This window comes from Leptodactylus fuscus, chromosome 5, assembly GCF_031893055.1.
Source record: "Leptodactylus fuscus isolate aLepFus1 chromosome 5, aLepFus1.hap2, whole genome shotgun sequence".
Classification (NCBI taxonomy): Eukaryota; Metazoa; Chordata; class Amphibia; order Anura; family Leptodactylidae; genus Leptodactylus; species Leptodactylus fuscus.
Window position 1 is genome coordinate 96,375,138 of NC_134269.1, and position 60,948 is coordinate 96,436,085.

The following is a 60,948-nucleotide window of genomic DNA, read 5'->3' on the forward strand; positions in this document are numbered from 1 at the left end:
GAGACCCCCTAGGAGTCTTGAACCCCAGGGGGTCTGATCACTAATGCAATGCATTACAATGCTAATGCATTGCAAAGTACCGGCACTTCTATTGTAGGCTATGTAGCATAGCCTGCTATAGAAGCAATGTAATGACAAGCCGGGGAGCCTTCACAAGGCTCCTGGCTGTCACAGTAACGTGACGCCGGCCCCGGAGCTTACTCCGGGTGCCGGCGATCACCAGGAAAATGGCGGCGCCCGTGTGCTGCCAGGAAAATGGGGCCTTGGTCAGCTTTGACCGAGGTGCCGGAAGAGTTAAAGGGGTATTCCCATAACTCTTGTTCTGCAGCCTGCAGGGCTCTGTGCTCTCTTCACTTCCTGGATTTCTCGGCACATTGGTGGGCTTGCTTTCACTTGCTCTGCTATGTTTGCAGTCAGTAATAAGGGATTGCTGTAAATGCATTACCACAGTATAAAGCTGATGTGGAAACTGATGTAGCAGAGCTGGATTTAAGTCAGCTTGCATTACATACAGAGGTAATGGACTCCTTATCTCAGCCCTTATCAGCCAAATTCAATTAAACAGGCTGATAAGTGGAAAAGCTGAAGATAGACAGCACAGTAATCCCGGAGCTCTCACCTCCCCCCTCCCCTATCTGAGGAACTCCGTTGCTTGGCAGTCCCTCCCTCCCCCCCTGAGATCAGGAAGCTACCTCACTTGGGAAATGAGCAGATAAGCCCAGTGGCCATAGAAATGCAGTGTCAACAATGAAGTGAATAAATTAAGATAGCGGCAAAACAAAGCAGTTTTGATAAAGCAATGTATTTAGGAAAAGTCTTAAATCCACATAAACTAGCAGTATAGATAGGATGCTTTTCATGGGACAACCCCTTTAATGTCTTTGATCGGTCTGGGGCCCGATCGGAGACATTAGCGCCGGTTGTATACTGCGTAAAGCAGTAGACACCCGGCGGCTATGGTGGCCGCCTGGCTCCCAGGCGGTCACCATAGTTACACACCCGGCATGCGCCGTACTAGTATGTCGGTAAAGGATTAAATAGATAACAAAATGAACCTTCACTTTATTGTTGACTGCTTGTATATACAAGGTAATGTTTGGGAACAAGGATTATTACAAATACTCATTAAGCCAATAACTGGTTTATTTAAAGTGCCCTCCAGATCTGTGCCTTGGACCTACCCAGCTACTTCATGGAATATTTTAACTATGAAACAAATGTTTGAACATAAGAGTTTACGTAAGACTTCACATCCACAGGTACAGGGAATGCACTTAGTGTTAGTGCCGCCATCACAAAGCTGCTCTTCTGGCCTGTAAAAGAATAATGTGACAATGCCTTCAAATAGTGTTTACTTGAACTCTTGCGCTTCGAACTATTCTGCAAGTAACAAGGGCATAGAGGCTTGGTACCTAAGATAAATCATGTAGTCATCAGTTAGTAAGTCACCAACAGACCACTAGAGGGCGTCCCACGATAACTTAGTGTGGAAGATGTACTGTAACACTAAGCAAAAAAGGTCAGGATGCTCAGTGCACAGCAGCAAACAGCTGAATGCTCTGCTGAGAGACAGAAAGCCTCTTACCTGTGTCTCTCTTATAACAGGACGAATGAACAAGCGGGAGAATCAGGGACAGTATGTGGCACTTGGCGGCAGGAACTTTCTACACCGCATGTGCAGAAAGTTTGTATAGGCGCTGGCTGCACACAGCTATTTCTAGCAGGGAGGGGAGGATCTAGGACAAGGTTTCTACTATGTCTCCAAAATTTTCAACAATTTTAAGATGACCATAATTATTATAGGGAACTAAGAGGAACAGTCCTGAGTTGCTTATTCGCCTGTCCCAGGAGAGCACAATAAGGCGAGAGTGGGAAAGAGGAAGAGGCTGTGTTCATTTACAGTATGTTATAAAAGAGCGAACCACTTAATCCTACATTTGCTTCATGAGATGGATTAACCTCTTCATGTACTGCTGCTATGGATATAATGGAATGAATGAATGTGTGATCTAGTGAGTGTGTTCTCACAGTGCAGAGATATTTGCGGTACTACACGGACAATAACCATCCAGAGGAAGCTTATCCCATACACCTGCTGCCCTGCCACCCTGCAGGCACTTACCTCCTGCTGGAGCTACGAACCTCCTCTGTGCCATCCCCTCTTTGCTGTTTACAAACTTTAGCTGCTGTTGTCTATGTGATCCTACAGTCAGATAATCCACCTGCCAGCTCCCTTTATCGTGGAGCCTGATAATTCCCCATCCTGAGCCAGCAGACTCAATTACCGGACCACCCTGGTGCCAGGCTATAGGACGCATCTGATGTACCATGGAGGATTTCACCGCCCTATTGTTTGTTGCTGCTCTTCTTCTTATAGACTGTGAGTAATGTAGACTTCATTCTTTTTTGTTACTGAGATGGGTGATAACAATACCGTTGACATGATGTATGGTTCTTCCTTGAATGAAGCAAAGCTAGCAAGAAATGCACTTATTCAGAACAGCACTATAGATACGGCACATGTCAGGGCACAGAATGTAGAGGAACACAAACAGTCTAATAGGTAAGTAAACTGCAATATATACCATACGGTTGTAGAATATGGTCATTCCTATATTTGTGCCAGGCATTTTGATGTCACCCTGCTTTGTTGGCAGAATGATATACATCAGATTAGAAATCTCTAAGAATTTAAAATAATGTAGTATAGATACCAGACTTTAATAGCAGCTTTCTGTTTGTAGGCATTTGTCAGTAATTCCTTAGACATGTCATTGACATTAACCAGGTAACACGCATTCCACACAGAGTCAGAGCATTATAAAATACAGGCAGTGGTTACCTTGTTATTATCTGTACACATCTGAGGGACATGACATGGGCTGCTATTTAGAAGACATTTATCTTCATATATCCATAATACTCCGTTTTCTGTTCGATCTTCAAGCTTCTCTATGCATTTGATGCTTGCTTTCCTCTTTTCCCTTGAACTCTTTTGAGCACCACTGTCTTTTCCAGTTTGCTGAGTCTTAATACATTATGACCTAAAATAAGACTGCTCTAGCGTTTTCATTTGAGCATCATGCGGAAGATTAAGCTTGACTTGGTCAAGAATTTGCTTGTTTTCACGTTGTCTGTAAGTCTTTGGCTGCATCAAAGTTAAATTCATGCCCCGAATGATTTCAATTTAATATAATTTACCTTAACATTCCGCTTATTCTGGTGCAGGTCTGTAGACTCTTGAAGTACCCAGATATAAACTATCCATATACATATAGCTAGCTATACATGGTCAGCATACATTTTCCATTGAGGAGAGAGCTAGAATATCCCTCTCTTGATTTATAAAATTTACAGTAAAGAATATTAAAACTAATAGGACCCTAGTTTTAGCTTTCCTGTAATATTATATTGATTCACCATATGCATTATAATGTCTTAATGTGTTACAGAGGATAGTGTTGGCAGTGATATAGGATCAGGATCATTCACGTAGACAATGCTGACATCTAGTGGCCTATAACATGTATGTAAATTGTACCGAAAGTACAAGTGTTCCGAAAACAATGAATGAATAGTATTCATTCATTTTATCAAGTATTGTATATGCGGTGCATTTTGGATGTAATACATAGGAAAAAGCTTGTTCTTCACTGCAATAAGGTTAAAACATAATGATATAGACATATTCTGTACAGCAGAATCATTGTACATTAGATAAGTTTCCTTTGTTTTATTCTCTATAATGTGAACATCCTAAAAGGGATTTCTTCACCAATAACATTGATAGCATATTGATTAGAACACAACAACACAATTAAAAGGGAATATATCTTCTATATTGTTTTACTAATGAAATCTTTTTCCCTTCTGATTGTAAATTTTGCAGTCTGTTTTCTGTACATGTTTATGGTGGCAGCCATCTTGGCCTGAGCTGCTCTTATCAGCATATATATGCTTTACAGCAGTCACGTGTACCAAGGAGATAATTATAGGTATGCTTTGTGACCTGTGCAGAGATCATTGAGTAGTGGATACGGTGAGACCACTACCTATTGTGTATGGTGGCCCTATGTTATCTATATATTGACGGTACCATTTATGGCAATCCTGCCGGTGCTGATAAGAAATCTATAGAACATGAAGAGTCAGCCTATTATTAGGCTTAGAAATTAGAGTGAAAACTACAGTATTTTAAGAATTTTTTCAACGTGGACACTAACAGAGATTATAGAGAAACATCAACAACATTTCTTAAAAAATATATTTCAAATGGGAATATGATTTAAAAAGTATAATAGGAAGGTTACATTTGGAAGTGAATGGGGCAGTAGTGTAATTCTTCTGCAGATTTGGTGGGCATATGCGCTGCATCAGAATGAAGTACATGGTCCTGTTGAATTTATGGATGTGTTCTATTCATGACGGATCCATTTTTCAAGTAAGAACATGAATCCCAATTTCATGGATCAAAAAAAGAGCAAGTGTCGTTTTCTTTTTCTAGGCATCCATTTAAAATCAATGAAGAACAGAGGCAGAACTCCTCTATGGAAAATACTAGTGTGAATAAGTCTTATACAAATCTCATCCACATTCTGCAAATAAAACAGCATATCAATTTCCCTGTGACTTTCCACCAATATAGGTTTTTTTGTTTGGTTATTAAATATTTTTTTTTAAACAAAAAAATAGTTTCCCCTCTCTGTTAACATTTTTTATATAGCGGATGCATAGATAAAACCTGCCATGTGCACTAGTGGCAGCTTTTATTCTGTTATTTTATTCATTCCATTATTTCATTTTGTCTTTATTTATTGCAATTTTATAAATTGCCTCCCCATAAAATATATTAAAAAGGACATTTCCCAATTACATTATTCTTACAGCTGATGTTCCTGTAACTGGGGCTACATATAAGCAGCTTAGGGCGGGTTTACACCTGCGCCCAGTCTCCGCTTTCAGTTTTCCATCTTCTGCCCGAGAAACTGGACAGGAGACAGAAACAGGCAGTCAGTTTTCAAACCCATTCATTTGAATGGGTTTACAAAGTGTCTGCCCGTGAGCGCCCGTAAGCGTTTTCTGGTCTTCGTGGCGAAACCATTTTTTTTAACCAGACACAAAGTTGGACATGCAGGACTTTGTGTCCGGTTAAAAAGAAACGGTTTTGTCGCAGAGACCAGAAGACGCTCAGAGGCGGAGACTGTCTGCCGGGTTTCCATTTCCTGTCAGCAGAAGACGGAAACCCACAAAGCAGACACCGGGCACAGATGTGAACCCGCCGTTATGCAGTTACTTGGCACCCAGCGATCATGTGATTATGGCTAGAGGAGCAGGAAGCATCATGATGGTTCACTTATTAGTATCTTTATACACAGACTAGATGTACCATTGGTTTGACCTATGTGGGTCCATACTTTTACATACTGACAATGTCACAAGTGAGTTTCACGTAACTTATCAATTTTTATGAATATGTAACAAAAGCAGCAGTTAATATATAGGTAAAATTCTATAGAATCTAGAAAATTATTATCTCAGAGGTTAAAATCAAATTAAGAAATCTAAATGTGCAAAATGAATTGCAAAATACATAATCTATTTTGCTCTAAGACAGGGTGAATTATATTGCTTAGACTTCAATCACATATTGGAGGCTCCAGTAAGCCTTTGTCTCAGATTCTCTCAAAAATCCTGGACTGAACAGTGTAGCAAGCTTTGGTATCTTGTCTTGTAAAATGACAGACAATATAACAGAAACCCAAGGTACCCCATTATAGTTAAAGGGGTTGTCCAGTTTAAGCAAATAAACAGTATTGTTTGTACAAGGAAAAGTAGTGCAACTTTCCAATATACCTTCTGTATCAATTCCTCATGGTTTTCTAGATCTCTGCTTGCTGTCATTCTGTTTACTTCCAGTGGATACAAATCAGTCCATAGTCATGTGATGGATTGTAGGTGGTCATGTGATGGACTGTCGGTGGTCATGTGATGTACAGTCCATGGTCATGTGATGGACACAAGGGTGCACTGCTCATTATAAGACACATGTTTCATTATTGAGATGTGACTATGGACTGATTTGCATGCAGTTTTCTTCATTGTGCATGCACTAGATAGCCAGTGCATTTTTTTGTTTGTGGGTTTCCAAGGACCAATACACTAGTTGCAGGAAGTTCTGGATGTCAGCAAACCATGTGTATAGTCAAGAGTACAGTCAGCACCGCACCTCCCATGAGGCGACCTGAAGCGACCGCTTCAGGCGGCGCTATGCCAGGGCCTCGGGAGGGCGGCATTTTTACTGACCTAAGCCAGTCCAGGACAAGCTGTCCTGGACTGGCTTAGTGTCACCGTGTCTGCAGCCCGACATGGGAAGCGAGCGGTGTATTGGGGCGGCCCTGCTGGACGCAGCGCTGCTCCAGCGGCTGCCCCTCACACTCAGGCAGAGAGCAGGTCCTCTCCCTGCCTGCGAACGCCGCTCACTCCGCCACGCCCCCTTTCCACTCAACCCTGCCCACTTCCGCTCGGCCCCACCCCTTTCTTGTGACCCCACCTCTCAGCCCCGCCCCTCCTCGGGGGGGGGGGGGTGGCTTTCTGACGCCGCTTCAGGCGGCAGAAAGCCCAGGTTCACCCCTGAGTACAGTGTAATGTTTGCAGGCACAAAAGGATGTAAGACATATGTAGGAGGATTTCCACCAATGAAACTAGCCTTGTTGCATAGTTGTTTTGTTTAGTTTTAGGTCAGAGATCCTTGCAAACCCCATCCTGATGTCCGCTGTAATACTTACTTTACATATGACACTTGCTCAGAAAATTATATAAAAACATTCAGAAATCAATAACCAACAACCAATGTATATGGGGTTAAGGATGAGGAAATAGAAAGAGGAGCCTGCCCAAGGAAAGGGGAATGGACACCCCACTCGATCTTTTGAGTTGATTAGAGTTGAAGACAATATGGCAGGCTTGGGATGTTGGACCTATTGATCCAAGACACCCAAATTCTGCAGGCGAGTATCAGAAATGGTGGCATTCATTTTTTCATGAAGCTGTAACATCTCTGCCTGTTCGGGTCACTGCGCCAGCCTCTGCTCACTTGCTGCGGTGCAGGAGGCGTGTGCTGTTTAATTTCTTGCTTAGAGTTTTTGGTTGCACTGTGTGAACACGGCTCTAGTTCTGTAATTGATTTTCCACCACACCCGTCTTCTGCCCTTGTTTGCCTCTGTTCTTGAAGTGGTTAATTTTAGCCTTGCCCTGTGATTGACAGCCTATCCACCTATCAACTCCAGGGCGGGTTCTTCCTCCCTATTTATTCTTGGGTCTCATTCACATTGGGGCTTGCTATTGCCTTATGCGTGCTGGCTTTTCTCTTGCTGTTTGTTCTTGTATTATGATTCTTGACCTCTGGCTTTCCCTATTGACTACTCTTTTGGATATCAATCTTGACACTGCATTGCACAGCTGTTACTGACCCTTGGCTAGTTGACCTCCCTTGTTGTTGTTTGTCTTGTCCTCGTTTTGTGTGTCACGTATTTAGGAAGGGTTTTGTCGTCCAGTTGTCGCCTATTACATAGGATAGGACTGGCAAGCAGGAAAGGACAGTGGGGAGTTTCAGACCAGGGCTCACTGTCTCCTGTGCCCCTTTCCCAGGGTTTCCAGCAGCTACTGGGGAATTGCTCCTATTACAGTTCCCTTACAGAAGCATTATGGAATCTTCTTGGCACACAACATGGGTCAGGGAGAGGATACCTGTAGCCATCAGAATGTAATGGAGTAATTTATGATGGACATATTTAAGGCTAACTGGCTTAAGGCTTAACTGAAAAATTAAGGCAGACAATTGGAACATGTGGCCAAAAAGCCATTGTGCCAGCCTGTGAATTCCTGATGGGCATGTGGGCAAGACCATCAGAGTAGTGCATAAGGAATTACAACCTCTAATACAGAGGGGTGAAACTGTAGATTAGAAACTGTGTAATCTATGGGGGACCAATTAGGCCCTATGAAGAATTGTCTGTGATGTTTAACACAGCAGAGACGTCTTGGCAGTGTCTGCAATCTCTGATCATAAAGATCTTGTGGCAGTGTCTGCAATCTCTGATCATAGAGACCCCGTGGCATTGTCTGCAATCTCTGATCATAGAGACCCTGTGGGATTGTCTGCAATCTCTGATCATAGAGATCTCGTGGCAGTGTCTGCAATCTCTGATCATAGAGATCTCGTGGCAGTGTCTGTAATCTCTGATCATAGAGACCCCGTGGCATTGTCTGCAATCTCTGATCATAGAGACCCTGTGGGATTGTCTGCAATCTCTGATCATAGAGATCTCGTGGCAGTGTCTGCAATCTCTGATCATAGAGATCTCGTGGCAGTGTCTGTAATCTCTGATCATAGAGACCCCGTGGCATTGTCTGCAATCTCTGATCATAGAGATCTCGTAGCAGTGTCTGCAATCTCTGAACATAGAGACCTCGTGGCAGTGCCTGCAATCTCTGATCATAGAAACCTCGCGACAGTGACTGTAATCTCTGATCATAGAGACCCTGTGGGATTGTCTGCAATCTCTGATCATAGAGATCTCGTGGTAGTGTCTGCAATCTCTGATCATAGAGATCTCATGGCAGTGTCTGCAATCTCTGATCATAGAGACCTCGTGGTAGTGTCTGCAATCTCTGATCATAGAGATCTCGTGGTAGTGTCTGCAATCTCTGATCATAGAGATCTCATGGCAGTGTCTGCAATCTCTGATCATAGAGACCTCGTGGTAGTGTCTGCAATCTCTGATCATAGAGATCTCGTGGTAGTGTCTGCAATCTCTGATCATAGAGATCTCATGACAGTGTCTGCAGTCTCTGATCACAGACACTTAACACCCCAAATGACGTGGTCAGATGTGACTACACATCTGAGGGATTCCAAACCCTTTCAATTTCCAAACGATCACCTTCTGAAGGTTCCCAGGGCAGCCATAGCAATTTTACTATTGAAGTCTACCTGCAGCAAGACTCAGTAGTAATACAGCAATTTTAACATAGGCTGTTATACAGAAGTATTTTAGTCGTAGGATATTTTTGGTACAATGATGGAGGTTCAAGCCACCTGGGGAGATTAAGCTGAGGGCCCATGTTGTGAAAATGCTGCAGCAAAAAAGGTTTCGTTTTACATTACCTGCAAAGTGGATGGGATTCTGGCTAATCCTATCTACACATTGCAGAAACAAATCTTGCATTTTTGTAAATTGCAGCATACCGATTATACCTACTGAAATGCTGACATTTTCCGTATAGGTATAATAGAGGCAGAAATTCTGCAGATGAAAATTGTTCTGTGAAAAACGCTGCACAAAAAAAAGAAAAACTCAATGCATTTTCGCCATAATCTTTTCCATAATGTTTTTCCACTGTGGCTTGGTACATGGAGCCTTAGCCTAAGGGTCCATTTACACAGAGGAAAATTGATGCTTTATTTGCCACTGAATCTTCAGCGCTGAAAAAAAGCCCCCAATTGATTTCAAAGGGCTCTGCTAGCTTTTTTTCCACTAGCGGAATTTTCCAAAATAACGCGGCATATACACTCGTAACTGCCATTGAAATCAATGGGATCTTTTTGAGCGCTCAAACTCTGACATGCCGTATACGTGCCAGATCACTCTCCATTTTACATCGTGTGAATGCACCCTAAGGGTCCATTCACACTGAGTTTTTTAGCGAGGAAAAAATCTGCTTCAGGAATTAGGAAATGTTTTTTTCCTCCATCACAGTGTGTGGAACTTGAAAAAAACGCTAGCATTTTTTTCATGTGGTTTTTGCCAATTCCACGTGGATTTTCTGCCTCCCATTGACTTTGTTGGTTTTTGCAGGCAGAATCCACCTGAAGGAAGCTTTTTTTACCGGAAAAAAAGCTAGCGGAACCCATAGAACTCTAAGCGGAGGCGTTTTTTTCACGTTGATTCTGACACCAAAATCCTCACCAAAAAAACTCTGTGTGAATGGACCCTAAAAGGATTTTTTTAATGTTTCTTAAAGTATTCAATCAAAAATTCAAAAAATCACATCCCTTTCCTGAGAATACAAAAATAAAAATTAACATAAACTCGTTAGTGTAGACACAAAATGCCTGGATTATATAAATCTAAACTTTTTTTTCCCACTATGTGACTTATCATAAGGATTAAATATAAAGATACCTGATTTGCTGTTCATTTCACCTTCCCAAAAAAATAACTAATAAGTGATCTCGGTGTGAGACATTGTCCAAAATAGTATATGAGAAAACTACCTTATGCCCTGTAAAAAGAAGCACCACACAGTGAAAAAAATATATATATATATATATATATATATATATATATATGGATTCACAAAATGGCAGCAAAAACAAATTTTTGGTTTTTTTTCAAAGATTTTTGTTTTTATTTATTGAAACATGAGAAAGACATATAAAGTTGGTATTGCTGTGATCGTACTGATCCAGAGAACAAAGGGAGTTTATCAATTTTACTGCACAGGGGACATTGCAGAAACAAAACCTGTCAGAAAATGTTTTTTTCCCCCTCCTCTGAATTTTATTCCACCTTCCTAATACCATTAGGGTGCATTCAGATGACGTAAAGTAGCGCTGATTCTGGCATGATAACTCGTGGCAGAATCAGCGCTGAAAAAAAGACTCCCATTGACTTCAATGGGTTACGTTTTCCACACAGAACACATTGAAATGAATGGGAGGCTTTTTAACCCATTGCTTCCTATGTGTTCCGCGCGGAAAACGGATCCCATTGAAGTCAATGGGAGGCGTTTTTTCCACGCGGAAATTCTGCGCCAAATAAAGCACCATTTTCCTCCATGTGAATGGACCCTTAAATCTATAATTTGTCCTGCAAAATGTGAGCCCTCAAAATATTCTGTAAACAGAAAAATAAGAATTATGGATTATGTAAGGCATGAAGTAAAAAAATTTCTGCAGCATAAAAGGGTTATTGGTGCTGTCGGGTGCTGTTAGTGGCCATAACATGAAAGATATAGCACTATCTTGATGTTCATTGTCCAGGTCCTGTGATGGAGCTGTACAGCAGAAGAAACAACACCGATGTGAACAAAGCCTTGTTTATGTGCATGTATAAATCTTATGAAGTGGCTCTTATTGAAGTTTGTATAATATGTGAGATGGAAAGGTTACTGAGCTCTTCAAAGGCCTCTGACTCATTGATTTAAGGACAGGCGTCTACACACACAATATTCACTAAATCATTCTTTCCAGTTATTTTAATCTGATGCATCTTTGTTAGGTATATATTTGAGCTACCTAATATATAGTTACATCCGAGGGGAACTTATCACTTTATTAAAAAAAAAAAAAATTCTAAGTGGAATAAAATTTACCATAAATCATTAACTACTCATTTACTAGTCTTTACCATGAACTACAGGTAAAAAATAACAAAACAAGACTTCAGGACAGAGACAAGTAGTATGAAGAACAGAAACCATCCAGATCACAATGTATACAGGCAAAACGGGTGGTGTAAATGTTACTAGGCTAATACTATAAATGACAGGCTTCAAAGCCTCTTGCCCATCTCCATAAGATATTATCTTGCATTGCCTTGCACTATGACTTCAGTCTCTGCTATTTTCATGTTATAGGTAATTCTTATTTACTAGGCCACACATAATGCTGAAGATTTCTAGTTTAGTGTCTGTTATAATTGGAATTAGAGACAGAAACTACCAAGGGGTGCAATCTCTGTTTACACAAGTGCCAATACAGATGACTATATAATAAATGCATAGAGAAATATAAATCTGCCATGTTAATAAAGCATCCGCTATATACATTGAAACATTGCAGCAATTTTTATCATATCTTACACATTTTTCCCCATTATACTATTGTATGTAAACATACATCTATTCACCTTATTAAAGTTGGTACCCAATGTGTCTGCTCCATCTCTATCTCACATTAGAATATATAAGTAGTCAGACACGTTATTCAATATCTGTGATATAAATGTTGAGGAATGATAAATATTCTTTGTTATATACTGTTAAGCAAATGATTAAATAATGCTATATCTATGTTCTGTCATCCAATTATCTAGATAGCAAAGCGGCGGATTCAGAAGAGAGATTAATGGACACGCTTTTAAGTAAACACAGATATAATAAACTCATCCGTCCTGCATATAATAATACACAACTGGTCTCCATCCAGCTCCAGTTATCACTCGCTCAACTCATCAGCGTGGTAAGTGTTTATTACATGTCTATAATACATTACAAGTATGCTGTTTTCCTTGTTTGTTGGTTATTTATTTTCTATTATTTATAGAACATATCCCATAGCACTGTTAGGGTATGTTCACACAGAGTTTTTTGCAGGTTGATTTTGAGGCGGAATCCACCTCAAAACTGCCTCCCATTCATTTCAATGGGAGCCAGCAGCAGTTTTTTTTTTTCCTCTGGCTGATTCTTTCAGCTAGAGGGAAAAAAAGCAACATGACCTATCTTAGGGCGGATTTCACTTTGAAGACCCGTTGAAATCAACGGAGGCGAAAAAAATGCAACACTTTTTTTTAACGTGGCTTCTGCAAAAACGGCAAGCATTTTTTTTTACAGGGAAGCTTCCAAGTCCATACAGTGTGCTGGAGAAAATGTTAAAAACAGGAGCAAAAAGCGCATTGAAAACTGTGCCGAAAAAGCTTCATTCAGAATTCAGTTAGTTTGTTAGGTCACATGACTACATGCTAGAAATAAACCATTGCCTGATTCCAAGGCCAACCTGTAGAATTTTGTAAGTAGACATTAATTCATTAAATCTATGTCTGAAGAATGGAGAATATAACGTGTTGTCAGCGACCAACAGTTTTTTTCCACAATGTTTTGTCAGACCTGAGCCATCAACCTAATGTAAAAAAATCCTGAGAAGTGTAATTCAGGTTTAACATCACTGAGGTAACAAGTAGCTAGCTTCGCTTTTTTCCCATCCAATATAGATCTATATCTGGAACGATGAGAACAATAAAAGATCAGACGTTTACCACAAATGTAGCCTTATGCTTGTAAGCCCTGGAATACAAACCATGTTGAAATCTGTAGAGATGCCCTTTAATGTGCCCCTTGTATATGTAGCATGGCGGAGTGACTGTAATCTGGGCAGGGGTAATCACATTAGGAGCAGCCTTATTATGTTAGCATCTAGTACATGTTCCTCTCCCTGAGAGATTGCATCTGTTTGCTGTCATGTTTTGTGTTCTGCTCTTTGCTATCCAGATGTCGGTGCTTGTTTTATTCTTGTTTCTGTCACTGATAGGTATCATTTTGCTGACAGTGCCCAGCATGAACCTCGAGTCTCCATGTGTCACATATACAAAAGCCCTTAAGGACATCTGCTAAGAAATGTCCTGTGACATTTCATACCTAGGATGATGTGACACATCAGAAGGGAAGGTTAAAGGCTGAAGACGACTCTCTGAAGGAATATGTCTTACTTCTTGTCATTCTGATATGCTAATAGTTTTGTCAGCAAGTCTCATCTGTACTGTATATTGAGATGCATTATTATTATTATTATTATTATTATTATTATTATTATTATTAATAAAGTTCTCTGACAGACTAATGCAGATGATTTTCAGCATCACAAGACAACCCTGAGGCAGTTTTAGGTCTTTTAGATTTAATTATATCTGGATGATGTCCATAGCTCATGGCATGTATATACAATAAGTATATTATTACATCACATATCAAAGAAAAAGGTCAAGGGGAAAATCTTAAGATTAAAAATGTTTCCATTGTAAAAAGATGGTGACATGTACCTTGGGGTATACTAGGAAAAAAAGTTTCCCTTCAGTTCTCGGAAACATTTGCTAGTAGTATATTTGATATGCTTCAATTGATGTACATGGTGGCTCAGTGGTTAGCACTGCAGCCTTGCAGCTACTGGAGTCCTGGGTTCAAATCCTGCCAGGAACAACATCTGGAAGGAGTTTGTATGTTCTCCCCGTGTTTGCGTTGATTTCCTCCCATTCTACAAAGACATACTGATAGGAAAAAATAAATAAATGTACATAGTATAGCGCTCAATAAGAGAAACAAATTAGCAGTCTTGTAGTTATGATATCTTTTAATGAGTAACTACAATAAAATCTGTTACAAAGCAAGTTTTGGAGACACCTCAGGTCTCTTCATCTGGCATGGTAACATATTGTAACATCTTTTATTTCAGTTAGCCATTTAAAGGTCTTATAACTACAAGACATTTCGTAACTGGTTAACATAGTTACATTGTTTTTACTCTCGACTCAATTTATGTATACATTTTTTATGGATTTCCCACATGGACATACAAGGTTAGTTTGTATGTTATATGATTTCATAGTGCACACCTGTATATGACATGTCATTTGGAAAGCCCTGAGTTATTGTAACATCTTGTGTTTTCTTTTGCTTCATCCTTAGGGATCTAAGGAATTTCTTCTGTACCATTTTATTGGTATTTATTATTATTTTTTTATATGTGATGTAATAACATACGTTACTGTAATTGGTTTCCTTACCCTCATGGTGTTGCTCTTCAGCACCATCCTTGGTCACATGCCCTATAAGAACATCATGGAGGGAGGAACTAATTGGAACTCTCCAGAGAGGAGAGCTACCATGTCCTAGGTGGTCACTTGTCCAGTTTTATTTTTAGAAGGGATTATGGTGATGAAACAGTCTCTTTTGTTTAAAACTGGTTGTTTTAGTTTGGACAAATGGTAACAATTTTTTTAGGACACTGTTCCAATCTATGAACCCCATTTACTTGAATGTAGTACCAAACGCCGCCCATAGGCAAGCAAGCATCACTTCAGTAAAATTAGCAGACATCTTTTTTTTCTAAATTCATAGGACTGCCTTAAGTAGAGTTAGATGCTACAAGAGAAGGCTGATGTCTTCATATCCTCATATTTTCTGAATATGATATGCAGTATAGAGGTACTTTGCAGAAATGTGCTTCCTATTGCAAATCTCTCTCATTATTAAGCACATTAAGACGCTGTTTTCTTCCAGAGCTCCAAAGTGACTGTATTTGGAAGAAGCCGTCTAATTGATGTAATGTAGTATGTTTCTAGGGTAGCTCTTATAAAACAGTAAGTTACTTTCCAATGAAATTACGAAGTCTATTAGATTTCATATGCATTATGTACTTTATTGAATTTAACTACAAGCTCTGTTCTCTGACTCAGACTACATGCTATTGTGTAATTGTAAAGTCCAACAACATTTCATTCAATACTTGGTAAATATTTGCTTATTTGTAACAAATGTCAGAGCTGTATCTTGCTATTGAATCATTTTGGCGACTCAGCTGGCAGAAAGCACATTATAGCTTAGATGTAACCCCAATACTTCTCAGATGATCCGAGCATATGGCCAGTAAAATGGCATTAAACATTTCTATATCTAATTTAAACTGATAGAAGTTCATTTGTGAAATGTTTTCTATCCTTCATAATTAGGAAATTGGTGATGATGGATTTCTTTGTTAATAATGTCAAAGCTCTCATTTACATTAGAAACAAGTTCTCCTTGCAGATGAGCCGCTGCTAGAGATGTCTGGCACTGGCTTACTCCACTCTCAAAATAAAATCACATACATGCCCAAGCTGAACCAAACATGTATGTGTATGTAGGAATAGCGGGAAATAGCTGTCGACCAAATTAATATTTGGCTGACTGATATTGAAGGTACATGGGCACCTTTTCAACACTGAAGACAATAATTCATCACACAACCATAAGAAATGGAATATAGTATGGTTATTTAAAGACATGCTCAAATATACCACCTATTATATGATATCAATATATTATTTTCTTACATATCGGTTTGTCCCCTTTGTCCTAGAACGAACGAGAACAAATCATGACAACTAATGTGTGGCTCAACCAGGCAAGTATAATTCTCCTTCATTGTTAACAGCCTGAAACATTGCAATCTGTTGATTCTAATGAACATGAGGGGCATAAATTGAAGGGGTGTAGAGGGTGCAGTCGCATCGGGACCCAGGATCCTTAGGGGGGTTCATAAGCACTGGCATCAGTATTTAGATTGCAGCTTCCATCTGGCCCATAAGCCATAGAGACCCAAAGATTACCCTAACCACATTAAGGTTGATTAAACTCCTTAGCACCTGTAATCATCTCTATCAAGAATTCACTGTAGGGATGAGGTAGGGGGCCCCCGGATAAAATATTGCACTGGGGCCCATAAGATTTTAGTTATGCCACTGATGAACATGCAATAATCAGTCCATCGAGCGTGGATCAGGGAGGTCTCCAAGTCCCGTTCCCAGGTGTAGTAAAGTCCAATTTGAGTTGAGAGGGTGGAGCGTTCCGACCAAGGTATATAAAAGAAATGGAGCTTCTATCAGCCACCCTATGTAAACACAATCTTTTAAAACTAGTGGTGGAGTCAGGGTTAAGTGGGGAGAGTGATAGCAAGTGGAAATTCTGAGTAGTCCTTGAGGTTTCTGCGGAAGGTGGGGAATGTGTGCAAATGAAATAGTCTTTGGTAGAGAACCACCAATCATAGAGGAAGTCATTGTAAAGCCTGAACCTGGCTTGTCTCCACCAATAAAACACCTCTCGAGATAGAGTTATAAAATAGAGGGAGTAGTGGTGATATCGAGCTTTTGTAACCTAAATCTAAAACAGACTTTCTACCATAGGTGCAGCAAATAGTTGGTTACTTTAGTATTTGCTGGAATTGGGTGGAAGGGCATTGTGGGGTGCGCAGGAGGCTGTAATGAGGCAAGGGCAACCACGGACAATTCTAAGGCTACCCACTGTGGGCAGTCCACCTCGTCATAGATGGCGTAGCGTTATGAAAGCCTGGCAGCAACATAGTATTTATAAAGATTATGAATAGAGATGAGCAAACACTGTTCGGATCAGCCGATCCGAACAGCACGCTCCCATAGAAATGAATGGAAGCACCTGTGACGCCGGCCGGTGGCAAAGTCAGCATCACAGGTGCTTCCATTCATTTCTATGGGTGCATGCTGTTCGGATCGGCTGATCCGAACAGTGTTCGCTCATCTCTAATTATGAACTGATAGACCACCCAGTCTCTTATGGTCCATTTCCAGATCTGCTAGCACTTATATGCTCGTATAAAGTATTCATACCCCTTGAACTTTTTCACATTTTCTCACCTTACAACCACAAACTTTAATATACTTTATTGAGATTTTAAGTGATAGACCAACACAAAGTAGCAGATAATTGTGAAGTGGAAGAAATGATACATGGTTTTCAAAATTGTAATCAAATAAAGAACTGAAAAGTGTGATGCAAAAGTATTCAGCCCCCCAGAGTCTCCTTTCATTGCAGTTACCACAACCCAGATGGAGGGAACCGGACGATGGAAGTAGTTTAGGTGGATGGCCATGTCTTGATAGGTTTGCAGTTGTAGAATACTTTTTTCATTTTTGGATGATGGATTGAACATTGAACCTCTAGGACTCTCGAAGCTTGGGATATGTTTTTATAACCTAACACTGCTTTAAATTTCTTCACAACTTTATCTTTGACTTGTCTGGTGAGTTCCTTTGTCTTCATGATGCTGTTTGTTCACTAGTGTTCTCTAACAAACCACTGAGGCCTTCACAGAACAGATACTGAGACTAAATTACACACATCTGGACTCTATTAACTCATTAAGTGACTTCTGAAAGCAATTGATTTCACTGGATTTTATTTAGTAGAATCAGAGTACAGGGGGATGAATACTTTTGTACATCACACTTTCCAGATTTTTATTTGGTTACAGTTTTGTAAACCATGTATCATTTTTCTTCCACTCCACAATTACCTGCTACTTTGTGTTGGCCTGTCACTTATAATCGCAATAAAATACATTTAAGTTTATGGTTGTAAGTTGACAAAATGTGAAAAAATTCAAGGGGTATGAATACTTTTGTAAGCCACTGTACAATTAAAGCTTTCCCTCTGTAGGCCACATAGAGAAGAGGAGGTCAAAGTCAATATATGACATCAGTGTGATGAAGGCAACATGTGTCGTGCAGCAGGAAACATCACATCAGCTTCACCCATAGTCCAAGCATTAGCATCACCCACCTGTGACAGGTTCAATACCATGCAGTGGTGACATGTAGCCCATGGTCAGAGCATCCCTGCTGCAAAGGAAATGACTGTAAAACTCTAATTATTTATAAGTAACGAGCTGAAAAAGATGATATGGAAACTTCTTATGATTGTATATAGTGTTTATCTATAACATTGTGTAAATCCATAGTTAGTTTCGTCTGATGAATGTTATGGTATTATTACTATTATTACAATGATAATGCAGAGAAGGAAATTTTCATGTAATTTATAATGTCATTGTTTAAATAAGTAAATATGCCAGGTTTATGTGCAAACTAAGGTAGAGAATAATAGGTTTTGATTTTCTCTTTTTTAGGAGTGGATAGATTATCGCTTGACCTGGAACCCAGCTGAATATGATGGCATACGGAAACTTCGCATCCCATCAAAACAGATTTGGCTGCCAGACATTGTGCTTTACAACAAGTAATAACTTTAGATTTGCAGGTTGATATATTCTTTGGTGATTCAAACAAATCATAACTTTATTTAAGATTAAAATGTGTCTGTCACCAAAACCTAGCCTATAAAGCCAGCCCTGCAGATAAGTAGGTTAGAGTCACCTGAATCAAACGGTAATGAAAATGTTTTCCTCTTGTGAATCGGTGCTTCTTCTTGTGAATCGGTTGACATATTGCCATTTTTGTCAATATACAATTGAGGTCTTTGGAGAAGTGAGATCGTTGCCACTTACCTCTTTGGGGCAAATAAACCTCTAAAGCTCATTTGCATATTGACAAAAATTGTGATATGTTGAGTTTTCCACTAGTGGAAAAAAAGCTAGCAGAATCATTAAAATCAATGCGAAGCTTTTTTTTCCACGTGGAAAATTCCACACCACATTCCTCACCATTTTCCTCTGTGTGAATAGACCCTTAGGGTAAGTTCACGCTTGGTTTTTCAGTCAGGATTAGCTGTATCCGCCTCAAAATCCTGACCAAAAAGACGTTTCCCATTGGAATCAATGGGAGCTAGTCAGTTCTTTCCGGGAGCCGTTTGTTCCGCTCCTGGAAAAAGAAGCAAGATGCTCATTCTTCAGGCAAATTCGCCTCGCATTTCAGCCTGAAGGCACTCCGTCCTTCCGACTAGGCCCATTCATTGGGCCTAATCTGGAGCGGAGTGCGTTACTGGATGTTTGTACAGTGCACCGGCATTCAGTTGGGGCTACCTGTTATTTGGCCCGGAACCCATGTAAGTAGCCATTTTTAAATTTGTAGATAATTAAATGTTAATTTTTTTTTGCAAATATAAGTAATTAACCCCTTCCCGCCGATGGCATTTTTTGATTTTCCTTTTTCATTTTTGACTCCCCTCCTTCTAAACCCCATAACTTTTTTATTTCTCCGCTCCCAGAGCCATATGAGGTCTTAATTTTTGCGGGACAAATTTTTCTTCATGTTGCTACCATTAATTATTCTATATAATGTACTGGGAAGCAGGAAAAAAATTCAGAATGGGGTGGATTTGAAGAAAAAATGCATTTCTGCGACTTTCTTACGGGCTTTGGTTTTACGGCGTTCACTGTGCAGCCAAAATGACATGTCCCCTGTATTCTGTGTTTCGGTACGGTTCCAGGGATACCAAATTTATATGGTTTTATTTACATTTTGACCCCTAAAAAAAATTCCAAAACTGTGTTAAAAATTTTTTTTTCTAAAAGTCGCCATATTCCGACGGCCGTAACTTTTTTATACGTAAGTGTACGGGGATGCATAGGGCGTCTTTTTTTGTGGGGTCGGGTGTACTTTTTAGTTCTACCATTTTCGGGAAATGTTATTGCTTTGATCACTTTTTATTCAAATTTTTATCAGAATCAAAACAATGAAAAAACGGCGGTTTGGCACTTTCGACTATTTTTCCCGCTACGGCGTTTACCGAACAGGAAAAATATTTTTATAGATTTGTAGAGCGGGTGATTTCGGACACGGGGATACCTAACATGTATATGTTTCACAGTTTTTAACTACTTTTATATGTGTTCTAGGGAAAGGGGGGTGATTTGAACTTTTAATTCTTTTTATATTTTTTTATATTTTTTTTTAACTTTTTTTTTTTTTTTTTTTTTTTTTTGCATTTATTAGACCCCCTAGGGGTGTTGAACCCCAGGGGGTCTGATCACTAATGCAATGCATTACAATGCTAATGCATTGCAATGCATTGCAAAAAAGCATCCTTTCTTTTGTAGGCTGCATAGACCAGCCTGCAAAAGAAAGGATTTGCAGACAAGCCTGGGAGCCTGTACAAGGCTCCCAGCTGTCATGGCAACGGGACGTCAGCCCTGGAGCATGCGATCCCGGCCAAAATGGCGGCGCCCATGGGCCGCCGGGAAAATGGCGCCTCCGGCGCCTTTGACCGCGGCGCCGGAGGGGTTAATGCCTCCGATCGGTCCGGGGACCGATCAGAGGCATTAGAGCCGGTTGTCTACTGCTTAAAGCAGTAGACACCCGGCGGCTATGGCGGCCGCCCGGCTCCCGGGCGGTCACCATAGTTACAGACCCGACATGCGCCGTACTATTACGGCGCATGTCGGGAAGGGGTTAAACATTTTACAGAGTTTTAAAGATTTTGTCTAAATATCCTGGGGTCACAGTCTGTTGTCTTGATCGGTTGCCAGTGGATACCACCATGAATGCAGGAACTTTCTAAGCTCAGAAAATCGGCCATGATTTCTTTATTGTGGCCGGGATATCTTCTCATACATGTAGTGTCCCTGCCTGATAACCCAGGTACAATAAGACAATCATAGCTGGGTTCCTGACAAGTCCCAGACTAGTTTCTGCATTAGAAAGTTTCTGCATTAGTGGTCGTATCCATTGGCATCCGATCAAGACAACAGACTGTCACCACTAAGATGGATAGAGAAAATCTTTAAAACTCTGCAGAATTTTTAACTACTTATATTTGTAAAAATGTTTAACTTTTAATTATCTATAACTATAGATATGATTATGTTCATGGGAATACTCGTTTAAGAAATGAACACGAGCTTTGGTTAATTTGAGAAAGGGGTCCCATAAACCCCAAAACATGGCAGCCAAGGTTTCTTTATTTGGGACTCCAACTGCTGTTCTCTCTCTACAAGCTCAAAGTCGTGTTGCATCTATAGTTGCACAACACCAATGGATGAGCGTACATTAATATTGTGTATGTTGGTTTTATTTGGTACTGAACGTACCCTATAAGCATACTGTTTGCTTTTCTTCCTGTGCCATCTTGTCTTATTAATGCAGAGAACGAGGCGAGAACCCATGGCAGAATCTTCAGGGGAGGGGAGAGATCACATAGGCAGTATTACTTTAGAAGAGAGGAGATTAGATATGGTAAAATATGCAAAGGGAGGGGAAATATGTACAATATTTCTAAAATACGTTTACCGTGTCACAGGTGTCCAGAGACTTTAACCTTTAACTTTAACCATAATTTTTTAACCATTTTTTTTTGCCATAAATCAATCATTTAAATAACGACAATAATTTTTGTAATGTATCTTATTAAAAAAACATGCTTTTTTTCCACGTATTTTGTTCCTCTGCACTCCTTCTTAAGCTGCTTATTCCCTCTCAGTTCACTGATAAAATCCATCTTCAAAGAAGAGACAGATTATCTTCCCAGGTTATACCTTCTCTCCATGCTCCACTCACATGATCGTGTGCTTTGTTACTGTGCAAACTGTGGTTTTCAGTTTAGCATGCTGACACATTCATTTCTATGGCTGTATTATCACAGACCCCTGTATGCGTCCGAGAATCCAGGAAAAACTCAGGACAGGTTCTATACCTGTCTATTTTGCAGCCCAAGCTCATTGACAGCAGTGAATTGGGTCATGGAGTCACGGGCGGCACATGGATATCACCCATGTGCTGTCCATGCTGTTTAAAGGGATTCTACCACTAAAACACATTTTTTTCTAGTTAACACGTCGGAATAGCCTTTAAAAAGGCTATTTGTCTCCTACCTGTGGAATTGCTCTCCGCCGCGCCGTTCGTTCAAAATACCGGTTTGTACCAGTATGCTAATTAGTTCTCTCGCAGCGATGGGGGCGTCCCCATCGCAGGAGCAGCGATGGGGGTGTCCCCATTGCAGCTCGAAAACCGACCGCAGCGCCGCCTCTCTGGTCTTCGGTGTCCTCCCCTTGCTTCTTCAGCGTCTGTCGGACGCCTGCGCAGTACGCTCCTGTTCGTCGAAGATTGCCGAACGTACTGCGCATGCGCGGAATTGCGGTGCCCGAACTATGGCTGGGACCGCAATTTCGCGCATGCTGATAAATGCAAAAAAAGTCATAAATTGGTTAGAAATATTGTTATAACTCATGACAAGGCATTCGAGCTAATTATTTAGGCTATTTGGACAAATAAAACTCCCGTAGAATACAGCAAGGGTAGCCATTGGGTTGTTGAAAGCATCTACTTATCATGTTTAAGAAATTAATGTTCATGAATATTAGGAAATTGCTGTAAAATCATTATCTACATTTCAGAGATAAATAGTTTAACTTTACAAAAAACAGGCAAAACAACTAACAATGGAATGGCTGAAGGATGTTGCTATTCAGTATATTGTAAATGGTCATAATTGTTTAGTCCACATAGGGAAAACTGTGACCTCTTATTAGAAACACTTACTGTGTTATGTTCTATTGTCATGTTCTCTAATATATACTATTTATGTTACCAGTGCTGATGGAACATATGAAGTCTCCCTGTTCACCAATGCAGTTGTACAGAATAATGGCAGCATTGCTTGGCTACCTCCAGCCATTTACAAGAGTGCATGCAAAATTGAAGTCAAGCATTTCCCCTTTGATCAACAGAACTGCACCTTAAAATTCCGTTCCTGGACTTATGACTATACAGAAATTGATCTTGTACTTGGCACAGACTCTGCCAGTATGGATGACTTTACACCAAGCGGAGAATGGGATATCATCAAACTTCCTGGAAGGAGAACAGTCAACCCTCTTGATCCAACCTATGTTGACGTTACCTATGATTTTATCATCAAGAGAAAGCCTCTCTTTTATACCATTAATTTGATTATACCATGCATCCTTATTACCTCACTAGCAATATTGGTGTTTTATCTGCCATCAGACTGTGGACAGAAGATGACCCTGTGTATATCAGTTCTCCTAGCACTGACTGTATTTCTGCTTTTAATTTCTAAAATTGTCCCGCCAACTTCTCTTGATGTCCCACTTATTGGAAAATACTTGATGTTTACAATGGTGCTGGTGACATTTTCCATTGTCACTAGTGTATGCGTTCTTAATGTCCATCATAGATCACCTAGCACACACACAATGCCACTTTGGGTAAAAAACTGTTTTTTGGAAAAACTTCCAGTCTTCCTTTTTATGAAACGCCCAGAGCACAACTTATCTGGTCAAAAACCACGGCGACAACTGTGGGCAAAGCAGACGGACGCATGTAAAAACTCTGCTTGTCTTGTTAATGCTGCAACATCTAGATCATATGATCAGAGGGTTAATGAACAGATGGAACATCATAGAAACCAAGATTTCCGATACAGGCACTCTAAAAAGTTCTCTCCACAGGTTCAAGAAGCAATGGAGGGTGTGAGCTTTATAGCAGATCACATGAAAAGTGATGATGAAGACCAAAGTGTAAGAGCCATTCTATTATTATACATGAAATACATTGTCACACATACTGGCCTGTAGTCCCCAAATGAAAATCCATAGAAGAATCTGGGAATAGATGGGTAAAACTGTATACTTTCTTAGATTGCTGTGACAGCTTTCTCGTAACTGATCAAGATCTCTTTTTATAGTTGACTGTATACTTCTAGCAAATAAAAATCTGTCCTGGTCACATGATGATGACACATGACAGAGTTCTAATAAATACTTGTCACTATAATATACCTTCATCAAAGTAGTCTATACATGGTCAGGACTGACTATAGACAGAGATACTTCAAAGCTGTGGTGAATAGATACACCAAGTTTATGTTGTAATATTTTGTTATAGAAATAATAAGCTATGATTTCTGTAACTGTAACTTCAGAAAAGTATCCAATATAGTGGAGGGATCAGGGGTGTAGCTATAGGGGGTGCAGAAATAACAATCGCCACTGGGCCTTTGAGCCTAAGAGGTCCCAGAGACCTCTCTACAATATAGGAAGACACCAGTATTATATTATATATATTATAAATATATTATATTAAGTTAGTGAAGCTGGTGAAAGGTCCTCTTTAAAGACAGTGGGGGGAATTTATTTTTGTATTTCTGAAAAATTTTGACACCCATAATTTTTGCACTGACCATTGCTATGCTGCTGTAGCCACTTTTACTAATATTGGGTGGAATGGTTCAACCCATTTAATATAATTTAAGGCAAAAAATACTGGAGCAAATTAAAACTGAAGTCTGTGGCAGCCCCCACATAGTGTAGATTTCTGCTTCTAGCGCATGGACCACCCCAAGATGCACCAAATTAATAAGAGCCATATACCTTCTAACAATTTTGGCACATCTCACTCCAACACACCTGATTATTAAGACTGGCTTACTACATGCCAGTCTTTATAAATCAGTCCCATTGTATTACACAATTATACTGTTCAAACCCACTCAAAGTATACTAAATCATGCATATTCACAAATTACATTGACTACATTAACATGGTATATTATACCATGTCTATACATTTTTGTTTACATTTATGTTGTAATGGGTTGATCCTAGTTCTATATTTTCTCTCTTATGCATGATTTTAATTATCTCTACAATTTTTTTTTTTACCTTAACTTATTGATTATCAGGAATAAATTAGAATAAAAGCTTTCTTCTTTAGTAGACCCATAAAATTGACCAGTGTGAGATCAACTTACTTTATTGCTTCTGTAATCAACACATATTACCCTTCATGGACTGAGTGGTCACACTATAAAATACAACATTACTCCCTTATAGAGATGGCAGGATAGAATGTAAAGAAGGGCTACCCAACAGTATATAGAGAGGGTTGAACATAGTAGACAACTCTTGTATTTATTATCATACGTACAAATCAAAAAGTTGCAGCAAATTATGTGTTTTTGTCTTTATGTGTTCAGATATCTGATCATGGTATTTCACAGAATGCTTAAATATCTTTATTCTGCTCATCAGCATAGGGTCTGTTCACACTAGTATTTACTGTGGGATCCTTTCCATCTGTTGCCCCAATAAGCAAAATAGCAATAACTATTGTATCCAACAAATAGAGAGAAAGCTAATAGATTAAACTCACAATGCCAATGTAAGTAGAGCTTTACTACCATGGGATGAAAGAAGTGAAGGAGAAGTCCCATCCACTAGATATCTATAGGTTAGCTTTTTCTTGTATTTTGATGGAGATTCTCGAAATAGATTTCTAAGACTATTCTAATGCACATACTATGCATGTTTCTTGCAGATCATTGAAGATTGGAAGTATGTTGCCATGGTTGTGGACAGACTCTTTCTATGGATTTTCATCATTGTATGCGTTGTAGGAACTGTTGGACTTTTCATGCAGCCACTTCTACAAAACCAGGCGCCTACTGGAAGTCATTGAAGGAAAGAACACTTTGCAATAGTACTTTACTAGTGACAATGCTTCCTCATTTATATCCTTGCCGGAGTCCAAAGGATAACTGATGATTTTCTTTGCCATGACTACATTCATGGAGATAATAAGCTCCTTTCCCAAGTAGCTTACTTTGGAATGTCTGGACTTGCTTTCCATTTATATCCAATAAAGTTTTTTTTTTAATGATGAAACGGTATTATTAATCAAATAATAAATCCATCTCTTTCTGTTGGAAAGGTTTTTATTTAGATATGTCATAATTCTCAGCTGATAAGAGTCAGGGGGCAAATGGACAAGATTCCTACCTCTGTTTTTAGTGATGTTGAAGTATTGTATAGTCATCTTTACTTTTAATTCATTGTGAGTTATGGGAAGTTATAACTATCATTCCCTGATCTCCATAGCTTCCTGCTCTTTAGAAACTGTGCCTGGCTGTGTCTGATATTACACAGTGACTCACTTGAATGGGAATGAGCTACAGCACCAAACACTGCCTATGAACTAGTGTGACACTGTCTGGCTGAGGGAACACGTTATAACGCACCTTTTGTTGTTGCAGATTTTGCTACTTTTTTTTTTTAGTCAAAGCCAGTAGTAGATTGAGTTTGTAGCCTTTAGGTCAGGACCCCACATGGCATAAACGCCGCAAAAAATCGCAGCGTTTTACAGTCAGAGCAAAGTGGATGGGGTTCTAGTGAATCCCATGCCCACTTTGCAGTAAAAAACCATGCTGCAGACATGCTGTAATTTCCAAAACCGGGTTGGCAGTTTCCCCATACAGTGGGTACGCAAAATAGACCCTTTTAAATTTTTAACTCTTTTTTTCATTGCAGCCATTTGCTAAAATCAAAAAAGTTCATTTTATTTCTCATTAATGTACATTCAGCACCCCATCCTGACAGAAAAAAAAATAGAAATGTAGATATTTTTGCAAATTTATTAAAAAAGAAAAAGCTGAAATATCACATGGTCATATGTATTCAGACCCTTTGCTGTGAACTTAACAGAATATATAAATGTTGTGTAACACTTGAGTGATGCTATGGATGATCAAAATTTTGCAAGCTAGTTTCTATTTAATAGGATATTCATTTGACAATTGATATATATTGGTAACACGATCTTTGCTATACATATGGTAGATAGTTATGATGTGACCGGACATAGGCTGAAATGCTCTGACTCTCCCCCTACTTCCATAGTACTCTCACATGGTATCTGCTTCACCACATACCATTAAAGGCGCTCTATCAACAAAATTATGCTGTATGAGCCCACATATGCGTGAATAGCCTTTAAAAAGGCTATTCAGGCACTGCTAATGTTATTTTAACCCCCCCCCCCCGTTTTAAAATGAAACCCTAAAAACATATATGTAAATTATACTTATGGTGCGCGGTGGGCGGTGATGCACGATCTGATGTCATCTTCTGGCACGCCTATCTCTTCATTCTTCTTCATTCAGTGACGCCCTCCAGTCCTGGCTCGAGGGCGTCGCCGAAAGAAGAAAGAAGAGATAGGCGTGCCAGAAGATGACGTCAGATCGTGCATCACCGCCCACCGCGCACCATAACCTCATAGGTTGGGGGCCTCTCTGCCAGGAAGTGCCATCAGAGATCTGGATACTGTGCCAAAGGAGATGAATCGACCAAAGGAGCCAGAGGTACGGCTATTGTCTTGATTCAGCTTTGGTTGTTTGTCTTACAAATAGCAACCTTGCATGGATATGATAAGAACCTCGAGGTATGGAGAAGTTTGAATGTCATTCACCAGGGGACTAGTTCACAAATGTTGAACTGTGAGAAAGGTTCACTGTTTTACCCTTGGTTCACAACTGCGTTTGGTAATCCGCTCAGGGAGTCCACATAGGGACCCCCTTCAACAGAATACCAAATGCACTGGCAAGCGGTGTGCAGTGAAAGCACACGGACCGCTGCCCGTACAAGTCATACGGACGTGAAAGTAGATCACATGGACCCCATTATAGTCTATGGGGTACGTGTGCTTTTACTGCACAGCGCTTGCCAGTGCGTTCGGTATTCCATTCGGGGGGTCACCAGCGGACTCCCCCAAACAGATTACCAATGCAGATGTGAATGAGACCTTAGGCAGTAGAAGAGGCCATGTATGACAGAAGATGTCTAGAAGTGTGGACAATGATGCTTTGCCTTGATATTGGTTTGTGATTGCAGTGTAGCAATTTGTGACAAGACAAACATCTGGACATTACTGAACTGGTGAGAGGTCGAATGACTGATACAGTACAATGAGAAAGGTTCTGTATTAAGGTACATGTTGGGGACTCATGGAGATGGAAATACAGAAACTAATTTTATTTTATTAACTCAATAATAGCTAATAAGAGACCAAGTAAGTGCCAGCTTCAGTGCCGTAAAGGATTCCCCAACTGCTTTTCTTTTAGATATACAGCATTTGTTAGGTAAGACAGAGTCAGCAGTTTTTATTAATGTAGAAGTTAACAGGTTAAAGGGGCTATTCAATAATTTTATATATTGAAGGGCTATCCTTAGGATAGGTCAAGAATAAGAGATCAGTTAGAGACCAACACCTTTGAACCTCTGCCCATTAGTGGTATGAAAGAGTTGCAGGACTTGTGCTAGCTCCATGACCTCTGCACTGTTTACATCACACACCATCTGTTTTATAATGGCCATGCCAGGTTACTGCACCTATGTCCTATAAAATCGAATAGGGTGAATGTTTAATAACATTGCTTGTCTGCTATGAAACACAGATGGAGTGCAATGTAAATAGTGAAGAGGTCATGGTGCTTGTAGAAGTGCTGCAGCCCCTTCAAACAGCTGATGTCGTATGGAGGACCTATCCTAAGGATAGGTGTTGAATAATAAATTGTTGGAGAACCCTTATAACCCCTTTGATTTCCTTAATAAAAACTGCTGACCCTTTGTTATGTAACAAATGCTGTAATAATCTGTGATTGCTAAAATTACGGGACGGACCACATTGATTAACCACTTATCTATTGATTAATCACCTATCAATTACAATCAACAGAACTGCTGACTTCTAATAAAATATTGTATCATTTGTTGTGAAGGCAAAGTAAATGCATTATTGATTAGGCAACTAATGGGGCTTTTAATTATTTCCATCTAACAGAGCTGTATATGGGAACTAACTAACATATCGAGAAATGATTTACAATCTGGAAATAAGTAAACTTCATATGGCGGCATTACCTCTGTGTACTTAGAAGGACAATAATTTACTCCATTCCTGGATTATTGAGTGAAACTAGCAGCGTAATAAGCCATTCTTACATAACATAGTTGCTTTTGTGGGACACTAAATTATGTATTATATTAATAGTCTGCAGAATAGAACTGCTGCACCGCCATAACTTTGTGTATTCAGGAGGACAAACAACGGTGTGGACATTGTCTGTGCCAAGGAAAAGGTGAATGAATAGATTAGAAAGAAAGTGACAAATGGTGAGTAAGAACAACGACTTAACAATTAGCAGAACTGTGGACAACGCATCATAAAAATCTGAACTGGTAAAAACCTAAAAAAATTCAAGTTGAGAGAAGAGGACAAATATGAAGGATTAATGGTGGGAGGATTATCTAAACTGCTATCATGCCAAGAGCAAAGCATAGATCAGCAGGGATATAGGCAATTCATATGCCCCCTGCACAGAACACAAGAAAAGAGGTGCTGAAAGAAGGGTGAAGAAGTGCGCATGTGTGGTCTAGCTCACATGAAAAAAGATAATGAGGATAAGCTGAGAAAAGACTTTAAACCTTTAGGAAAGACAGTTACCAGAGAACTGGTACCAAAACTAACAGCATAGTGGAAGATGCAATCCACAAATCCATCAAAGATTTAAGCCTTTACGCTCTGAGGTATAAAAACATGCGTCATGGCTAGAACAGTGATTTGTTACATTAAAAAATAAAACTGAACACCTCCATGCGTGACATACAGAATTTATAAAAGCCAATAAATTATTCATGGAGAAAAACTAGGCATTCAAAAATTGTTATTCGCTAGAATACCTGAGGCAGTACCAAGATTGATATTACTATATGTAGAAATGAAAAAAAATTTTTGAGAGAAGTCCTCAGTAGTTGATACCTTTTTTAATGGCTAACTTAAAAAATGTTATGTTGACATATTTCGAGCTTTCGGGAATACTATAAAGGTCCCTTCATCAGGATGGTATAACACAATTTCTGAAGGTAGGCATATATATACAGGAATGGAGTGTTAGATGCAAAATAGATGGAAAACAGAACATGTAAATACACAGTTTAAAAAACATATATATCCTATATGTAGAAGCCTCAGAAAACCCTGAAGTCCTAGGAATGTAGGGCCCAATATGTACAGAATGTACGGCTAGTATTATAGAGAAGGTGGGGCTTAGGAGAGTGTGGGCGGGGAGTCTCCCCGCCCAGTACCCGCCCACATTGGGGGTTTGTAGTACTAACACGCTCAGCTGAACTATTCCTTAGTACTACTAACACGCTCAGATGGGCTATTACACTAAGGAATTGCCGAGCTGAGCGTGTCAGTAGTACTAAGGAATAGCCAGCTGAGTGTGTAGGAGATGTAGGAGAGTTGGCAGATATGCAGCAGACTAACACACTCAGCTTGGCTATTCCTTAGTACTACTAACACGCTCAGCTGGGCTATTACACTAAGAAATAGCCGAGCTGAGGGTGTTAGTAGTACTAAGGAATAGCCAAGCTGAGCTAGTCGTGTTAGTACAGGAGGAGTAGCTGGAGCGATGGTTGGGTGTAGTGCAGAGCTCTTTCATCTCCGGTGTCTGGAGTAGCCGGGCTAACCGCACGGGCTCTGCTATATCTCACTATAGAAATGCATTGACCAGCGTTGAATGGCCAGTGTACGGGCATTCAGCCAATCAACGCTGGCCAATGCATTCCTATGGGAAAAAGTCAGCTCGCACATATCGCAAGCTGACAGGGATCCCGACAAGATAGAGCCCCAAAGCGCTAGGTGAGTGACATTCCCCCCTAAATAAAGGTTATCCCTAGCTAACGCTGCCTGTAGATCTGTCCCTGTGTCACATTCATATAGTTCACAATCCCAAATTAGTCGAATGGTAAATCCACCATTCGTCTAAATTGGAGGTTATCTGTTTCCGGCCGCCAATTCCTTTTTCCGATTTTTTTTCACTGCCTACGTTGTCGTATTTCCTGTCCCACCTCCCCTGCGCTGTTATTGGTGCAAAAAAACGCACCAGGAAAGGTGGGAGGGGAATCGAATTTTTAGTGAGTTTGCCACGTGATGTTCGATTGGAATCGAACACCTCGAACAGCCTGATATTCGATCGAATATCAATTTGATCGAACGCTGTTCGCTCGTCTCTATAAGTATGTTCTGTTCTGCTTACTTATTCTGCATTGTCTGCTTAGCAACAGTGAGGTAGTAATGGAGGAGGAGCTGAGCGGAGGGGGAGGAGTTGCTAGAGACAGGGAGTCGTGATGGAAGCATGGAATAAAGTGTTCGGATCTACAAAAGTAACCATCTCATAGTGGACTTATTCCAGAAGACCTGCATCCTCACTACAACACTACACTCTTCACAAACGGCAGTCACATTTGAGGTCAGACAGTCAGGTGCTGTCTGAGACTGTAACCACAAGGATCTTCACATGCATTAGATCAGTTTTCTGTCCATTATGACTTAGAGCACTAACAACACCATAATTCCCAGAATTCGGCAGCTTCAAAGAGAAAATAGCCGTTATTGTATTACTGGTAAACAGCGTTGTGTTAATGGAAGCAGTTCAGGATACCATTATTATCTAGTACAGGAAAGTGAGTCAGAGTATAATTGTGAAGGTATCCAGAGGTTTAGGGGTGTAGTGGAGCGGATCAATATACAGGAAAGAACACAAGTGAAAAACGTTACAATTTCTATCATTTTAATGCAATACTTCAATGCAAGTAATTCCACCATAGTTTTGAACATGATATCTGGTGTTTTGATGCAGGTTTCTATTCATTTTTTCACTTGAGGACTAGGCTCTTTAAAGAGGTGAAGAATTTCTTTCTCTAACCCCTTACTGCTTGGCGTCGTAATTTTATGTCGCACTGAGTTAACATTCAGTTAACTGTTATAATATAGCCAAGGGCCGGGATCAGCCGCTGGAGTCAGAAGATGCTCCGACTCTGGTGGATTAACCCACTGGATGCTATGATCAATAGTGATCATGGCTTTCAGGAGGACTGTAGGCAAGATCACTCTCCCCTGTCACTCCTAGGACCTCCCACAATAGGGTTACGAATTCCAAAGGGTTGCCATGGTAGCCAAGAGGATGGGCATCGGCCTCCTGACTGCCTATGTACAGTTCCCATAGGAACTAATGAGCAATGTTATCAATACTATGTATTGCAGGACATTGCACTGGGGATCTGAGATCACAGCCCCTTGTGGGACATGTAAAAAGTAAAACGAAAATACACACATAGTTTAAAATATACACTAATACATAAACAAATAATAAAAAGATTTAAAAAAAACTTTTAGGATTTAAAAAAATACATAATGTAAGCAAAAGTAAATAAACATGTTAGGTATCCCCACATGTGTGTAAGGCCCAAGTATCCTAAAATAGTATTAACTATCCTGTACGTTGTGAAAAAATCAATATACTGCAATGCACAAACATATTTTGGTCACTTTCCTTTTTCCAAAAAACTAAAAGTATCTATAATTCATACATACTTAACATTGATACCAATAAAAAGTACAACTTGCCCGAAAATAAAGAGCCCTTATGTATCTTTGTCGACAATGCAGTTAAAAAGTTATAGGCTTCAGAATACGGTGACCCCAGGAAAATTGTTCATTTTCAGGAGTGAGATTTATTTCTAAAAGCAGTAATGCATAATAAAAACCAGTATAAATATGGTATTGCTGTAATCGTAAAGACGCGCTGGAAAAAGCTGCCATTTTTAACGCATAATGAACTTGGTAAAAATAAAAAATGCAAAAAATGATTATAGAATTGTGTGTTATTTTACATGGACTCCAAAATATGGAAATAAAAGCTAATTAAAACTAGAGATGAGCGAACAGTGTTCTATCGAACACATGTTCGATCGGATATCAGGCTGTTCGATGTGTTCGATTCGAATCGAACATCACGTGGCAAACTCCAAAAAAATTTGATTCCCCTCCCACCTTCCCTGGCGCTTTGTTTGCACCAATAACAGCGCGGGGGAGGTGGGACAGGAACTAGGACACCGGAGGCATCGAAAAAAATCGCAAAAAGTCATTGGCTGCCGAAATCAGGTGACCTCCATTTTAGACGAATAGTGGATTTCAAATCCGGGTCATATGAGAATGTGAACTTTGTGACTAAGAGACAGGGATAGCTAGGGAGAACCTTTATTTAGGTAGGAATGTTATTAAAAATAACTTTTTGGGGCTCTATCGGGTGTGTAATTGTGATTTTTGTGACATAAACTTTTTCCAATAGGAATGCATTGGACTGCGCTGATTGGCCAGAGTACGGAACTCGACCAATCAGCGCTGGCTCTGCTGGAGGAGGCGGAGTCTAAGATTGCTCCACACCAGTCTCCATTCAGGTCCGACCTTAGACTCCGCCTCCTCCGGCAGAGCCAGCGCTGATTGGCCGAAGGCTGGCCAATGCATTCCTATGCGAATGCAGAGACTTAGCAGTGCTGAGCCAGTTCTGCTCAACTACACATCTGATGCACACTCGGCTCTGCTACATCTGATGCACACTCGGCTCTGCTACATCTGATGTAGCAGAGCCGAGTGTGCACACTGCTACATCTGATGCACACTTGATGCTACATCTGATGCACACTCGGCTCTGCTACATCTGATGTAGCAGAGCCGAGTGTGCATCAGATGTAGCAGAGCCGAGTGTGCACACTCGGCTCTGCTACATCTGATGTAGCAGAGCCGAGGGTGCACTAGAACCCCTGTGCAAACTCAGCTCACACTAATAGAATGCATTGGCCAGCGCTGATTGGCCAATGCATTCTATTAGCCCGATGAAGTAGAGCTGAATGTGTGTGCTTAGCTCAACTACTCCACCGGCGTAGTTGAGCTAAGCACACACATTCAGCTCTACTTCATCGCGCTAATAGAATGCATTGGCCAGCGCTGATTGGCCAGAGTACGGAATTCGACCAATCAGCGCTGGCTCTGCTGGAGGAGGCCGCGTCTAAGATCGCTCCACACCAGTCTCCATTCAGGTTCGACCTTAGACTCCGCCTCCTCCGGCAGAGCCAGCGCTGATTGGCCGAAGGCTGGCCAATGCATTCCTATGCGAATGCAGAGACTTAGCAGTGCTGAGCCAGTTCTGCTCAACTACACATCTGATGCATACTCGGCTCTGCTACATCTGATGCACACTCGGCTCTGCTACATCTGATGCACACTCGGCTCTGCTACATCAGATGTAGCAGAGCCGAGTGTGCATCAGATGTAGCATCATGTGTGCATCAGATGTAGCAGTGTGCACACTCGGCTCTGCTACATCTGATGTAGCAGAGCCGAGGGTGCACTAGAACCCCTGTACAAACTCAGCTCACGCTAATAGAATGCATTGGCCAGCGCTGATTGGCCAATGCATTCTATTAGCCCGATGAAGTAGAGCTGAATGTGTGTGCTTAGCTCAACTACTCCACCGGCGTAGTTGAGCTAAGCACACACATTCAGCTCTACTTCATCGGGCTAATAGAATGCATTGGCCAGCGCTGATTGGCCAGAGTGCGGAATTCGACCAATCAGCGCTGGCTCTGCTGGGGGAGGCGGAGTCTAAGATTGCTCCACACCAGTCTCCATTCAGGTCCGACCTTAGACTCCGCCTCCTCCGGCAGAGCTCAACTCCGAGTGTGCATCAGATGTAGCAGAGCCGAGTGTGCATCAGATGTGTAGTTGAGCAGAACTGGCTCAGCACTGCTAAGTCTCTGCATTCGCATAGGAATGCATTGGCCAGCCTTCGGCCAATCAGCGCTGGCTCTGCCGGAGGAGGCGGAGTCTAAGGTCGGACCTGAATGGAGACTGGTGTGGAGCGATCTTAGACTCCGCCTCCTCCAGCAGAGCCAGCGCTGATTGGTCGAATTCCGTACTCTGGCCAATCAGCGCTGGCCAATGCATTTCTATGGGGAAAAGTTAGCTTGCGAAAATCGCAAGCTGACAGGGATTTCCATGAAATAAAGTGACTTTTATGCCCCCAGACATGCTTCCCCTGCTGTCCCAGTGTCATTCCAGGGTGTTGGTATCATTTCCTGGGGTGTCATAGTGGACTTGGTGACCCTCCAGACACGGATTTGGGTTTCCCCCTTAACGAGTATATGTTCCCCATAGACTATAATGGGGTTCGAAACCCGTTTGAACACTCGAACAGTGAGCGGCTGTTCGAATCGAATTTCGAACCTCGAACATTTTAGTGTTCGCTCATCTCTAATTAAAACATTTCATGTATCCCAAAATGGTGGCAAATGAAAGTACAACTCATCACACAAAGAATAAGACCTCACTTTGTTATGATGACAGAAAAAAAAGTTATGAATTTTGGAAGACAGAGAAGGAAAATATGAAAAAAGCTGCCGAGCATTAAAGGGGTATTCCCATAACTCTTGTTCTGCAGCCTGAAGGCTCTGTGCTCTCTTCACTTCCTGGATTTCTCAGCACATTGGTGGGCGGGGTTTCACTTGCTCTGCTATCTGCTATGTTTGCAGTCAGTAATGAGGGATTGGTTTGTAAATGCATTACCACAGTGTAAAGCTGATGTGGAAACTGATGTTGGATTTGAGTCAGCTCGCCTTACATACAGAAGTAACAGACTCCTTATCTCAGCCCTTATCAGCCAAATTCGATTAAACAGGCTGATAAGTGGAAAAGCTGAAGATAGACAGCACAGTAATCCCGGAGCTCTCACCTCCCCCTCCCCTATCTGAGGAGCTCCGTTGCTTGTCAGCCCCTCCCTCCCCCCCCCTGAGAGCAGGCAGCTACCTAACTTGGGAAATGAGCAGATAAGCCCACTGGCCATAGAAAGGCGGTGTCAACAATGAAGTGAATAAATTAAGATAGCGGCCAAACAAAGCAGTTTTGATAAAGCAATGTATTTAAGAAAAGTCTTAAATCCACATAAACTAGCAGTATAGATAGGATGCTTTTCATGGGACAACCCCTTTAACATACAAAGTACCCTGCATCATTAAAGGGTTAAAGGGAATGTGATGCTAAATTACTTTGTTGTTATATGTTGTTTATTGCCATATCTTTAAAAAGAAATTTGTCTTTATTTTTTTTCAAAGTATGGAAATATTAAAAGCACATTCCATAGTTACAGCAAGGTGAACCAGGTAAAACAACCTGACTCATTGTTGCTGTAACTGTGGGAGGGACATTCTCCCTAAGGCAGGGGCCCCACATGGCGTAAACGCAGTGGAAAAAAAATGCAGTGTTTTACAGTCAAAGCAAATTGGATGGGATTCTAGTGATTCCCATGCCCACTTTGTGGGAAAATATGTGGCAGTTTGGGAAATTGCAGCATGAGAATTATACCTACACAAGCGCTGGCAGTTTCCCTATAGATATAATGGAAGCAGAAAGTCATCAGAGGAAACTTCTGCGAACTTTCTGTGAAAAGCGCTGCGGGAAAAATCACAATGCGTTGCTGCTGTGGTTTTTCCCGCAAGTCTTTTTTGCTGTGCGACGTTACATGGGGCATTAACCTAAAAGTGGCCACACTCAACCCCCCTCCCATTCTCTGGTCCTGTGAAAGTGCAAACACCATTTTATGAGTGACTGTCAACTACCTGTCAAATATAATATGATCCATCAGATGGAATAAGGTCTCCCCATAGCAAGGCAAACATGAGCATCACCTGGGAACTATACATGACAGGGAAAAATAAACCCCCTTCATATAACTCTGCTACCTGTCCGCTAAAAGTAATCTGCCAGAGGGAAATATGTTTCCCCACGACAAAGTAAAAGTAAGTGTCACCTGGGAATTATACATTTCAGGGAATATTAATAAATGCATTAATTAATTTTTTTTAATTAAAACCCCCCCCAAAACCTATGCAACCTGTGCAGGGACACACACAGAAAACCAGATATCTGGATACAAAAACAAAGTGAGGCTCAATTCCATTAAACATATTCACAACTTCCAACCTTTCATAATCCTAGAAACAATAAAACTGGACATAAATGCTAAAAGTTAATAAAAGTATATCTGCCCTCACTGTTTGCCAGTCTGCAGCATTGTGTGAATGGTGCAAATAAGCAGTGTTGCAGATTCCTCCAGAGAACAAAGGTGTTAATCTCCTGCAAGATTTCTGCCATCTTTAGCTGGAGACTGCCTGAGGAGTGGGGCTTAGACAAGGGGCAGGACATATATTGATCTTTTTATCCCCCAGCAGACAGAGCACAACAGGGAGTTACTGCTGCAGTCACTTGTCTCAAGGCCAGACACAGGACAGTGTGGAAAAGGAGGGAGGGGGGCATGTCCTAGCTCCTGAAACAAAGAATATTGATATATATTATTTATTTACTAGACAGACATATCACATTTAATTGTAATAATATGACAAAATAACCAGTTTGAGTGCAGGACCGCCTGATCACGCTTGCCAGCATCCTGCCTCGGCACACTACTCTGATTTTCTTGTGGGTGCTGTGTTTTAGTCCTTGCCTGTAGAGTGTGCTGGCTCTTTAAGAAAATCTCTATCCTGTTTCCTGACCTTGGCTTTGTTTTAAAATATCTGATTCTGTGCTGCCCACCCTGACCTCTGCTTGGTTTACAATGGCAAACAAATTCTGCCTGCCCTGAAATAGGGCCATACTTTGACTACTATCATACCTGATCCCTCAATGCTACACACTGGTGTCTTTTGACATACCTTTGTTGACTGTCACCTGCATTGCCACTACTTCTAGAGGTAGCAACCTGGTGAATTTCTGCAGTAAAGACCAGATCCTTGTATAGGAGACCACTTAGCACCCTCAGGAGTATCCCAAAGCCAAAACAATTAGATGACACATAAGGTCCTCACTTTCTGCCCTTTACATAGTAGAGCCACAGATGCTTACAGCATCATAAATCAGTATGATGGTATGAGTTCTGTTCACAGGAATTGTGGTCAAGCTAGGAAGTATGACTAATATACAGACCATATACCTTGACCTAAATATGATTGTGTGAAAGTGTCCTTACACTAACAGTCTTACTGTGTTCTTACAAATTATTGCACTTCAGTACCACTACTACTACTACTACTACTACTACTACTACTACTACTACTACTACTACTTTATTGTATTATGATTTTATCATAAATGGGCAATATTGTCAACAATGTTATTTTATCAACTAAACTGCAATAAGAATTTATTGTGTATATTACTTATTCTTTATCTATAAAATTCTACAGTGATTCCTTCTGTGCTGGAAACTCCTACATTTTTATCTAAATTCCCTATCAGTATGTCTGTTGAACACTGTGACGTTTTCAGTATGCGGTTTTTATGTTTTTTCCTTTCCAGAGTACTCACTGGTATTGATAGCAAGGATGATACAAAGCTGTTTTCCTTTAATCTCATTGCATCTGTTATGTCCTAATCTCACAGTATGGTTACTTCAGATCACATGCATAAAGCACTCCTCCAAGAACAGAGGTTACAGAGTCACAGCAGAGCACGGTGGGATCAATGCACCAACAAGCTGAATTTGGTAAAAAGGAAAATGCTGTATGTCACCCCTTTGCTGCTGCTCAATAATATTCCCTGCTGCCTGAAAAGACTTTCCTTGGCCCTATTTCTCCTGTATTGAGACTGTTTGATTCAGGGATGTTTCAGCACAAATATACAAATACAATACAGTTGTATTCACTACATGATCTAAATTCTTAAGTGTTCTACACACAGTAATTTTGCACACTAAGATGTTTGCTAGACCAAACCCTCCTGATTCAGCGCTATTCCTAAACTTCTCAATTTGGAGATAATGAGGCTTGATGAGGTCCCAGAAATGGCTTTGTCACCCCTTTCCAAATTGATGCACCTCATTAATTCTTTTGTTATCTCTCAGATGAGAATCAGGAACTTCTTTTGTTTGTAGTATAGTGTTATGGTGAATATGTCGTACAAATTATTCTGACATTTTCCTTTCTAACAATATTCAATGACCTTACTATTCCTTTCTGCAAACTTTTGACCTACAATACTTTTGATTCTTTTCTGCTTCTACAATTTGTATTATGTTTTTTTTATCCCATTCTGTGTAATGACTTGAAGCAATATGAATTTAATGAAAATAACAGGAAATTCAGAACATAAAGTATGTGATATGTAATGTCCTCTAAGATCCTTTTCTCCCAGCCACAGATAAAGGTCAGCAAAACCTTTGGATTATAATTTATTTATTTTTCACATATTAACCTTAATAAGACTCATGCATAATTCACATTTGAACTAGGCCAATCACATGTATTCACCAAGTATATAACAAGATACAATTAAAGAGGGCCTTTCATGTCCTCTGACATTGGCAGTAATATATACCATCAGAAAGCTGACGCCCATCCCATTCATTTCTCTTTGTGCTCCCCACACAATATAATGCTCCTACAGTCACCCTAATATTATTTGTCCCCATATTATAATGTTCTCCTCAAATTGACCCCACAGTATAAAGTCCATCTCCTGGTGCACCCACAGCTGTATTGTCTCCCTCCAGCTGCCCCAGTTTAATGTCCCTCTCTAGTTGCCCCCAGTTTAATTTCCCCCTCCAGCTGCCCCAGTTTAAACTTGGGGGTAACTAGAGGGGGACATTAAACTGGGGCAGCTGGAGAAAGACATTAATCGGGGGCAGCTGAGGTGGGACATTATACCGTGGGGGCAACTAGAGGGGGATATTAAAAGGGGGCAACTGGAGGGGCACAATAAACTGGGGCAGTTGGATGGAGACAATTTAAAGGGATCCTATCATTAGAATCCCTTTTTTTCTAACTAACACGTAGGAATAGCCTAAGAAAGGCTATTCTTCTCCTACCTTTAGAAGAATAATAATAAACCAGATGAGTTATATGCGCTGCATTTCGCTCTAAGGCTGCTCTTTTTTATTACCAGTACTGTTACTATAAATCTTTCCCTAAATATACTAGTTACTGTATTTGCATTTTTTATAGTCCCAATAGACCACAGGAATCAATTGAATTGTGTGTCTGTCATTGTAACATCTGGAGCTGGAGATAAAATACTTAGGAACATTATCAGGGAGAGCTGAATTTGTGATAGACGGCACTCATGGGATACATTTCATTTACTGCTTTAAGACATTCAATTTCATGAGAAAGTAACAAGTTATACTATAACAACCAAAGCAGGATACATCAACTAGAGAGTGAACTCAGTAGCTATTGACATATTATCCAAAGCCCAACATATTCATCTGCTTAGACAAATAAGATTAGGGGGTTCTCTGTTTGGGCAATAACTCCTTTTTTAAGAAGGGCCCCACAATCAGTGACAAAGTTTAGGGTTTGCAGTGGTTGCCACTGTGATCAGACCCCTAAGCCAGTGGCCCACAGGGGGCTCCCCACACCACTCAATGTATGATAAATCCTATAGCTGCATTGACAAGTCAACCCTCACAGAGACCATCAGACTCATTCATACAGCCTGGTGTTATCTTTACATAAGTTTATAGCAGGGGAGGGAAGGAAATCCTGCGAGAGATAAATGTTTCAAACTTACTTGGCCAGGCCGCCTAGAAGTCAGAAAGTAGCTCAGTCCTTCGTGTGGAGATGGAGGATGAGGATGGCAGGCCCCCATTTCCTCTTGTGTTCTTTTTTCATCATGTCTGCTGTCTGTTATTATTGAGTTACAGTCTAGAAGCACAGACAGCAGTGAGCATGTATGCATGTGAAGTAAATTCAGCCCTACTATATCTTCCTGCCTATAATCCATAGAGACTGGAGAGACCAGGGGAGCGCCCATATTTAGTAACTTTTCTCCAGGTCTCATATCCTGGGCTTGGCTGCTGCTAGGCATAATGGCTTTCTACTTTACACAGCTCACATGTGGTATAATACAGTCACCAGCTGCAACATTCTGCCCTCCATGGTCCAGGAGTATATTGAATATTGAAGTTACATATGAAGCAGAGTTTAAGGGAGATGCACATTGTACATTGTTTTGTACCAGCTACAATACATGGGCATGTATACCCACAAAACCGTGCATTCATTAACATTGAACAATCATTCTTTCATGGTGTAATAGAGATCAGTGCCAACTGACTTGGCCACTTTAGTTTTGCCAATATTCTGGCCACATCATGGACATTTCGGGACCTGCCCTAAAGATGCACTCTCAACAATTAGGATAACATTAGGTAACACATTAGAAATGCAGATGGTGTAAATAGCATTGCCAAACTATCTGCTCTGTTCTAGTTTGACCTTTTACCATGTGAGCTCCACACTGGCTGCTTTTCCAGTAGGGTGAGGCAACTTGGTATTGGGGCCCAACCTGAACTCTTTCACCAGGTCTCATGGTCCTTTAGCTACAGCCTTGCCCCAATAATAAAATAATCACAAGTGTTCTCTTGCTGGAATAACTAGTGAACTGCTGTAACTTTTAGGCAAAAGTGGCAGAAATCTGGCAGTGTTGAAGTGTTCACATCTGCAGGATGACCACAATATAAATTATGCATTACCCAATGGCCATTCAGATGACTTGGTTGTGTATATAATACAGTTCTTTATACAGTAGCTGCTTTACTCTGCCCAATAACACATGGTCACACAAGCTATTTCCTACAAAACGTACCGAGTCACATAACTATGATAGTAATCTGGATTTGTAAATGTCACACAACAGCTGCCATCTTTAATGTTCAAACAGTTTTGCAGGGCCCAAAAATGCTGTGGTTGTGTACACTGCGCTCAAACCGTGGTGTAAAGGGACTTCACCCTTAACGTAATTATTTAGTATTTAATTAATGTCGTGAAAAGGACTTTTCCATTATTTTTTGCTTTCATATGTCTCCCATATATTTGCATTTTTCTCTGGCAGCTGACAATACTATATATTCCCTTCTGTAAGAAGGAATCTTCTCAGCTATCCCGCCATGCTACTACAGAGGCTCTAGCTGTCCACATACTTGTCTGCCAACTTCTCTCCTAATAGTGTTCCCTGTCTGTGGATTTAGACAATATAGTGGTCTTAGTATGTAAAACCATTTTATTTATCCCTCTGTAAATGGATTATTGGATAACACATAAAACCTTACTGGTATCCTATAGGAGGTATTGATGGCGATAGTAAGGTAGACTAGGGCTTCTTGCAGATTTTTATTGTGTCATTGATAGCTGCTTTGTTTTACAGTAATGATAGATTTATTGTATATAGCCATCTGTGATAACGATGACCCTTTGTATTAATAATTTAGATGCCATATCCGCTGATTTCCTTTGTATATATTTCTTTAGAATGGTGCTTTTTTAGCTGTTAATATAACATTTATTTCCCAGTTGCCTGCACTCATACAGCTGTTCAGCTGGGGGAGGAGAACATCATTATGAGCAGAGCTGTTTTATTGTCAGTCGGTCTCTGATATTGTAGTGCAGACCCTTCTCAGACACAATCTACCAGTGTCTGACACCAGCAAAGCCTTGTATATGACCAATACCATGAAGTGGCTGTATACCTGCGTTACTTTCCTGGCACTAAGTAATGGTAAGTCATCACTATAATATTCTGTTTTGTTAGATTTTTGGGGAGTTTTTTTTATTTCTGTATGATGTATATATACAAAAGGAGAGATTATGCATTTGAGTAGTTTATTGTGTCACTTAGAATTTTTATCTGTATTATTATGACCATGCCTAAAAGTTTCAATATGATGTGTTATAGGGTGTGTCTGCTGGAACATTACAGTCCCATGTCTGCCAATGATTTTTATGTGCTGGAAAGCCTGCCGTGTTATGTATATGGAAAATGAACCCTGCAGTTGCTAACAATAGCAAGTTATTGTATTTCTGGAATGAATTGGTACAACTGCCTTTCTTATTCTGTATGTTTATTATTTCATATACATGCTGTGTAAGATGAAGTTTAGAATTATGCTATTTTAATATTGTCGAGGCCACCTGTAACTAATGTATCGGTATCACTGACTAAATAACCATGCTGAATATTATACTATCCATTCTGCAAACACTTGGCCCTTTACAAATTTGCAACTGAATATGAAAACTAAAGAAGCTCTCAGATGCTAAAGGACCAAAGCCTATAGGTAATGGTTCATATACATCTATCTTTTACAATAGTACAATAGGCAGGTCAGAAGTATCATTACTGCCTCCACAGGAAGCCAGATACATACTGTATATGAACAATACAAATATGCACATTATATGGGGCGTTTATCACTTATTTTTACTTCATGTTTATAGCATGGTAAAAAGGTCAAATGTTTTATTCACTTAATTTAACTTTCAATCTACAATTGAAAATTGTAGATTGGCGTTTCCGTAGATATAATTGACATGCTGCGATTTGCAAAGCCGCAACGGCTTTGCAAATCGCAGCATGTCCACGCTGCAATCTTTTCTGCAAAGTGGGGATGTGATTCGCATGAATCCCATCCACTTTGCCTGCACTGTACAACGCGACGTTTCCGGTTCGTGGGGCCCCGGCCTAAAGGGAGTCTGTCAGCAATTTTGACTCTCATAACTCCCAGAGGAAGCAACAATGAACATCCTATGTGCTGTCATATTCTGGTACTCCTGTTCTTCAGGAGTACTCATTTCTTTCTTTTCTATATCTTCTATAGTGTTTGATTTCACCCCATACTGATTTGGGGATCTTATGCTGGGTTATTTGGTACAGCTTGTTGCAATGTATACCATATGCTTTAGTGATTGTGTCCACCATGACATACCTGTTACTGTGGTACTGTGTGTGCTCTTCTCAATGATTTTGTTTCCCTATGTTTCAATAAAGAGCCATTTCCATTTCTCTTTAATGAAGCATTAATAATAATAATTAGAGATGAGCAAACACTGTTCAGATCAGCCGATCCGAACAGCACGCTCCATAGAAATGACTGGAAGCACCTGTGACGCCGTCCGTCCGCCGGCAAAGTCAGCGTCACAGGTGCTTCCAGTCATTTCTATGGGAGCGTGCTGTTCGGACCGGCTGATCCGAACAGTGTTCGCTCATCTCTAATAATAATACATTTTATTTTCATAGCACCAACGTGTTCTGCAGCACTTTACAAATTCTACAGACAAAAAGATACATTACAGAGTGATAGTCAATTCACACAATGGGACTGTGGGCTCTGCTCGCAAGAGCTTACAGTCTATGAACATTGTGCTTAGTCTTCTTTAGTAGGTTTTGTGTACCAGTTTTCACCCTGAATACCAATGTGGGTGGCTGTAGTATCAGCATTACTTTAAGAAGGCATTTGAATCCAACTTGCTTTAGTCCCACACCCAACAAGGATACAAGCAGTCAGTCAAAACTAAGGGGAAGGGGTGTGGAGCAGAGAACTTGAGTGTGAGAGATCTCCTTATTGGCAATTGCAGGAGAAAACACTTGATTAAAATGTCTCTTTCTTTGCTTAAGAAGCTTTTCAGGGCTGCTACCTATCACTTTGCATGGTCAAAACTACTGGCAGATTCCCTTTATCTCATGCTATGTTCTTAGCATTCACTGCTGCACTAAATACTAATATTAGGCTGTGTAAGGGTTGGTTCACATCTGTGTTGGTATTCCGTCCAGGGGAGTCCGCATGAGGACCCCCCTGAACGGAATACCAAACGCAAATGCAAGCGCTGTGTAGTGAAAGCACACAGACCCCATAGACTATAATGGGGTTTGTGCGCTTGCCACGAGATCTCCGCAGGGAACATGCGGAGAGGAAAGTAGTTCACAATCTATTTTCCTGTCTGCATGATGCGTGCGGGCAGCACGTGGCAAGCACACGGACCCCATTATAGTCTATGGGGTCCATGTGCTTTCACTGCACAGGGCTTGCAAATGCATTTTGTAGTCCATTCTGGGGGTCCCCATGCGGACTCCCTGAACAGATTGCCAAATGCAGATGTGAACAAGGGGTCAGAGGAAACATAAGAACATTACATACTTAAAGGGGTTGTCCCATAACAAGGATCCTATCTATACTGCTAGTTTATGTGGATTTAAGACTTTTCCTAAATACATTGCTTTATCAAAACTGCTTTGTTTGGCCGCTATCTTAATTTATTCACTTCATTGTTTACACTCTGTTTCTATGACCACGGGCTTATCTGCTCAGTTCCCAAGTGATGTAGCTGCCTGCTCTCAGGGGGGAGGGAGGGGCTGAGTGCTGGGAGCAGCTCGTGGCTGTTTATGTCTAACAAGTAACAGAGCTTCTCAGATAGGGGAGGGGGGAGGTGAAAGCTCCGGCATTTTCTGAACTCTGAACCCGGCTCTTCCACATATCAGCCAGTTTAATTGAATTTGGCTGATAAGGGCTGAGATAAGAAGTCTGTTACTTCTGTATGTAATGCAAGCTGACTCAAATCCAGCTCTGCTACATCAGCTTCTACATCAGCTTCATACTGTGATAATGCATTTACAACCAATCTCTCATTACTGACTGCAAATATAGCTGATAGCAGAGCAAGTGAAACCCCGCCCACCAATGTGCCAGAAAACCAGGAAGTGAAGAGAGCACAGAGCCCTGCAGGTTGGTGAACAAGAGTTATGGGAATACCCCTTTAAAGTCACTTTTCTAAAATCTGTAAAAATGTTTGAAATAGAATTGAAGTCCAAATTCATGTCCACATGTGCACCATATACTGTATGTATGGCATGCAAAGGTCAAAAAAAGGCTGCTTTGCTGTACTTTGTAACAAAAATAAAGGTTTTTGGGCTTTTTATGATGAATGTTTATAAATATATGAACTTAATTTGATTCATGCAAATCTTTCCTTAGAAAAGGTCAATCAGAAATTGCCATAGGGGTAGTAAAAATCTCAATGCATTCTACAGTCAAGCTGTACCCCTGACAACCTTTTCTTGGCAATTTGGCAGCATTGCCTTTTTACACATTTAAGTACAAATTAGCATCCTACACAACGCAACCATGCCTATGTAAAAATAAAATCTAGGGCTTATCTTATAGTATATTGACCATATGAATAAACTGTGGAAATAAACCTATGAACCTATGGAAATGCATATAATGTATATATGTATATTTAAGGCTGGGGCCCAATGGTGGAAACGCCTCGGCAAAAATGCTGTGTTTTTCGTTACCTGCAAAGTGGAACAGATTCTGGCTTATCCCATCTATACATTGCAGGTAAAAAAATGTGCAGCGGCAAAGCTGTAATTTCAAAAAATGTTGCTTATTGCAGCATGTCAATTATACCTACGGAAAAACTGGTGTTTAATGTATAGCTATAATAGGTGCAGAAAGTTTCCCTCTGCAGACTTTCTATAAAAAACGCTGTGGAAAGAAAGCCTGCTGTGTTTCCGCCGCGGTCTTTTCCACAGCATTGGGCCTTAACCTAAAAGATATAAAGTTGTCAAGAACAATATTTCCAAAGCTCTTGAAGCCCATAAAATTTGATCTTACCTAAGGAGAGTTTCACATGAATAGAGGTGGACATAGCACTGAAAAATGTCCATTTTTCACAGTGATTTTGCGCTTGAGGGGTGTCTGTTTTTACAGATCCCTAATACATTGTATGGAGAGATCCATGAAAATGGACAAAAATAGAGCATGAGCATGACCTATATTCTGAAGGTCCGTTGTTTCAAAGTAACGTGTGAATTAGTGCGGCCATGTGATGGCTGTTAAAAAAAATGGCTATTGCATGGTTGTGTGAATATAGGCTTTCTGTGAGATAGATCACCATCCCCCCCCCCCCCCGGCTCACACGTTATGATATATTGTTAAGATCCGCGTGATTTGGAAAAGGCATCAGGACTGGGCCAATTTTTGCTTTTGTGTTTCCCATTTCTCCTCCCTGCTTTCTAAGAGGCATAACTTTTAAAGGGATTCTACCACTAAAACACTTTTTTTTCTAGTTACCACGTCGGAATAGCCTTTAAAAAGGCTATTCGTCTCTTACCTGTGGAAGTGCTCTCCGCCGCGCCGTTCGTTCAAAATACCGGTTTGTACCGGTATGCTAATGAGTTCTCTCGCAGCGATGGGGGCGTCCCCATCGCAGGAGCAGCGATGGGGGCGTCCCCATTGCAGCTCGAAAACTCACCGCAGCGCCGCCTCTCCGGTCTTCGGTGTCCTCCCCTTGCCTCTTCAGCGTCTGTCGGACGCCTGCGCAGTATGCTCTCTGTTCGGCGAAGATTGCCGAACGTACTGCGCATGCGCGAAAGTGCGGTGCCCGCAGTACGTTCGGCAATCTTCGTCGAACAGAGAGCATACTGCGCAGGTGTCCGACAGACGCTGAAGAGGCAAGGGGAGGACACCGAAGACCGGAGAGGCGGCGCTGCGGTGAGTTTTCGAGCTGCAATGGGGACGCCCCCATCGCTGCTCCTGCGATGGGGACACCCCCATCGCTGCGAGAGAACTCATTAGCATACCGGTACAAACCGGTATTTTGAACGAACGGCGCGGCGGAGAGCACTTCCACAGGTAAGAGACGAATAGCCTTTTTAAAGGCTATTCCGACGTGGTAACTAGAAAAAAAAGTGTTTTAGTGGTAGAATCCCTTTAAAACATTTTTGTCCACATTGCCATATGAGGGCTTGTTTTTTCAAGCCAAACTGTACTTCCTAATGTCACCATTTAGTATTCCATCCAAATCACTGGAGAAGTGGAAAATAAATCAGAATGGAGTGTAATTGTAAAAAATAGCCACAGTTGCACCAATTTGTTTTGTTGTTACAGTGTCCACTGTTTGGTAAAAAATAACGTTATCTGCAGGACAGTGTGAACACAGCAAAACCAATTTTGAAAAAAAACATTTCTATGCATTACCACGGTTAAAAGGTGACTGGAGGTTACTTGGTCCCCTCCTTTTTCCTTGGTATTCCTAGTTATTTGTTTTCTTTTCTAGTTTGTGTACCTGGTGATTTACAACACACTACTAATACTAAAATACATTTATTAAATAATGTGTCACACAATACTATATGTAATATATACTTCTATGTATGAAATTGTGCAAAATAAATTCAAAATGATAGTACAGCACCAAAAATACAAAACAAGAATTACCCCAAAATATCCATAAAATACAACCACAACTGCACAGATCCTATACACAGACACACAACCCCCTTCACTCACTCTCATAATAACTAACTATACCTATACATGAGGGGGCATAGGAAGAAAGCATTAGATATGGGAGTTAATAAATGTCCAGAGGGAGAGGGACAACAGCAAAGGAGAAAAATAGGGTCTTCATTTGTAGCTATAGGGGATGCAGAGGTAATAGTTGCTAACTCCCCTGGACTCTTAGGGGACCTTAAGTGGTCAGTCTGCCACATAAAATTCTAAATTGTAATTTTATTCTAAATTGCGCAAGGCAATACTGATTTTGCATTAAGGCCCCCTAGAGCTTCGGGCTTCAGACTGAACCCCAGATGTTCAAAAATACAGCACAGGACATACAGTACAAACCAAAAGTTTGGACAGACCTTCTCATTCATAGAGTTTTCTGTATTTTCATGACTATTACCATGTAGGCCCAAAGCCTGTGGTAGTAGTAATAGCCTGTTACTGCTAGCACAGGCTTTGGGCCTGTATGGAAACAGGCTGCTACTGCTACCATAAGGCTTTGGGCCTGTATGATAATGGCCCAGACATCTGGTAGCCTTATGGTAGCAGTAGCAGCCTATTGCCATACAGGCCCAAAGCCTGTGCTAGCAGTAACAGGCTATTACTTCTACTGCAGGCTTTGGGCCTATATGGTAAGATCCCAGACCATGTGACGTCTGGGATATTATCATGTGGGCCCGAAACCGGCTAGGATTAACATCGGATCCCGGAACGGTGAGTAAAACTGTTCATTATTTTCTATCACCTCCCCTGGGGCTCCGATTATTATACTCGGGGGTCTGAAAAGACCCCTGAGTCTGATAATAGCGGCAGTGGGATCGCGGCTGTGGCTCAGGCCTACTCACTGCTGGCCTCTGTGGCCTATAGTATAAGGTGACGCGGAGGTGGGCAGTGAACAGACCTGGGGAGGTTGGTAAATAGGCCGATACCTGCTGGGAATACTTCAGCAGGTAGTGGCCTATTATAAAACAAACAAACATTAAGTTCTCATACTTATCGACCTCGCGCTGCTGCTCCCGCTGCCACCGCTGATCCTCATCTCCCGGAGCTGCTCATCTTCTCCCGCGGCAGCTCCTGCGTCTCAGCGTAGGGGGCGTGATGACGCCGCCTGTGATGAGACGCAGTAAGACGTCATCGACACACGCCGGGTGCGGGCCTGAGCTAACGTGGCCACGTCACCTGGCGTGTGATGTAACCAGGGGAGGGGGCTGGGACTGGAGCGGAGGCCCGCTGCAGCCAAGTCAATACAGTCAAGTCAATTACCGTATTGACTCGAGTGGTAATTGAACTGGTCCGCAGTGAAAGACATCTGTCGGAGGCCGCTGGAACAGTGATGCTGCCAATAGGTGATCGGTGAGGCAGCGCTGTTTTCAGGGCCGCCTTAAGATGTTTCCAAGACAGAGAAGATACCATTCACCTATCGCTGCTCCAGCGGCCTCCCACAGATGTCTTTCACTGCGGACCAGTCATGTGACATTTTCGATTACCGTATTGATGCGAGTATAAGCCGAGGCGCACTTCTTCAGCACAAAAACTGTGCTGAAAAATTCAGCTTATACTCGAGTATACACGGTATATCATTCCACATGTGTTAATTCATAATTTTGACGCCTTCAGTGTGAATCTACAATTTTCATAGTCATGAAAATCCAGAAAACTCTTTGATTGAGAAAGTGTGTCCAAACTTTTGGTCTGTACTGTACATGTCAGAAACTTGTGGGCCTCCTTGTCTAAAGGATTCAGAGCATCTGGATTGTGAACCCTTGTCGGACAGTAGGCCTGCTGCCAGTTGCCTATTGTTCAGTATCTGTATCTATTTTTTTATTTAGCTGTGCACGGGGCTGTCTGTGGAGTCTTTATTATGGCGTAGTAAGGTTTGTAGTTTTTATTGATACTATTTTAGGGAATGTCTAAGATTTTGATAACTTTTTTAAAACTATTTTTAGGAAGGAAAGGGGCAATAAACATAGATTTAGGCATTTCAATTTTCTTTTCAATTTAGGTGTTCACCATATGGGTTATACAGTATATTCTTATATTTTAATAGTAAGGACATTTTTAGACGTGCTAAAACTTTTTTTTTAGTTCCCCAAAGGGTTTTCAACCTGTGATTATTAGATTGCTCATACTATAGACTGAAGCCCTATTGTACTGAAGTCTATGCAGGCAGAAGGCACTGGTAGTCCTGGGAGTCTTCAGAAGGCCCCCAGCTGCAATAGCAATGTAACAGCTCCTGTCATCTCCCTGCAGCGACATTCTATTGCCAATAACAAAAGTAAAAGTAACCACTCAGATGTTGTTGTTACATTACTGTACATACTGAGCCTTGTGATTCCTGATGTCTCTGGTGCCCATGTTGGTTCCTGTGTGCATTATCCTTTATCCTTAGGCATCATTGTAGGGCCTGGTGTATTCCTGTGTAATATATGTGTGATGCTATGAATATGAATTGGTGTTACCTTTAGTTGTAATGGCAGGAAGTGTTTCCCCTCAGACTAGTGGGGAGCGTCATCATGGAGAGATCCAGTTGCTAGACAGGCATATGGTAAATGTTCTATAAGCTGAATTACATTTACTACCACCCCCGACTATGTAGATGCTTTTTACATATTCACATTCAATATACTGTATAACAGAGGAAACTACAGATTTATCATTTATTGTGGAACCTTTTGTGCATTTACACTGGAAAATTGTCTTTATAATCATTCAGAAATGAACGAATTATAGCAAGAGTTGTCCATTGTCAATATAACAGAACTTGGGTTCACTGCAAAGTCCAATAATGTTTAGGATTATTTATAGTGGAGTCTTTGATGATGTATTGTAACCAAAGAAATGGAACCCGGTGAGGGCTACATTATATATACATTTAACACCATATTAAAAGTGATGGCCTATGTAATAACACTGGCTAATGTTTCATTTCTAGAGTCCATTTGCTTCAATGCAGAACACAAACTCTATAAAACTCTATTTGACAACTACAATCCATATATCCGACCAGTGGAAAATGTGTCTGATCCAGTTACTGTACAGTTTGAAGTGTCAATGTCACAGCTTGTTAAAGTGGTAAGACTACTGATGTTATTGACACATGTACAATGTTATTTCATTTATTCGTTATATCTATGTGTATTGTACTAGTTTACTTTTACATAGGAATTACAGGGCACATACATGACAATATACATGGTGATGTAGCTGCTAAAATGAGTGCATGGCTTTAACGCCTTTCCACTTATGCCATTATACATTTTGGTTTCTTATTCTCCACCTTCCAAAGGTCATGAATTTTTATTTTATTATTCACAGAGCCATATGAAGCCTTATTTTTTTGTGGGCCAAATTTTACTTCATAATGGTAATTTAATATTCTTTACGGTGTATTAGGATGTACTAGGCCGGTTGAAAGAATAGTCAAAGATAAAAGTTTTTTGTTGTTTGAAACCTTCCCCTTTCATCCCCATTTAACAGCTTATGTTTATGGCCACCTTAAGAAAGAAAACAGTATACAGACAGCAGCCCTACTATTCCTTTTTAGCAAACCTATCCCATGGAAAAGGCATTGATATATAGATAAGTGGTAAAAGATTCATTTATCCATTGAAATCTCTGCTCTTTCTATGTTGAGGAGCCAATGAGGCCGACAGCTATCGTTGTATGCACAGTCATGGAAGGGGAAGCCAACTCAATATACAAAATGCAGGGATTTCAGTAGGTAAATGACAAGTTATACTATATATTAATCTCCTGGTTTATAGCATGCTGCTTGCAGATTGTACTGCATTCTCCATACCTTACATTGACTTTAATACATGATCTTCACCATTATTAGTGGTGAGGCTGAGGTTACTTAGAAATATATTACAGATGTGATCTAATAGCCGCTAGCAACCAAAGCATGTTGTGGAGGTTATTACATTAACGTAGCCAGTAACATTTCCTACATTGACATTCATAGTTAGTGAATGAATGTCCCTGATTGTTGGTAAATATATCACAACTGTGCATTTTTAGGAGAACCTATCAGCAGTCCACAGACAATATTGGGAATGTTTTACATATGAGAAAACTTGCTAGGATCCTGTTTTTGGTAAAGACTGGACAGACAGGAGACTTGCCTATGGTAATGTAGAACAGCAGGGCACGAGAATATAGGAAATGACTGTTTTCTACCTAATAACATTACTAGTATTATCACTATTTTTTACTTCCTATACATGGCATAATGTATTTTCCACAATGCAGACAACATAGTGAGGACTTGCTATCAAGGCCACTTCCAACATGGCTTCTGAACTATATTGATATTGATGTTAATAACAGATGGTATCATGTATATAAATATATTGGTACTGTGCTATTGCTTTTTATCTGCATATTCATAGGATGAAGTTAATCAGATTATGGAAACCAACCTATGGCTGAAACATGTAAGTAACTATTGCAATAAATACAGAATAAGATTTTCCATATATACAAGAAATTTCATTGCCTTGTTGATATTGACTCCCGTAATACCGTATATGATTGTACTAGAATTTATTACTGGTTACAGTTCACAACAGGTACTCTTGGACTGTGTCGTTGTCAAGAGGCTCAAAGGCTGAAAGATAAGATCACACGAGATTACATAAACAAGGAGATTTTCTGAATCAATATGTGCGACAATTCTGGTACAATGGTACCAAAAAATAGGAGAGCTCATAACTAAAAACTTGTGTGTTTGACAGTTTGTACTTTTATCCATTAGACTTATGTTTCATAGGAAAACCTGTCAGCATGATAGTGCATGGCCAATAATAATCCTGCTGCAGAAGTTATACTATACTTCTGCTATGAGTACGGGTAGATTTGTGTTATACTTTGTGCCAATTTCTGGTGTAAGTAATAGGTAATCTGCCAATCCCCAGGAGACCCTTATCTGTGAAGTTTGGTGTGCACCATAGTTTGATTCATTTCTACCCCACGCTATTAACGTGTACACTTAGCCAGCCCAGCAACCACGGCATCAAAGGACGCCACTGAGGCACCCTCCTGCCAGCTAGTATTAACATCTACACCAATGAGTATATATAGCCAGTCCAGCAACCACGACATCTAAGCCGACATAAACCCATGGAAAGAGCATCCATGCACTAACATACAGATTACCAGCAAACAGTACGAGATCACAAACCCTTTAACACATGGTATGTCAGTTCTTTGCTTATCTCTGAGTATATTCAAGTCTATACCCGAATAGGTTGTGAGACGTCATACTTCAGTCTGAAAAAGGCCGATTTAGGCGAAAACGTTTATGCTTACACCATACATTGTGCATACCTCCCAACTTTTGAAGAACCGAAAGAGGGACAACATGTGCGGCGCGTGTAGCCGGCCATGGCAAATTTAGCCCCACCCACTTTTGTGTTGACTCTGCCCATTCTCATTAATTGTTCATGTGCCCGCACACAGTATAATCCTCCTACAGTGACCCGTAAATTATATGTTCCCCCTCTATCTCTCCCCCAGTTTCATATACACCCTTCATCTGCCCCCAGTTTCATGTCCCCCCTCCATCTCTGCCCCCAGTTTCATGTCCCCTCCATCTCTGCCCCCAGATTCATGTCCCTTCCATCTCTGCCCCCAGATTCATGTCTCCACATCTCTACCCTCAGATTCATGTCCTCTCCATCTCTGCCCCCAGATTCATGTCCTCTCCATCTCTGCCCCCAGATTCATGTCCCCCCATCTCTGCCCCCAGATTCATGTCCCCCATCTCTGCCCCCAGATTCATGTCCTCTCCATCTCTGCCCCAGATTCATGTCTCCACATCTCTGCCCCCAGATTCATGTCCCCCCATATCTGCCCCCAGATTCATGTCCCCTCCATCTCTGCCCCCAGATTCATGTCCCCCCATCTCTGCCCCCAGATTCATGTCCTCTCCATCTCTGCCCCCAGATTCATGTCCGCCCCTCCATCTCTGCCCCCAGATTCATGTCCCCCATCTCTGCCCCCAGATTCATGTCCCCTCCATCTCTGCCCCCAGATTCATGTCCCCACATCTCTGCCCCCAGATTCATGTCCCCACATCTCTGCCTTCAGATTCATATCCTCTCCATCTCTGCCCCCAGATTCATGTCTCCACATCTCTGCCCCCAGATTCATGTCCTCTCCATCTCTGCCCCCAGATTCATGTCTCCACATCTCTGCCCTCAGATTCATGTCCTCTCCATCTCTGCCCCCAGATTCATGTCCTCTCCATCTCTGCCCCCAGATTCATGTCCCCCCATCTCTGCCCCAGATTCATGTCCCCCATCTCTGCCCCCAGATTCATGTCCTCTCCATCTCTGCCCCCAGATTCATGTCCCTCCATCTCTGCCACCAAATTCATGTCCCCACATCTCTGCCCCCAGTGACATGCCGTCCTCTCATTCACCTGCCCCTAGTTTCACGTTCCACCTCAGTGTAAACATTACACTTACCTTCTCTTCGTTCCCCCGCTGCTCTCTGCGCGCCTCTCTCTCACTCGCGCACAGTTGTAGACGTGATGTGACGTCATCACATCGCGTCTACACAGCCAGTAGGCGGCGTTCAGCGGCGAAGCAAGGAACTGAACTGTGACAGCTCCTTGCTTCAGCCGCGTATGTGTTCAACTCAGATCTGCATCCTCTGGACGCAGATCTGAGTTGAAATCGGGACATACCTCCCTCCAACCAGGACCGCGGGACACGTCACCGGAATTGTGAATGTCCCGCGGAAATGGATGCTTGGGAGGTATGCATTGTGTGTTTTAATTAAACGCACCTTGAATCAGACTACTCAGTCTCAGTGGGATCCTTCTTGACGTGCACCATAAAATAGTTACTTATTATTTCTACTCAAAGACGTTTTAATATTGCTGTTTATTGAGAATAGAAAGTATTCAGACATTGATACTATATTACAATAACATGCTCTGATTTCATTATAAAATGATGATTCCATAGATGTACTGAAGGAGCCAGATACACCTTTCGGTACATTATTCCATGTCTTGTCTTGTAATACGAGGGTAATACAATTGAACTGCTCAGAAAATGGGAGCATATATCAGAAATACTTTCATTACTGAATAACCTCAAATGCAATTTGAAAAACGTGGATCAGAAACTTTATATTTAATGAAAGAGAATGATCTTTCCGCATATTCCATTTTGTGGAATGTCAAGGCAATTTATGGCAAAGCTGAAAGGCTGAGACTGCTGATGTGCTTACAGTGCTAGGGCTCCCTCTACAGGGGAAACTGGTGAACAGAAACACCATTTTGTATAACAACCTCTGAGTTATGATTATTATGATGATTCTACAAATGTTTTCCAAGTATGTGAGCAATCCCTTTATAACAAAGATTACAGGCTGATATTGAGTGGTCATACGTACCTGTGCTGATCAGTGTTTAAATATAACCCAATCACTGTAAAAAATTATCTAGGCAAAATGATTATTAATTACTGTAATGGCAATTATTGTGACTAAGGCTGGTCTTACATGGCTGTAATGATTTTACGGTCCGCAAGTTGCTGATCAGCAACACTAGTTGCAGATGCCGTAAACTGCTGCACTCGCCCATAGAGTTCTATGGGCGAGTCCATGCAGTGCTGCAATTCACGGCCATTAGGGACATGCTCTATAAACTGCGGACCTCGGTTGCTGCCCGGTGGTGTAAGAGGCCGCATTGAGTATAATGTGTCCGCAAATGGTCCGCAATTGAAAACCCTCAATTGTGGACCATTTGCGGACTTACATTACGGCCGTGTAAGACCAGCCTAAGGTCAAGGCTACACTGTGACATTTTGTTGCACTGTTCAATAATTTTAACTATTGAGCTTCTGCTGCAGTCTAAATTAACACATTGAATTGCACTGAGCTGCAGCTGTCACCAAATGGTTAAAATCAATCAGCAGGGGTACAAAAAGTTACCATAGCCTTGGCCTATAATCTAGTGGTTTAAGAAAAATAACAGTTTTTTCCCAAGCAGCAACATAAAGCCCTTCTGCTTCCCATCATCAGAACCTCCTGCTTATAATTCATGTAACAAAACAGCACTGCAGGAACAACCGTGGCGGAAACGCATAGCAGTTTTTCCCACAGCGCTTTTCACAGAAAGTCTGCAGAGTTTTCCTCTGTGCACTTTCTGCTTCCATTATAGGGAAACAACCGGTATTTCCAGCCAGCTACAGTGGCACATAACATTAACTCAGTCCCAAGTAATTCCAGTGTTCCCGTAACTGTAACACTACTGTGCTCCTATAGAAGTTCCAGCCATAAGTAGAATGCTCCTACAGTCACCCTAACATTATATGACCCCACATTATAATGTTCCCCTACAATTGCACCACAGTATGCAATTTATAATGAAATAATTTATAATTAAATAAATTCTGATTCTTTATAAAAAATGGCTTGTCTTATTTCCACAGGTCTGGAGTGATTACAAGCTGAAATGGGATCCAAAGCAGTACGCAGGAATTGAATTTATTCGAGTTCCTTCTGCAAAGATCTGGAAGCCAGACATAGTTCTCTATAACAAGTAATGACTGTCCACCTGTCCTTATACATTATACTTGAGTGGTTTTCAATTCCTTTTATTCACAATGTTTTTCACCTTCTGGTGTATTCAACTTAGGCTCTATACTGTCAGGAGGGTGGTGACAGGCAGGAGCAGGCAACAGGGCATGTTTCAGAGCTCTCTGATATTACCCAATCAGAATCAGACCTTGCCAGAGCTCAGTCACACCCCCTTGTCTACTTCTGTCTGGGACCAGAGGTGGTGAAAGGGCTTCCTTAAGTTAGTACAGTATTTTCCAGTGTAAGATTCACTTTCCATAAAGAACAATGCATCCATTATTAAAGTTCCTTATTTTGTATTGATTTTGTTGAAAGATAATGTTAGCAAAATGGATCTTACAAGCATAGATAACTTTCAAACATGTGAAACTTTTATATAAATGAGTGTGTGTGTATGCTGTATATTGTATCATTTATAGTTATAAGGAAAACTCATAGATGTTACATCATTTTTATATTTCCTTAAATTATATTACAAAGTCTTGAGCAAGACAGATGAAGTCTTGAGATAGATATCAAATTAGATCTTGTCATAGCATGGCATCAGTTACAACTGCAGACTTGTGCAAGTCTCCATAGATACATAGTGTGTCTGAAAAAGACTTGCGTTCATCAAGTTTAACAAGCTGATGGGAAAGGGCGTGACAGTGTGGTAAGAGGTTATGACACATTACAGGCACTGTAACATGCTACAATGCCACGTGGTAACATAGGCAAAACATGCACGAACACGTATGCAATCCCTGGATTCATATTCTACATTTATGGAATATGGCTTAAAGAGGACCTTTCCTGTCCTCTAAGGTAGAATTCAGAAACACTTTCCTCTTTGCTGATATATTTCCCTGTCGCAGAGATATCAGTGCCGTTAGTTTCAGCTACCCCTATACTGCACTGTCAGAGGACCTGGACTCACAGCTCAGCGTCATCACTGGACAGTGCTGAACAACCCCCCTGACGGTACACTTCTATAGACGTACTGTGAAGAGGGGGTCATTCCTCACAATCCCTACCTTAGAGGACATAAAAGGTCGTCTTTAACAAGATGCTTTCACAGTAGTTGGAATATGGAGGCTGGTTTACATTGTTTTACATTGTTTTTTTAAACCAACTGAAAACTACAGATATAATTTAGGATATATTGCCTTAAATAAAAAGCTATTTCAATAGTTCCCATGTATTTCCTGTTTTCAGAACTCAATCTATTTGAGACTTTTTCTCTTACTATTCAGATTGGATTTGTGATTCATAGCTGTGTGTTTTGGCAAACTGGTTGCGAATAATAAAGCTAGAGAATAACAGCACTGACAGATGGGCATACTCATTATTTATTTTCAGCCACATTTATTTTTTAGACCAATATATACTATGCTTAAAAGAGAATAAAAACTGTCTCGTACATTGAATATTACATGATCAGGCCATAGGCTCTCATACAGATTCCCAAAATGCCTGGTGACACAAGTGTGCATTGTCACAGAAGTAATAAATGAAGTGCTGAATACACAACTATGAAGCAGTACAGAAATAGGATGAGGTTCAGAATCAGCTCAAATAATATATTTGCACAGGTAACAAATTCTCTGAATAATGATACTCAGTGTACCTAAATTACTGATATGTCACTGGAGTTAATGTTTTTATAAATATTTCTGTGTTATTGATATTCTAGAGAAAAGTTATATCTTCGCCAGACAATATAGCTTGGATTTAAAGACCCTAAGCTAGAAATGATATTTTTTGTATATTCACGTAATTATATTCAGATGATTTTTGATATATAGGAGTAGAGTGTTCCTTTTTTCACTACTATAAGGCTAAGGCCCCACGCAGTGAATTGATGCAAAAGAACGCTTTGGAAAAGACCATAGCGAGAACTAATCCCTGTTTTTTTCTGCAGCGTTTTTCACCGAAAGTCCTCAGAGTTATCCCTTGTGGACTTTCTGCAACTATTATACCAAAGGTATAATTGACATGCTGCGACTTTCAAAAACACAAACAGAAAGGAACTTTTGAAATATAAAGTATCTTAAATTATTGTAGCATTATAGTGATATTTTGTCTAATTGTAGATTACGGAATTATGTAATCTTACACATAACTGCAAGTGTATCACATATTACTAGATATATAGAAATATCTTTAAATTGTTTCTATTTCTTAAAATATTTTATGGTTTCAGTGCAATTGGGGTCTTTCAAGTGGATGACACAGCAAAGGCAATACTAAGACATACAGGAGAGATAACATGGATGCCACCAGCTATATTCAAGAGCTCCTGCTGGATAGATGTCACTTTTTTCCCCTTTGACTACCAGAACTGTACCATGAAGTTTGGCTCCTGGACATACGATAAAGCAAATATTGATCTGGTTATGATTGGCACAGAGATGAACCTGAAAGAATTCTGGGAGAGTGGCGAGTGGGTCATTATCAGTGCCCCTGGATACAAGCATGAAATAAAATACAACTGCTGTACAGAAATCTATCAGGATATTACATATTCTCTATACATCAGGCGTCTGCCATTATTCTATACTATTTACATGATCATCCCTTGTCTTCTCATTTCCTGCTTAACCATCTTGGTTTTCTACTTACCATCAGATTGTGGAGAAAAGGTTACATTGTGCATGTCTGTGCTTTTGTCACTAACTGTATTTCTCCTGGTTATAACTGAAATTATTCCATCAACCTCTTTGGTGATTCCTCTAATTGGGGAATATTTACTTTTTACAATGATATTTGTAACACTTTCTATTGTTATAACTGTATTCGTGCTAAATGTGCATTACAGAACTCCCAAAACACACACAATGCCTCACTGGGTCAAGAAAATCTTCTTAGAGAAACTCCCCAAAATAATGTTCATGAGCAGACCATCAAAAGAAGATGGAAATGCGGTGAAAGCTCATTATATTGGCGATAGCTTTAACATAAGTAGCATCAGCAGTTCTGAGATAAGAAGCTGTGATGACCAGTTCGTCTGCCAGGACAACTTCTGTCCTTGTGGACAAATGAAAAGACTATATACATCTGACATGGCATGCAACCTTACCCGTGGCTCCAGCTTGGAATCCGTGGATAATCTCCTTGCAAAATCAATACTATCTTCAGAGATAAAAGAGGCCATTGAAAATGTACATTTTATCGCAGAGAATATGAGGATACAAAATGAAGCCAAAGAGGTAAAACTGATTTTCTATATATACACGAATACTGAAATTTGCTTAAAAGAGGTCGTTCAGCACCTAAAATGTTTTTAGGATGTATTTCAAAGGGAAATGAATAGAACTTACTAATATTCTTTTATCATTAAAGCTACTCAATTGTCTAGATTTCCATTCTAGACTGTGATCTGGAAAGCTCCAGTTCCATATTGGTCTCCACACAGTTGAATAGCTAAGCCAGTTCCCTTTGCTGTCTGAATCACCCGTGATAGAGAAGGCAGACGGCTTAGTTAATACATTAAACAGTCAGCACCCATCAGTCACATCACTGATCCCAGAAGGAAAGCTACCAGGGCAACAGACTCACTATAACCATATAAGGGGGTTCAATTCACTTCATATTGAAACAAATAAAAAAAAAAATAAACATTATTTGTGAGTTGATAACCCCTAATTAAAGTAGCACACCGCGTCCTAAAAGTAAATTAGGACTTCTACCACTAGAAAACAGTGCAAATAAGCAGATGACATTCTGCAATGGGGGCCTTTCTTACCTTGTGACATTTAGAACAGTGATCTATTTTATATGGCAGAAGGACCTTTGCAGTATCCTATGCATCCACGGCCTGGTAGCACAGCACCCCCTACAGCTATACCCCCGATTGCTTGAAATGGAGTCCATGATATAGTTGTACATAACTTTAAGGAAATGTTACATTCAAAAAGTGTACTTTATATAAGGAAATACTGATTCTAATATTCGTTTCCTCTTTAGATCCAAAATGACTGGAAATATGTTGCCATGGTAATTGACCGCATCTTTCTCTGGGTGTTTGTCCTGGTCTGCATCCTGGGCACTGTTGGACTGTTTTTGCAACCACTGATGTTTGGTGGTGATTGAAGAAGTATTCAAAGACATGAACCCCATTCTTTATTTTCGATGTCTTAAACTGCACATACAGTGAATATGTATAAATAAGAGGCTGCTGCATAGACATTAGAAGACAAGATGCTCATCCTAGAATGTAATAACTGTTCGCTGAAATAGAATGGTACTAAACCTTCCTGCAATGTGATGCTATGATACTGCTACTTTGTATATACTGTACACTGATGTTCACCATTATTAGTAACC

At 40.6% G+C, this 60,948-nt stretch overlaps 2 protein-coding genes across 3 annotated transcripts; both read left to right on the forward strand.

The window, feature by feature from the left end:
- Positions 1-2,024: 2,024 nt before the first annotated feature.
- On the forward strand, positions 2,025-25,902 carry CHRNB4 (cholinergic receptor nicotinic beta 4 subunit). 2 transcript variants are annotated; one of them, XM_075273843.1, is made up of 6 exons: positions 2,025-2,380; positions 12,099-12,244; positions 15,893-15,937; positions 18,473-18,582; positions 22,831-23,779; positions 25,578-25,902. In XM_075273843.1, exons 1-6 carry the CDS (start codon positions 2,329-2,331, stop codon positions 25,716-25,718), a joined length of 1,443 nt encoding a protein of 480 aa, XP_075129944.1. In that variant the 5' UTR covers positions 2,025-2,328; the 3' UTR covers positions 25,719-25,902. The 2 variants fall into 2 exon arrangements, with proteins under 2 accessions (XP_075129944.1, XP_075129945.1); XM_075273844.1 differs by lacking the exon at positions 15,893-15,937.
- Positions 25,903-42,387: 16,485 nt separating this feature from the next.
- On the forward strand, positions 42,388-60,714 carry LOC142203008 (neuronal acetylcholine receptor subunit alpha-3-like). The gene is made up of 6 exons (XM_075273427.1): positions 42,388-42,482; positions 50,981-51,120; positions 52,440-52,484; positions 56,496-56,605; positions 58,826-59,831; positions 60,589-60,714. Exons 1-6 carry the CDS (start codon positions 42,425-42,427, stop codon positions 60,712-60,714), a joined length of 1,485 nt encoding a protein of 494 aa, XP_075129528.1. The 5' UTR covers positions 42,388-42,424.
- Positions 60,715-60,948: the final 234 nt, after the last annotated feature.

What these genes read in the sequence shown, in the direction of transcription:
- CHRNB4 (XM_075273843.1), top strand. Translation starts at nt 2,329, where the DNA reads ATGGAGGATTTCACCGCCCTATTGTTTGTTGCTGCTCTTCTTCTTATA. An exon ending in TGCTCTTCTTCTTATAGACT is followed by an intron (nt 2,381 to 12,098) that starts GTGAGTAATGTA and finishes CCAATTATCTAG; the next exon opens with ATAGCAAAGCGGCGGATTCA. An exon ending in TCGCTCAACTCATCAGCGTG is followed by an intron (nt 12,245 to 15,892) that starts GTAAGTGTTTAT and finishes CCTTTGTCCTAG; the next exon opens with AACGAACGAGAACAAATCAT.
- LOC142203008 (XM_075273427.1), top strand. Translation starts at nt 42,425, where the DNA reads ATGACCAATACCATGAAGTGGCTGTATACCTGCGTTACTTTCCTGGCA. An exon ending in TGTCACAGCTTGTTAAAGTG is followed by an intron (nt 51,121 to 52,439) that starts GTAAGACTACTG and finishes GCATATTCATAG; the next exon opens with GATGAAGTTAATCAGATTAT. An exon ending in CCAACCTATGGCTGAAACAT is followed by an intron (nt 52,485 to 56,495) that starts GTAAGTAACTAT and finishes TTATTTCCACAG; the next exon opens with GTCTGGAGTGATTACAAGCT.